At 32.7% G+C, this 71,856-nt stretch overlaps 6 protein-coding genes across 11 annotated transcripts; 4 read left to right on the top strand and 2 right to left on the bottom strand.

Moving 5' to 3' along the window:
• The first annotated feature begins 4,859 nt into the window (after positions 1 to 4,859).
• On the top strand, positions 4,860 to 8,972 carry LOC115699744 (indole-3-glycerol phosphate synthase, chloroplastic). The gene is made up of 10 exons (XM_030627281.2): positions 4,860 to 5,165; positions 5,437 to 5,703; positions 5,817 to 5,993; positions 6,990 to 7,064; positions 7,163 to 7,207; positions 7,308 to 7,472; positions 7,801 to 7,879; positions 8,158 to 8,240; positions 8,379 to 8,447; positions 8,624 to 8,972. The coding sequence occupies exons 1-10, from the start codon at positions 4,989 to 4,991 to the stop codon at positions 8,705 to 8,707; spliced, it is 1,221 nt and encodes a 406-aa protein (XP_030483141.1). The 5' UTR covers positions 4,860 to 4,988; the 3' UTR covers positions 8,708 to 8,972.
• Positions 8,973 to 20,849: 11,877 nt separating this feature from the next.
• Positions 20,850 to 40,414, top strand: LOC115700887 (uncharacterized). 4 transcript variants are annotated; one of them, XM_030628552.2, is made up of 6 exons: positions 20,850 to 21,617; positions 23,624 to 23,935; positions 24,033 to 24,081; positions 24,174 to 24,459; positions 24,815 to 24,893; positions 39,934 to 40,414. In XM_030628552.2, exons 1-6 carry the CDS (start codon positions 21,294 to 21,296, stop codon positions 40,129 to 40,131), a joined length of 1,248 nt encoding a protein of 415 aa, XP_030484412.2. In that variant the 5' UTR covers positions 20,850 to 21,293; the 3' UTR covers positions 40,132 to 40,414. The 4 variants fall into 4 exon arrangements, with proteins under 4 accessions (XP_030484412.2, XP_060958796.1, XP_030484413.2 ...); XM_061102813.1 differs by having other exon boundaries at positions 39,832 to 40,414; XM_030628553.2 differs by having other exon boundaries at positions 20,856 to 21,617; positions 39,882 to 40,414.
• Positions 29,968 to 34,517, bottom strand: LOC133030264 (uncharacterized). Its single transcript, XM_061102816.1, has 2 exons — positions 32,718 to 34,517; positions 29,968 to 31,958 (listed from the first exon to the last, which is right to left on the bottom strand). Exons 1-2 carry the CDS (start codon positions 33,646 to 33,648, stop codon positions 31,942 to 31,944), a joined length of 948 nt encoding a protein of 315 aa, XP_060958799.1. The 5' UTR covers positions 33,649 to 34,517; the 3' UTR covers positions 29,968 to 31,941.
• Positions 40,415 to 43,465: 3,051 nt separating the features above from the next.
• LOC133030559 (uncharacterized) lies at positions 43,466 to 43,798 on the bottom strand. Its single transcript, XM_061103345.1, has one exon. It carries the CDS (start codon positions 43,796 to 43,798, stop codon positions 43,466 to 43,468), a length of 333 nt encoding a protein of 110 aa, XP_060959328.1.
• A 2,442-nt stretch (positions 43,799 to 46,240) lies between these two features.
• On the top strand, positions 46,241 to 49,608 carry LOC115700978 (transmembrane emp24 domain-containing protein p24beta2). 2 transcript variants are annotated; one of them, XM_030628657.2, is made up of 5 exons: positions 46,241 to 46,518; positions 46,648 to 46,878; positions 48,326 to 48,512; positions 48,605 to 48,712; positions 49,234 to 49,608. In XM_030628657.2, the coding sequence occupies exons 2-5, from the start codon at positions 46,648 to 46,650 to the stop codon at positions 49,365 to 49,367; spliced, it is 660 nt and encodes a 219-aa protein (XP_030484517.1). In that variant the 5' UTR covers positions 46,241 to 46,518; the 3' UTR covers positions 49,368 to 49,608. The 2 variants fall into 2 exon arrangements, with proteins under 2 accessions (XP_030484517.1, XP_030484518.1); XM_030628658.2 differs by having other exon boundaries at positions 46,387 to 46,567.
• A 15,958-nt stretch (positions 49,609 to 65,566) lies between these two features.
• LOC115699135 (acetyl-CoA acetyltransferase 2) lies at positions 65,567 to 69,800 on the top strand. Of its 2 annotated transcripts, XM_030626381.2 has the most exons (13): positions 65,567 to 65,710; positions 66,190 to 66,252; positions 66,602 to 66,700; positions 66,832 to 67,005; positions 67,116 to 67,221; positions 67,303 to 67,519; positions 67,601 to 67,666; positions 67,794 to 67,879; positions 68,427 to 68,526; positions 68,694 to 68,804; positions 68,889 to 68,930; positions 69,227 to 69,313; positions 69,460 to 69,800. In XM_030626381.2, the coding sequence occupies exons 2-13, from the start codon at positions 66,210 to 66,212 to the stop codon at positions 69,547 to 69,549; spliced, it is 1,221 nt and encodes a 406-aa protein (XP_030482241.1). In that variant the 5' UTR covers positions 65,567 to 65,710; positions 66,190 to 66,209; the 3' UTR covers positions 69,550 to 69,800. The 2 variants fall into 2 exon arrangements, with proteins under 2 accessions (XP_030482241.1, XP_060958798.1); XM_061102815.1 differs by having other exon boundaries at positions 69,227 to 69,800.
• The last annotated feature ends 2,056 nt before the right edge of the window (positions 69,801 to 71,856 follow it).

Genomic DNA, 71,856 nt, shown 5'->3' with positions numbered 1-71,856 from the left:
GGTGAGTTTGTTAAGAATTCTCTGGAAAATCTGAAAATTCTTTTACAGCATAAGAGCTCTTCTAGAAAATATGATTTCGGATCCCTCTGTAATGGAATGGCTCCACTATTTATAGGAAAAATTACTTCAATTTGGTTTTCCAAAATAATTAGCAATAAAAAGAGAAACTTAGTTAGTTTCCTATTTTACATTTACAACGTGTAGAAATCTCACTGAAATAGGGATTTAATTTGAAGATATAAATAAATAATATCCCTAAAACTGCCTCAATCGCATTCACTTTGTCCGGATTGAAAGTTGCTCGAACAATTTCATTCACCATGTACGGATGTTTTATACTAATCTTCAGATGAGTTGTTTCTGGATAATAAATCACTCTGGACGACATATTGAGGAATGTATGGCCCGTCCAGGTCACAAAATGTTCTCCACATGTCACCCTATGCATAAATTGAGATAACAAACTCCCAACAGGAATACAATTTCTTTTTATTTTTTTAATTTCTTTTTTTATTTATGTTGACCAATTAAATTGTGTCATGTGTACATTGTATTCATGTAGAATATATTGTCTACACATAAATAGTCCAACGTGACAATTAACAACAAAAAATGAATGGAAATAAAAAACTGCTAATAGAACACAGGTTTTGAAGTTTTACCGTCAAAAAATAGATTTGGAGAGTTGATTGCTAACAGGGTAAAACTTTTAGGAGTTTTTCTACAATTTACTCTTTATGTAACGCCCTAATTTATAGGGACGTCATGTGTGTGATTTTATAAACTAGTTTAATAGTAATAGAATAATTAATTATTAAAAAGTGTGATAATATTAAAAACTTGACTAAAATAAAATACTAAAAACGGACATTATAACGGCATAAAAAGTGTGTTCCAAAGATCTCTGTTATAAAAAATTTTGCTAAAAAAATATATATTACAACCACTTAAACACAAAATTAAAATACACAGCAGATACAACCAGTCCAAAACAACTCATGGCAACTCGGCACGCAGGCGGGTGAGGTCAATATGTACATTGCTGGAGAAGACTATCACCTCATGGTTGATCTAGCTTTTCTTTGCCTTTACATGCACCACATAGCACCCGTGAGTCACAAGGACTCAGCAAGAAAAGTAATAATAATAATCATATAGTTTATTATTCGAATATTGTCATTTATACACATTAAGAATCAAACCATCACACATTGTTCATAAGATGAAATTCAAATCACTACTGGCATCTGTCACGAATAAACATCAGTATACAGATATTTGGTAATACAAAACCATTATACCAATAATAGAATTCATATTCACTTAATTATATAAATTATATATGTGTGTTACCTCATACAGTAACCATCTTCATGACATCATGTTGCCTAATTAGGCAAGCGTGTACCATAGCCTGGCACCCATATATCGCATAACTGCATCACCTAATCAGGTGAGCTTGTGCCAAAAACCTACACCAATATATCATATAATTGCATTAGCTAATCAGGTGAGCCTGTGCTACAATCTGGCACCAATATATCGCATTGTCTAATCAGACGAGCCCGTACCTACGCCCGGTACTTATCATATGTCACTGACACCCGTACTTACGCCCAGTACGCCGCCAGGAAAAATCGCATCACCTAATCAGGTGAGCTCGTACCTACACTCGATACTCATCATATATAGTAGAACCTCTATCTAAGAATACACTTCGGACCAAGAAAATAATATTCTAATTGAGAGGTTATAACTAAATAGAATTACACTTGAAGAAAAAAAATCAAAATATCAAAAAATATCAATGTAACAAAAATACCAATAAATAATTCTTAATACTATATTATATTAAAATTATGTTCGAGTACATATAATATTTATACATGTACTATAATTTGAAATAAAATTATTAATTCTACATAAATAAATTTATAAAATATATGTATATATTTTTTTAAGATGTAATTATTCTTATATAGAGGTATATTTTATTAATACGGGACGTAAAAATATATAACTAATTACAATATAGAGGTTATTCTTATTTATAACTGGCCTAAATTGGGACTTCATTTTTTTTTATAACAAATTAGAGGTTAATCCTGAATAGAATATTCTTAAATAGAGGTTCTACTGTATCACTAACGCTCGTATTTACACCCAGTACGTCACCAGGAAAATCGCATCACCTAATCAGGTGAGCCAGTACCTACGCTCGATACTCATCATATATCACTGACGCTCGTACTTACGCCCAGTACGTCGCCAGGAAAATTGCATCACCTAATCAGGTGAGCCCGTACCTACGCTCGATACTCATCATATATCACTCACGCCTGTACTTACGCCTAGTACGTTGCCAAAAAAATCGCATCACCTAATCAGGTGATCCCATATATCACATGAATAATATCATCACGTTATCGATACTCAACCAATTAATCTTTTCATTATATAATAATATTAACTATATCTCAATATTAATCAATTCATTGCAATACTAATTGTATTACATACAACGTACTATGCAGTACAATATACTTTTCTTACATTTAATTCAGGTTCATACATTTCGGCCAACCCCAAGTGGATAACTATCCCCAATGATCTCAGCCCTATGTCACAATAATGGTAAAAAAAAACACTGCTTAATATTCACATAAGACAATTTAGAGTTTTCTACCAAATCCTGCGGTATAAATACACAAAAATAAAACTTATATTTTGGCTCTAAAACATACACCATATTATAGAGCTCGTTGCAAGCCTTGAAACAATATATAGAACGTCAAAAACGGACACTCGAGTCAAAAGTTATGACAAAAATACGATTTCTGATCTCCTATGAGTTTCCAAAAACTATAAAACATGAAAATCTCAAATTTAGTACTCACCGAAATACTACCAAAAACTTATCCAAATCACTCCAAACTTCACAAGCCACATATATACCATAAATATTACCATCCTTATGTAATAGAAAATAAAATCGAGCCCTTAAATGAAAAATACCATTAACGTTCGGACTAAGATTTAAAAAGTTCCAAACTCGATTTCTAACCCAAAATCACCTCAGTTTCAGTAAGAAAACATCGGAACTAGTCCCATGACTAACCGAGAATAATCTTATAAGGTCAGAACCTTCATAACTATTCTAATTCACAAAACTCATATACGAAACCAATTGTTTTTTTAAAAAAAAACTTAAAACGAAATTAAACTATACCTTATGCTTTCCCTCTTCAAGGATTTGCTATCCTGCTACTACCGAAACTTAGATTGCTAGGTTTCGAGTTGAAAATCAAAGAAAATAGATATAGGAGGAGAAGATTTTGTTGAAAAGAAAGAACGAAAGTTCGTTCGTTTTCGTTTTTGTTTACTGTAACTTATAATATATATTAACGATAACTTTTTATATATATATAAAATAATATTATAATAATATATTAATAATAATAATATAATATAATATAATATTAATATTAATAATAATATTAATAAAAAGTTTATTATTAATAGTTATCTTATTATTTTTTAACTACTAAGAAATCTCTATTTCTAAGGTATTTGACCAACTTTGAGTACCCCAAAATACCCTAGTATTTCTAAAATTAACTTATCAAATAGTCTCATCAATATTTCTAACTAAAATTACTGTGACATTTTTAGCCTCCAATCGGGTCTCTAGGGTCGCCAAACCTGAAAATATTTTTATTTCACAAATAACTCATATTATATCCACGCATTTCATATAAATCACTGTAATTAACAAATTACGCTTATATATCCACTTATCGAGTCTTCAGGGTCGCCGAACCTGAAAATATTTGTATTCCACGTATAGCTCATATTACATTCACACATGCTAAATCTTCGCAATTAATAAATTACGCTTATTTACTCACTTATAGTAAAATTTAAATTTTATTCTGAAATAAATTAGTAGGATCATAATCCCACTTATTACCTAATTAAACCATAATATAAATATAAACCTTAATTATTTACCATTAGGCTTATCGAGATATTACACTTTATATTTTTATGTAATTTTTTTTAAAAAAAATAATCATCATTTTTAAAAATATTTGTTTAAAAATTTGTTAAAATTTCTTTCTTTTAATACAATAAAAAAATTTCTTGATGACACCAAATCTGCTTTAAGTCATCCCAATTATAGGAACGCAAAGCTGCTTGCCCTATTATGCTATCTTTAATATCTCTAATTTCTTAACATAACCAAACTAAATCATTTCAATGTTTTTTTTTTTGTTTTTTAGAGTGTAACATAATAATATTACAATTTACTAATATTTTAATAATATTTTAATAAGCATTATTATTGGGCACTAGTGTTGCTTAGTACCTCTAGACATGTCATTTAACGATTGACTAGCGATACTCTTAAAAAGTTATTACATTAAACTATATGAAACTCGATATTTAACTAGATCAATAGTGATATTAACACATAAAAAGATGTTAGGCACCATTGTTGAGCTAGTCTCGATGGCTTTCAAGTTTCAATGTTCTTTCTCTAAATAAACCAAACATCTTTCTTATTACCATTTTTGTTTCATCTAATTACCATTCTAATTTTCTATTACATCTAACTTTTCTTTTTGGTAGCAACAACAGCTAGTTTCTTTCCTCTACTTGTATGTCAAATTGTACAAATTCATTTAACACCAATGAACCTAATCATAAAATTTAATTACATACCAACAAAGTTCAATGTAATTTTCTTCTATAAAAATTACAATTTATTTATATTGCCGTTACAAATGTAATATAACAATACCATTTATTACATACATATCAATATATAATAATATAATAAAATACTATACTAATATACATATATATATTTATATATATATAAGATATTTAGACACCATAGAACTTCAAAGCAATTCAGTTCGCCACACCACAGAGCTAGCCAGAACCAGAGCTTTGGTCTGTTTTTTTTTTTTTAAGTGTTAACAATGGAGGGATTGGTTTCATTTAAGGCGGTGCCACCCGTCTCTCGCATGCCCAAATTTTCATGCTTGAGGTCGACTTCATCTTCATCCTTGGACCTTCGAAGAGGAGGCAACTCGTTCTCGTTTGGCTCCTCCTCAATCTCCTCTTCATCTTCGTCCTTTTCCATTCGAGCCCAAGAGGTTTGATTTTAAACCCTTTTTTTTTCACTCTCTAATGCTTTGAGTTGAGCAATCTTTCTCCAGTTTTGAAGATTACCCATTTGGAGTTTTATGATTCATTGAATGACCCAATGCTTTGTTGTGTAATATGAAGATTACCCATTTGATGTTTCATCATTCTGTGCATGACCTCATCAAATATGTTTCTTTACATTATCCCGAAATTGAATTTTTAGTGCAATCTATATTATGATGCTCATTTTTATCAATTGGGTGCTTGTTGTTCTTACAGATGGACTCTAAAGATGGTTCAGCCACTGTTACTCCTGTGAGTGAATCTGAACCTGAACCAGATCCTGTGAAGATAACGGAATGGGAAGTGGGTATGTTCCGTGATGAAGTAGCTAAAAGCCAGGGCATAAGAATCAGAAGAAGACCCCCAACTGGACCCCCTTTGCACTACGTGGGGCCCTTTGAGTTTCGTTTGCAGAATGAGGGAAACACACCTCGGAATATTTTGGAGGAAATCATTTGGAACAAAGATGTTGAAGTTGCTCAAGTGATTTTGCTGACTTGATTCACAAATGATATGCTTTTCTTTTAAGTTCTTTTCATTTTAAAGATAATATGTTTTTGAAGTATATATAAAAATAATATGTGTTGGGTTTCCAGTTAAAAGAGAGGAAACCTCTTGGGTCACTGAAGAAAGCCTTGGACAATGTTGCTCCTCCTAGAGACTTTGTAGGAGCTCTCAAGGAGGCCTATTCACGAACTGGTCTGCCAGGTTTGATAGCTGAAGTGAAAAAGGCTTCCCCAAGCAGAGGAGTCATAAAAGAGAATTTTGATCCAGTAAGTCTGCCTCCTTTTTAGCCTGTTATTAGTTGCCTTTCTATCATTGTATCATGTTACATTATTCAGTTCTTCAACATATTTTATCTTTTACAAGCTCTTGAATGGTTGTGTATTGTATCTTGTTAGAATTTGGAATAAGATGAATGAGGTTTTATCTCAAAGCCAATTGGCAATGAGAGGAGTAGTCCATTCATGTTATATATGATAATTTATTTTCACACATTAGTAATGGGAGATTAATTCTAATACACCCTCCTCATGTATAACGAACGACTTTTAAGAGACCACAGGACCGAATGTAACATTTGAAAGAATCTCACAAGCGCAAATATCGAGAAATTTGTAAGTGTACACGTCGGAAAATTTGTGAATTTTGAAACAGGTCGAAGACCCCAACACTGAAAATGGGCACACATTGGCCGAAGGTCCCAAATGGAGGGAGGTTAAAGGGGAAGTTTATAGTTTGGCTCGTCTTTTAGACCGGCGACACTTTGAGTTTGAGCTCACAACGGATCACAAGGCTCTAATACCATGTAGAGAATGGTGAAGAGAATTGTGTGTTGTATTCCATAGAATAGTATATACTTATATACAAAGCTAGGAGATTGAATGGGAAATTACTGAATATAAAAGAGAAACTACTAAATCAATTTAGCCTAATATTTTACAACTAATATTCTAACATATCCTAATGGATGAAATAGATATTACTGAAGATCATAAGTTTTTATTGTTTGCGAGCTGTTTTGCCTGAAAAATGCTTGGATAATTGAAAATCTTGTATGCAGAAAGAAAAATAGCATGTGTAAGAAGTTGGAGACTGATGTGATTTATAAATTATTCTTGATTCTTGCTATGAAGGATTTGTTTCTGTTTTGATCCCGTATTCAATGTTGCAAGAACTTGTAACTGTCCTAACATTATGAGGCCTTTTTTCTCTATTCTCTTTCTTTGATATTGGATTTGTCACTATTACTAAAAACAATTTTGCAGGTTGAAATTGCTCAAGCTTATGAGAAAGGTGGTGCAGCTTGTCTTAGTGTTTTGGCAGATCGGAAGTATTTTCAGGTAACAATCAGTTTCAATTTTCTTTCTGCAATCACATTGAAGACTTCTTTAGCATTGAAGCCAATGAATTCACTTCACTGGACTTGCTTCCTCTACAGGGAAGTTACGAAAATATAGAGGCAATAAGAAATGCAGGAGTGAAGGTTTGTTCTGCACGCATCTTCTTTCGTAATCTTCATTGTTGAAAGCATGATAGTGGTTAATTGGCATAACTGATATGTCTAAAATTCACAAATTATGCAGTGCCCTCTATTGTGCAAAGAATTCATCATTGAAGCATGGCAGATCTACTATGCTAGAAGTAAAGGTGCAGATGCCATTCTTTTGATTGCTGCTGTTTTGCCCGATCTTGACATCAAATACATGGTTAAGATCTGCAAGATGCTTGGTTTAGCAACTCTAGTTGAGGTAATTATCAAAATAGCTCTTGCCATAATCGATTTGAAACTCTTCATTGATAAGTGTGGATTTTTATTTTGCTGCTGTTTAATGTCAGTGTAGATAAAAGGTCATCCAATTAAGTTTTGATTTAAACAATGATTCGAAGATGTTTAGAGCATTGTTAGTGTTCATTTTTATTTTAAGTCCTGATTTGTGGCCATGTCATATGTTTCAAACATCAGGTTTTTCAATTTTGAAACAAGACTTCTTTGGGTGTTCTCAGTATTCTTCTCTGTTTGTTGTCACCCTATTTTATATTGAGCTTGTCATTTGAATTAACTTGATAATCTTTCAGGTGCATGATGAAAGGGAGATGGATCGTGTTCTTGGGATAGAGGGTATTGAGCTTATTGGCATCAACAACCGCAATCTTGGTAATGTGGCAATTAGAGGGTTACTATTTCTCGTATTCTTGTATTTGTTTCACAGGATAAGAACAAATTTCAATGTTTGCTTTGGTCACATACTTTATTTAAGTTTTCATAGATAGTAGACACTTTGAATGAAGGTTTGGGTTGACTATATTATCAATTATTTCCTCTTAGTGGAAAGGTCAACAGAGTTCAACATTATATAAATTTGAAGGGTTTGTATTATTGTATAGTCTTTCTATGCAATGAGATTTCTTTTCTTTTGTATATTTATATCACAGAAACTTTTGAGGTTGATACAAGTGTCACAAAGCGGCTTCTTGAAGGAAAGCGTGGCGAATTGATCCGTGAAAGAGACATTATTGTAAGGGGCTTGTCGACCATCTTCATTACATACTCAGAGCAGACACAATTTCTTATGCAACTTATATTATGTGGTTGGATGGAGATTTGGTCTTTAGTGATTAGTGATGTTAAAGTCTTTTCCTTTCAATATTTTCAGGTAGTTGGAGAGTCTGGACTGTTTACTCCTGAAGATATTGCTTATGTGCAAGCAGCCGGTGTTAAAGCGGTAAGATTGAAAAATCACACTTCAAGATGCCGACTGCATTCAGCTTCACTGAAAACTGTACTCTCTTTTTTTTGCAGCAAAAAAAGTAGTTATAGTTGTATAGAGATAGATAGACAAATATTTGAACAAATGCTTAATTTAGATCAATGCAAGCTTTTTTATAACTGATTTTGCAGGTTTTGGTTGGAGAATCAATTGTGAAACAAGATGACCCTGGAAAGGGAATAGCTCAACTCTTTGGACAGGATATTTCAATATGAGATCAAAATAGCAAAGTCCACAGCTTACTTTGTGTAGAGTAATCTGCCAGAAGATCAGTAATGTTCAACAGAGTTTCATGCTAAATTATGTGATCTTTTTGTATGATTCGTGTGTCCGGCTATGTTTGCTCTTATAGTACTTTGATATTTACATACAAATAAGTTTTTAGCTGTCAAATTCAATCTCTACATAATAATGGTGTAGTGCAAAAGTTGTACTAGGCACTTTTCTCAGTTATTGCAAATTCGTTTGGTTTTGACAGAATAGCAACTCCCTGCTCCCCTGGTGGTTAGAGCAACTCTAATGGGTGTTACCATATATATTTTTCTGTTTAAATTAGGGTCTAGGCTATTTATTTTTAAGTTAATTAGGATTTTTGCCCCCTGAACTTTGATATGTACCAAATCATGCTCTCTTAACTTTTAAGATTGTTGAAAATGTCTCCTGAACTATTTAGATTGTTGGATTTGAGGACTTTTTTCCAATTTTAGTAAAAAAGTCTAACATGGATGAAAGTCCAAGGGCCATGATTTAGTACATGTCAAAGTTCGAGGGGCATGATTTGGTAGATATCAAAGTCTGAGGGCATGATTTAGTACATAAACAATCACTGAAGTAGTAAAATTGAATGAAATTAGACAAAAGTCCTTAAATCCAACAATCTCAATAGTTCATGAGGTATTTTTAACGACCTTAAAAGTTCATGGGGCATGATTTAGTACATGTCAAAGTTCAGGGGGCAAAAATCCTAATTAACCTTATTTTTATTTTGCAAATTGCGGAATTTAAATTTTAAATTATAATTTAATAAAATAGAAGGTTAGAATAATTTTGTACAAAAATAAGGTGTCAAAATGGGATTTGCCCATTTTGTTTAAAACACTGATAGGGGAAAATAAATTTAAGCCATAAGAATAAGGGCAGTGAGAAAAACCATAGGAACCCCAAACCAAAAAGAAACAAAATATAAATACCATCAAGGTTAGTTCTATTGTGGTGAACCATTGAGGTATATATGGTTATGTACATGTAAACAAAAAAAATATAAAATATTCTGATATTTTCGAGGTCTAAAGAGTTGTATTGAGGTATACATGTGAAAAAAAATACAAAATACCATCTAATCTATCGAAGCATAGTAAGATTTGAGGCAAACTATCAAGGTGTAGTGAAGTGGTGTGGTATAATGAGGTCTATCTGGAGGTGTATGTATGTATTTGTGTGTAATTTATGTGTGGACATCTCATTACACATAATAATAAGTTTAGTGAGGTGCACCAAGGTCTATCAAAGTGCACTAGGTCTAGTGAGGTGCGTGCATGTAGACAAAAAATTAAAAAAAAAAAAAATACAAAGGTCCATCAATGCATGGTGATTTATATCGAAATCCAATACCATTGAGGTTTTATCGAGGTGTGGTGACTGGTGAGATTCATCAAGGTAAATCGACAAATTTTAGCAGAAAAATGAGAAAAAACGCAGAAAAATGAGAAAAAACACAAATTATCAGATAAAAAACGATCAAAACACACAAATGTGAACACAGGTCAATACAAAATAGATTTTAAATGTTAATCATTACTTATGGATTGTTTACTCCATGCACTCAAAAAATGGATAATTTCTTAAGTGATAACTTTAAATTTAGATTCACTTCAATGATGAAAAACAATACACATGTTCTTAACAAAAATAAGGTATTAATAGTGGTCTTGGTGACTATTATGAAAGCTAGGATCTTCAATCTTGTACGAGGGAGAGAGTAACTAAAATAAAAGGAAAATTTAATTTTTCATCTTTACTGTTAAAAATAATAACATAAACTAAAGTATTTCAAAATTGGTAGGTGTTTACCAAAATTTTTGAAAATCAATAATTTAAATGTCAGAGTCAAAGAATAATAATTTTGAATTAAAAGAAATAAGAACACTTAAGATTTTTACGTGGTTGGAACGTTAATTAGTATTAGTCTACGAGTCAATATTATTAAGAGATGCCAGAAAAGCCTTAGAGATTACAGAAGGTATAAACACCTATTTTTGCCTGAGCAAGCGAGCCAAGAATTTCTAACCCTTTGCATGTAGGGTTTTTATGGAATTTAGTATAGAGCTCATACTAGTTACCATTTTTCCCTCTAATGGGGAGTTTACAAATATAATATTAACTTTAGACTTATTTGATGAAGCCTAATGTGATGACGACATCATGATGTTAGTTGTCAAATCTGTGTCATATCTTTATAGAAATTAATGACACATTAATTACTTAATTTCTAATTACCTAGTTTTCTTATTTAGTAAGATATGATCTTATTTAGTTATAGAAGATTCTTTCGGCTATGCGATTGTATGCTTTCTGAATGTTGACCATGCTGGATGGAATCACGCTTGAGCGAGTTAATCATTATTTACCTGGAAGGACTGTTGATTTATGGATCCAGCCCAACGATATTATTGTTGGAAGTTATTTTAGTAGGATCCAGATTTACTAACATGTATGTTGATTATAATACTATAAACTAACATCCCAAATATGAATTTCCTAAAATAATGAAATAAACACGTAAAAGTTGTAGAAAACTTTACATTGATGGCAGCAGAATAATATGACTCCTTCCGTTCAGATCTCTAATCCTTGGTCCTTTCTGTTGCAGAGTATGATCAAGATCTGAACCTGAATTCTCCTTCAATTAACAGTACGAACTACACAATCTTCCTCACTAAATTGAGTATTGCTTTGATGTGTGTGGCATATTTTCAAACTAATGACCACCAAAATTTAGTGAAGAAATACTAAGAAAAATTCAAAATCAATGATAGAAAATAATAGGTATTCTTTTGATTCAGTTTGTTAGACAAAAGAGAGTCTTAGATCATTATGAATCAAAACTCTTAATGTTCTATTTATAGAGATTCATTAAGTTTAGGGTTAGAGCTATATGGGCTGAATTGAAAGATCCAATGACTTAAAATAAACTACTCATGTTCGAACTCCTATAAGGCCCATGAGTTAGATTTTGGCCATTATTTTGCTTCCTTAATGAAGCAAACTTATCTTTCTTCAGTAATATTATTTTTCTGCTCTAGTTATTTAATTATAATTAATTAATTAATTATCAAATAAAATTACCATTTAAATATATTTATTAATTAGACCTTCTAAGATCTATTAATCAATAAATAAACTTTGAATTCTCTTTTCTTCTCAATTGTGTCCATCCTTAGTAAAATTCACAAATAAGACATAATTTTTATTTAGAATCCTAATTGATTAAATAAATCAATTAATTGAGACTACAAAACAATATTATCTCAGTTAATGTGGGGACCATGGGCCTATGTAACCAAGCTCTCAATAAGTAGCTCTAGAATTTACCAAGTAAATTCTCTATCTTATTAATTCCTCCCGACTCAACTATAGATTTGGAATTGCACTTTTGGTTACATAGAATGCTCTATACACCAAGAAGAGATACACTATAAATTATTTATTATTTCACTCTAAATAATCAAAGATCCTCTATAGATAATTTACATCGAGTAGGGACAGATTTACCGTTCTACCCTTCAATGTATTTTATCCTTAAAATACTTAGCTTCTTATAAATGATATTTCAGTAAACTAATATAATTATTGAAATAAGAGCTCTTCCATTTATGTCTGCTAAGGCAAGCTCTAAAGAAATCACCGTTTCACTTCCAAATAGTTATAGAGGTTATAGATTCCATATCTATGATTAGCGCTCCCTCACAATTGCACTACTATGTTTCCAGGATGTAAGTATTGGGTCGATCTATTTGGTTAGCTTTAACGAACAAGTCAAAGAACATATATAATATATTAAAGTCAGAACCTAATCATCTCAAGATTAAGATCTTTTGATCTAAGATCAACTAAGTGACATTAACTTAAAAAAGACATAATGTTAAGTTTATGATATCTTTTTCACTGTCAATATCGGTCTAGTCCGATGTATAGCCAATACATCCAATACTAGTATACTTTGCTAATGCCTTGGAAAGGACATTCCACATATCATTGTGTAAGTAAACTTTATTGTTGATTATCACGTTAGTATAAATCCAGTGCACTGATAAATCATGGGACTAAATACTTTGAAGCATATAATCATTATTATTTTTCATTGTGTAGGCAATACTATAATCATAAATAACTATATGTTCAAAATTTAATAGAATTTATATATTAAACATATAATCATGAAAGTAATCATGTGAACTATACAACATAAAATGATTTCTAATCTTTTATTAATTAGTAAATCTGATTATATTAAAATAAGTTTTATTTAGGGCATAAAATCCCAACAATTATTTGGGCTTGATGTTGAGCCTTAATATGTGAGTTATATTTATTATTTAGATTCCACGTGTCCCTTGCCAAAAATACAAATAACATTTACCCTCAAGCTTTTAAAACGATGTGGGTTGTGAAGGCTTGCTTCAGACTACATGGATGGACATGTGGAGGCTAAAGGTGAAACTTTTACAGTTTTCAAATATTTTTCATGGATGGAAGACAACTTTCATTTTGATTTTTTTAATGCAATATGTGGCACTGTGTCACTAGTTCATGGTGTAGCTGTTTGCCGAAGAGATGCTTGGAATGAAGTAAATAAACTGTCAGATATTTACTATAATGCAAGTCTTGAGGAGAATATCATTATGCGGTTTCCCTCAATCACAGATATAGCATTTAATGCTTGACTAATGACATTATGGACCGTTAGATCTGTAGTGCTTTTCTTGGAAATAAATCTTGGCCCTTGATTTTAATATCACGCGGATCGTTTCTTCAAAGTATAAATATTTTGAAAAACCACTTGTACTCTAATTTCAAACCACATTCAAACTTACAGAAAAGGATCTACAACAAACCAAACAACATTAGAGTATGACATTGATTATTGCATTCATTTTCTTCTCCAAATCAGGGCTCATGAGTATCCAGATGGACCACCCCCAGTGATTACTTGCACGTCTCTGAGGCAACTGTTAACACTGGATCTCAACTCTAAAATCGATTCCTTGATCAATCAGACTTGTGCTCTACTAGAAAGACTTGACCGTCTTGACCGTCCATCTCCGTTAGAATTTAGTTTGGCGTCGTTCGATGTTAGTGTTTACTCTTCAAGGCAGTACTCTCCTTCGAGTTCAAGACTATCATCCAATTCTTCAACATGTGACTTTCTTCTCTCTAATTTCTTAAATGTTGATAAATATTTGAAATTAATATCACATTTAGGAATTGAATGTGCTTTATTTTTTGTTTGAAGAGTGGAACTTAGGCTTATGACTGGACTCTGATTGTTTGGTAGAGACAGGATACTCTGGGTATTACGTTGAAAAAATTCTGTATCTAGCGAAAACTAGATTTTTCATTTGATTCATTTAGGATAAAATCCACATTGCAACAAAAATATTGGCAAAAATTTTAGTCCTCTATTAGAAACCCTTATGGTTTCGGGTGATGTTTTTATCTTCCTTTCAATTGGCCTTCATCATTCCCAATCTAACCACTTAGAATGGATACTCTGTGAGAGTTATAATTCTTGATGTAAGATCCAGTAGGGACCTCTCCAAGCAATTATAAGGGAAGACTCTCTTATATCCCTGTTATCTTCTTTTAGTATTGTGATAGTGGGTTATGACCATTTTATTTTAGAGTTATTATTTATTTTGTAGCCAAGTAAGGGAAAATTAGCCATTTGCATTTAAGCTTCATGTAATAAATTTTTAGTGGATTTATATAGATTTTTGGAGATTATAAATTGAATGTATAGAAAATCTTAGAAGTAAGCTCAACTTATTAATCAAATAACTTTATCTCTCTTCAACCTCTCTCTCTCTAAATTCTCTCTTCTCTTTCGACCCTAATCCAAACCAAAGAGAACTAAGTATCCTAAGAGAGTTTTCAAATTAATTCTTCTTTATATTTTAAAAGAATTACAGGTTGGTTTTTTATGTATGAATTTGGGAATTACTACTGTTTGAGTTTGGTTTATGGTTTGTTGTGGTTGGTTTTAAGGATTTGTAGCAGCTATGGAAGGTTGCGAGCGAGTTTGGATTTTAAAACTCAAGCTTTGCTCATTGTAAAATTTAATGCATGTTGTTTTAAATGCTTTTGAGTTGTGGTTTATGTTTGGAATACCCATTGTTTTGTTATGGAAAGTTTGGTAGCTTTTGGTTAAGGTGGGAGTTTGATTTAAGGGCCTTAAAATAGAAATTTTTGAGCCCTAATAGCCCAGGAAAAGGTTCCAGAAGGAAGCTTCCAGATAAGGTCCTTCCCAATAAGGTCCTTCTGGACAAGGGACTTCCGGACATGGGGCTTCCAGAGAAGGGACTTATGGTTAAGGGGCTTCTGGATTGGGGGTCTTCCGAATAAGGGGTTTTCGAATTGGGGTGTTTTTCAGATTAGGGGCTTCCAGATTGGGGGGCTTTTAGGTAAGGTTTTACCGAGAAGGTCAATTTTAGTATTTTGGCCATAACTTTTCACTCGGGTGTTTATTTTGGATATTTTTTTATACCATTTTAAAGCTTGTAACGAGCTTTATAGTCTGGAATTTATATTTGAGCTGAATTTATTTGAAGATGTTTTCACCTTAGAGTTTGGTAGAAAACTATAAGTTTATATGAGTATTAAAAAGTGCTCTAGAGTAGACTCTTATCGGTTTTACATGAATGTGACATAGGGCCTCCATTCAACAAGCGACATTTTCATTCAAGTTGACCGACAATTGGATCTAGAAACGAGGTAAAATTAGTATAAAGATATATATATATATTTATATGTGCATGTGTTATACATGTTAGATTATATGAATTATATACTACTGACACTGGTACGGTTGAGGTACCGAGTATATGTGGTAAAATATATAATTATGGGATATGACATAGTGTTACCCACACTAGTACGTGACGAGTACGAAGTGTATGGGGTATAACAAACAGTTGTACTCGAAGTGTGAGCAGATCCCACCAATACTAGTATTAGAAAGATACTTAGTGCATGTGGTGTAGATGACATACTTCTATTACAAACATTCAAAACTCATAAGACGCATAGGACGCATGTTAAACTTATAACTAGGTGTATGGACGTCTGAGCAACGAGACAAATTATATGTTATATGTTTTAGATTTTTCTTACTGAGTCTGTTGACTTATAATTATGTTTTCATATGTAGGTAAAAGAAAAGCAAATGCTAAGCAGTAGTGAGTCTAAAGTTTGTGGGTGATTGTACATATCGGGATGGTTAAACCTAGAGTGCTCGGTTCTTCGGGACAACATGGGGCTCATATTTTGTAGTTGTTGGGCAACACCTTTTGTGGAAAATATATTTTGAGTATTATTGTAAACTTTTAACGGATCCTGAAGTTATGTGAATATATGTATTTATAAAAGTTAAAATTTAATCAAAGTTTTAATTTGTCATATTTTTTGAGAAACCCTTTGATTAGCAAATGTATGCACAATAATTGGAAAATTATTGTAGCGTGCCTAAGCAAGCAGGGCGTTATAGGTACATTTGCATTAAGGAGAGAAGAGAAAATTATTTGCCCAATATCAAAAAGCTGTACGCAAAGATGTTGAGCGAGCATTTGGAGTACTTATGCTATTATACGAGGACTGACACAGTTCTGGCAAAGAGATGTTCTTAAATACATTATGTATGCATGTATCATATTGCACAACACGACTCTCAAGGATGAAAGAGAAGCATAAAAGTTGTTTGATTTTAATTATGATGAAGGCTCCACCGATATTCCAACAGCTAAAGTATGCCATGAACTTGTTTCTAACTTCCCAATTATGCTTCAAAGATATGTTGAAATTCGTGACAGAAACATTTACTACAATCTTCGCAGACTTGGTGGAACACATATAATCTACATTTAGAAATATTTTTATATAGTATTTTTTTTAATTATGTCGGATTAATTATTATTATTATTATTATTTTATGAGTTAATTTTAAATTTGTCGTAATTTAAATTTCATGTAATATTTATTTTTATTAATATATAAATTTTAAAATATTATTGTGATCGTTTTTATAATTAAAATAAATAATATATTGAATAATAATGTGTGAGATCATGACAACAATATTTAGAGTTGCTTAGTATTGGAATTGAGTACTTTTTAGTAGTAAAGTGACCAACATTGATGTAGATGAGAGAAAAAAATAAAATATTATATTTTGGATTGACCTGGAGATTTATAGGAACTTTGCATATTACTTGTATTGAAAATGCTCTAAAAGTAAAATTACCAAAAATAATATAGATGAAAGATAAAATAAATTTTAGGCTTATTAGAATTTTTGCCCCCCGAACTTTGACATGTATCAAATCATGCCTTCTGAACTTTTCTGGTCGTTAAAAATTTCCCCTGAACTATTGAGATTGTTGAATTTAAGGACTTTTGTTCAATTTTAGTAAGGAAAGTCTAATGTGGATGAAAATTCAGGAGGCATGATTTGACATATGTCAAAGTATGAGGGGCATGATTTGATAGATATTAAAGTCTGAGAAGTATGATTTAGTACATTAATAATCACTAGATTAGTAAAATTGAATGAATATGGACAAAAGTCCTTAAATTCGATAATCTCAATAGTTCAAGGGGGAATTTTTAACGGTCAGAAAAGTTCAGAGGATATAATTTGGTACATGTTAAAGTTTAGGGGATAAAAATCCTAATTAGCCTAAATTTTATTTTTGGACGGTATGAAATTTTTTGAGCAACATTTAAGGAAGCTTGTATTGGTGTGAAATTTTTTAAGCAATTTTTGGGGTAGCTTGTATTAGCTCTTTTTAAGATCATCTCTAATGAAGTCCTAAAATATTATTACAATGCTATATTTTACTATTTTAGTATTTTTTTTTAAAAAAAGGTTTTTTTAATAGTATGTTAAATTTGATTCATGCTAAAAATTATATTAAATTAAAAATATAATATAATATAAGATTATATTTAATACACAATAAATATAATTTTTTCAATTATAATATTTTATTTTTTCTCATAATTTACAAATTATTGTGTATTAGAATACTATAATAAATAAGATAAATACCATTTTGGACCTTGTGCTCTGCAAAAATTACCAATTGGACTTTCTATTTTGTTAAATGACAAAATAGACCCTGTATTTTCCAAAATGGTACAAATAAGACATTGAACTAATTTTTTGTCAAAATAAAATTTAATAATAATCCGATCTAAATGTGTTATGACAAAACTGTTCCATTTTTTGTATCTGTTCGTGTTAGGAATTGTCTTCAAGTTGGTTATATTAAAAAAAAGTTATCAAAAATTAAGTTCAGGGTCTTATTTTTACCATTTTAGAAAATACAGGTCTATTTTGTAATTTAACAAAACAGAGAGTCCAATCTATAACTTTTGCAAAACACAAGATCTAAAATAGTATTTACTCTAATAAATATTAAAAAATTTAGTAAATTTAATATTTAGTGTACCAAATTTAACACTATGCGGTGATTATCTTATAATTGTGCAATGGTTTAGAGTTTCTCATGATATATTGAGAGTCTTTTGAAATTTCATTAGCCCTACCCATTATTTTATTATTGTTTTTTTTTTTTTAATTATTTTCCAGATAGAGAAAAAAGAAGTAGGCTGTGTGTATTTGTTTTATTAGCCTAAGCATTATTTTATTAGAGCTCTCATTAATTTTAGAGCATTGCTATTGAGCATGAGTGGTGCCTAACACCCTTAAGACGTATTGCCTTGCGATTGATTAGCGATACTCCCTAAAAACTATTATATTAAACTATATAGGACAATATTGACACGTAGGAAAGTGCTTGGCACCGCTGGTGCCTTTTAGTATTTCTCTTAATTTTTTTATTATTATTATTTTTAGATAGAAGGCTGTGTATTAAGCACACAAAAAGAAAGAGCGCAGTGAATCAAATCAGGCGAAACCTACATAAATAAGTGCAAGTCTACCCTAATGATACTGGACCGATCCACTCCATGCACGATGGAATTACCTCATCTGATCAAAACGCCAGAAAGAGGCTTAGCCCGTTAATGAAAGAAAAGACCAACCTAAGATCCAACCAAAGATGCCACTGCCACCGAACCGGTGAAGACCCATTACTATTCACCGAAGGTTAAGGCTTTCTTAGAGAAGGCGGGATACTACTTCTGGTTTTGATGAGCATTGATATTAGGCACCAGTGATGCCTAGCACCTTCTCGACATTTCGGGTTGCGATTGGCTAGCGATACTTGTTAGAATTAATTTTACCAGGATCTTAGATCTACTCACAAGTATGTTGATTTAACAACCTAAATATGAACTTTTAAAACGATAAATAAAAACACATAAAAAGTTAAGAAACCTTATAGTGATTGCAGCGGAATAATGTGTGTCCTTCCACTCAGATCTCTAACCCTTGATTCCTGTCTGTCGCAGAGTATAATCAAGATCTGAGCCCGAATGTCCTTCAGATGGATGTGATCCTTCACAGTCTTCCAATCTATGATTGAGGTACTGTTTGTTGTGTGTGGGCACTTCTCTCTCACAAGGATTTCGAAATTTCTCTCTCTTTTTCTCTCTTGATTTCGTGTGATATTGATGCATTCCAAGAGAAGAGAGGGGCCGACAATATATAGGAAAAGGGAGAGCTCAACTTTCCAAATAAACAGTTTCCTCTTTTACTGTGTAATTGAGTAACTGCCTTATTTAGTGTGATCCACCACTTTCCTATTATTGCTAGGTTTAGGTTAGCAATTACTTGGCAATTAAAATTGAAAATAATAATTGGGAAACACACAAGGAAGTGGCCGGCCATGGTGTGACTTGGGTCTCACTTGGATTTTGCAGTTTCCTCAATTTTATTTCTATTTCTCCAAAAATGCCATTTTTCCAATTCTAACCATTTAAATGCTAAACCTAATTATTTAATAACTAAAATAGATTATTAAATAATATTATCATTTAATATAATTATTAATTAGACATATAAAGTCTCTTAATTAATAAATAAACCTAGAAACCCTTTTATTTACAATTTCACCCTTACTTAGTGAGAATTCTTAAATTAGACATAGTCTAACTTTTAGAATTATAATTGATTAATCATAAATCAATTATAGAGTCTTACAAACAGTATGGTCTCAACTAGAAAGGGGACCATGGATCTATATTGCTGAGCTTCCAATAAGTTGAACCGAATTTACCAAGTAAATCCCTAACTTATTAATTCCTTGTTGAATCCACTCTTAGTTATTGGAATTGCACTCTCAGACTTATATAAAGCATATTATATGTTTCACGATATACATATACTATCTCATTTAACCATTGTTATAATCTTAATAAGATTAAAGATCCTCTATATAGATGATTTACATCGAGATGGGATAAATTTACCGTTTCCACCCCTCAATGTATTTTTCCCCTTAAAACACTTAGTTACCTGTAAATGATGTTTTAGTGATCTAATATATAGTCACTGAAACAAGAGCTCATCCATTTACTTCTATTTAACTAAGCTCGAAGGGAATCATCACTTGACTTCCATACACCAGTAGAAGCTATAGATTCCATATTTATGTTCAGCACTCCCACTCAGTTATGCTATCATGTTCCCAAAATATACGTATCACCCTGACCCAAAAGTAGGCTTAACTAATAAATCAAAGAACATGAATAACACTCCTGAGATTGAGCATAAGCATATCAGGATTTAGATTCTTTTAATCTAAGATCAACTTATGATATTGACTTGGAAAGATACAACGGTAATTTTATAATATTTTTGACCAAGTTCAATATCGGTCCAGTCTAATGTATACTCCATACATTCGAAACTAGTATACTTTACCAATGTCCTGGAATGAACATAACACTTACTCCAAGTGTAAGTATACTTCATCGCTGATTATCACATCAGTGTAAATCCAAAACACTGATGAACAGAGACTAAGTCTTTTGAATCATATAATCACAATCACATTCTACTGTATTGACAATACTGTAATTGTGAATGAATATATGTTCTGGATTTAACTGATTTTGTACATATATTAAATATGTATATTAAACCATAAACATGTAAAATACATGTAAACATAAATCACTTCAAAATTCTAAATTGATAACTAATCAGATTGTAATGGGTTTTATTTAGGGCACAAAACCCAACAATACTCTCTAAAAATTATTATATTAAATTATATGAGATCCGATATTTAATTAGACCAATAATAATATTGACACATAAAAAGGTGCTAGACACTACTATTACCCAATAACATTTCTCTTATTAATTATAGCTAAATTGGAAAGAGAGAATAGCAGAGTATACAGTAAAATAGAGAAGTAGAGAGGTGGGAGCTTGCCACGCTATGGCTGCCTCGAAGTACCTACAATCAACACACCGCACGCGTCCCTTAGTCCCACATCTCACAAACCCACAATCCCAACTATTACTTATTACTATTTATTTATTATATTAGATTAAAACAAACATTTATTTCAAAAATCAAAATCACCATTTCTTATTGTTTGTTTCTTTTAAGGATGGCCGACGATGAAGAAGCCCGGTTGGAGTTCCGGTCGTACCCGGATAATGCATGGTACTCGGTTCGGATTATGATTGAAGGGGATTACGCCGACATTCTAAGAATCAAGTACAGCAATTTTCCGGATGACAACGACAGCATTTTCCGAGCGGCTGAGTTCAAGGACGAAGATCATTTTAAAGACTTTGCTTCCAGGTTTAGACCCATCTCTTCTCAGCTTCAAGACTCCGAGTGCTCCCAGGTTGTCCAGGGTTTGCTTGTGTGCGCTTCACATCACTTCAACGCCGATGACATTCGCTTCTACGACGCAGTTGTTGAAGAGGTAAGTCACTTGATTTTTGTGTTTCTTTGAGAAAAAGAGAGGAAAATATTCAACTCTATTTTTCAAAGATTCTCTCTGTTTTCTTGTGAAAAAATGGGTGAGGTTTGCTTAGGAGTAGAGAGATGGTAGGATTTGATTTGGGTTTACTAGCAAAGAAGTTAGGTGGAGGAATGAAAATATAAAATTAAAATTGGAATAAGAATGTAATAAAATTTTAAATACATACAAAAAAAAAAAAAAATAGATAAAAAAATTATTAAATTTTTTCAAATCTTGCATTAGAATAATCTTTCCTTCCATTTCAAAATAAAATAATAAAATAATTATTCCACTAAAATGATGAAAAGAAATTATTCTACTAAAATGATGAAAAGAATTCTATGAGAATGGTATTCCAATAATTTTAAATACAACCAAACTAAAAATAAAAATTATTTTCATTCTATTTTATTACCTCCAAGAGCAGAAATGTTTCTGCTAGACCTTTATATGTTTCACTTGTAAATTTTTTTAAAAAATTGGAAGATTCAAATTCGAAAAGTTGTTTTATAATGAACGCCGAAATATAACAGAGTTAACCTAATCACCCTTTAGGGTATGCTAAAAAGATATATTTCCTAATGTTTTAATTAAGGATTTGGTTTCTTTTAAAATGTGTTTGGTAATGAAAAGGAATGGAAAATAATCAAATTTTATTCCATTGTTTGGATACATTTTTAAGTATTGAAATGTAATTGGAATGTGTTTTTCATTCTTTGATGGAATGATTGAATGACTATTACATTTAAAAGTGGGTAGATTGATATTTTAATGCAAAATTGAAAAAAAATTTAATAATTCTTTACCAATTTTATATATGTTTTGATTAGAGGTAATGGTATAGAATGGAAATATTAGAATATTATTTTATTATTTTATTATTTTATTTGGTTGTATTTTTAAATATTAGAATATTATTATGACTTTTCTATTATTTTAGTGGAATGATTATTGTATTTTAAAATGAAAGGAATAATGATTACAATGCAATGCAAGATTGAAAAAAATTATTATTTTTATAAATTTGATTTTATTCCTATTCCCAATTCTATTCTTATATTGCCATCTTAATTTCATTTTTTTTTTTTGTTTTTTTTGTTTTTATTGTTATGTTTTTATTCTTTCCAATTAAGAATAGAAATGGAAATAAGAATCAAATGAAATTTAAAATACATAAAAAAAAAGTTACTAAGCTTTTAATTCCATCATATAATTTTAATAATTGGATAAATGCTATATTTATGATTGAAATATATTTAAAAAAATCAATTTTTTTTTCATTTCATTACCTCCAACTAAATTCAACTTTAGTTTTTAGTTTATGTTGGGTGTACCACTAGAGTTTTACATTGGCTAGAAATAGAAAAGATCCGGGGTAAGATGTACATTATTTTCATTGGAATGAGGCTTTTTGGGAAAGTATCCAAAAATAAATCCATGAGAGCTTAGGCTCAAAGTACCAATTAGGAATTAGATGGTGTCAGTCCTTACAAATTATATCAGAGTTGGATTTTAAAAATTAATGTGAATGAATCTTTGGAATGCCAAACATAAGAGGTGAAGCTTGCTACTAGAGCTGTCGAAAGTTCAAATCTAATTTGAAGGGAGTTCGAATCTAGCTGGTAAAGGGATTCATCTAGCTTACTCATTAGAATCGAGGGATTCGACTCACAATTTTTCAAGGGAGTTGGAAATATGTTCTTAAGTAGTTAAGTGGTTGCTCAAGGTTTAGATCTCGTCTGAGGGGAGGCAAGGTGGTCTTTTGTTTGAAGGGAGGATTGTTTGGTGCACAAGCAAAGTTCTACATTGTCTAGATATGAAAATGATTTTGGGTATACAAGAATGGACACTATCTTCATAAGAATGAGATCTTTTGGGAAGGTGTTCAAAAACAAATTCGTGAGAACTTAGTTATATTTAAATTCAACTAATTTTTTTTGACACTCCAATCTGGCCTATTTGTACAGGTGGATCATTGTGAACATTCTTTTGCAAACGGAGAAGAAGAGTGTTTGTGCACTTTTATTCTATCCTGGCTACATGGTCCAGTGGCTGGATACATTACTGCTGAAAGACTTGAACAAATTTGCAGAGTTCAGCATAGGGACGAAATAGATACAGTTGTAGCTTCTTTTTTAAGTAAGGTGAAGGCGAAACTTAAAACTGGTTCTTGTAGATCTAATCGTCAAGTCACCACAGGTGTCGCTCACAATTATCACGGACAACCTCCAATCATGAAAATTTCGCACAATCTAAGTTTTTCTCACCATTTGAAGCAGGCAAGTAATTGTTTGTTTCTGTAACTAGTTATAACAACTAATTTTTTTTATGAATCGGACCGGAAAATATGTCTTGTATATTATGTGATTTGTGTAGGAAACAAAGTTCACCAAGTGGTTTTTGAGTGATACCTTGTCATCCAAATGTATGTACACTTCGCCTTTAGCTCATGTTAAATATTATCCAATCATATATCGTGTTTAGATGGTTTGTCACACATTCGTCTTTTGAAAGCAGGGGCTATTGGTCGTCCTTGTGAAAAGAAAGGGCAAGACATTGACTTTGGAGGAGTCAAAAACTATTTGATTTTTGTTGATAATATTGAGAAAGACTTAACTCATACAGAAATCATGGAGTTTATAAAGAAAAAGGTGTCGATCACATCTCAAGCATTTCTTTTTCCTAGTTTGTCATCAGATATTTGTACTCGAGGATGTATTCTGTTGGATACCCAAAGTCACTTTGAGAAGTTATGTAACTTTTTGAATAATCCAGATCATATTATCGTGTCTTTAAGTGGGAGGTAATTTCCACAAAATCTTTGTTATGAAGTTTTTATGATTCTTTTATTTGGTGTTTAGTGAATCAAATTTCTACCAAATCTTTTGAGTGTGAATTATGAACTGATAGAAGAGCATCTTAATGTGATTATGAAGTTTTCCTCAAATCATGCTATTGCTACATGCTAAATTATAATGGAATATACTAAAACATTCAATGTCAAACTGTATATGTTAGTTGTGCTGTATACCATGGCCCTAATTGAGATCTGAGTATAGCTAAGAAAGTCTTAGTCTTACTCATTGAACTGGAATTTGCGGTGATTTTTTTTTTTGACTGCTTGCTGATATGCTTGTTGCTTACATATTTGACTGCAGGCCATGGGTAATGACCGAAACAATGAAAGTGAATGATTCTCTTCGAGCTTCAATCCTAAGCCTCTCACTTTTATCTCAGGTTAGTTTTCTGTTGTAATATAGTTTGAGCTGTATTGCTTTTTGGTTGGAGTAGTGCACTGCATCTAATAGTGATTTGTACTGCAAGGTTACATTAGGAAAATGAGATTAGATTGCATAGGATTGCATTAAAAAATATAATATAGGTGAAAGTTTTGATTTATTTTAATTGTTTAGATAATTATTATATAATTTTTTTTATTGGAAGTTCTTTTCAAAGAAAATTGTGAGTAAATTAGGAAGGAGGTAAGTTATTCCAATTTTAAAGTAATTTTTTAAAAGTCATATTAGGAGAAGCTACAAATTCTAACTTTTTCTTAACGGATTTCTGAATTAGAAAATGAGTTTTTATTTCTTATTCAAACACTCTCAGAAGGATTTTTTAATCCTATTGTAGAAAATAGTAATCGAATTATGTGTGTGTTTGATAAAATAGTACATATTTATATACAAAGCTAGGAGATTAAATGGGAAACTACTAAATTCAAATAGAAAACTATTAAAAGATAATTTTCCCTAATTTCTTTACAATTAATATTCTAACACTCCCCCTCAAGTTGGAGCATAGATGTTAATTATGCCTAGTTTGTTACAAAAATAATCAATCCGCACCCCATTCAAAGCTTTTGTAAAAATATCTCTTAGTTGTTCTCCGGTCTTCACATATCTTGTGGAGATCAGACCTTGTTAAATTTTTTCACGAACAAAATGACAATCAATCTCAATGTGCTTAGTTCCCTCGTGGAACACGGGATTTGAGGCAATATGAAGAGCAGCTTGATTATCACACCACAATTTTGTTGGAATAGAAGTCTTAAACCCGAATTTAGTCAAAAGCTGATAAATTCATATTACTTCACACACACTGTGCCATAGCTCTATATTCTGATTCAGCACTGGATCTAGATACAATATTTTGTTTCTTACTATTCCAAGAGACTAGATTGCCCTCAACAAATACACAATATCTTGAAGTGGATCGTCAAACTACCTTGGAGCCTGCCCAATCTGTATTAGAGAAACACTCAATCTGGGTATGTCCATGATCCTTGTTAATTATACCTCGTCCTGGTGCTTCTTTCAAGTAACATAAAATTTTCTATAGTGCTGCCCAATGCTGAATTGTTGGAGAAGACAGGAACTGACTAATGACACTAACTGGGAATGCAATATCTGGACGAGTCACAGTTAGATAATTCAACTTTCCAACCAATCTGCGATATTTTTCAGGATCTTCAAATGGTTCCCCATCACGTGTAAGATGCACAACTGGATTCATTGATTGGAGCATTACAATGTTTTGCTCCCAATTTTTCAGTCTCAGTTAATAAATCAAGACCATACTTTCTTTGAGACAAAAAAATACCTTGTCTACTCCGAGTAATACCCAAGAAATACTTGAGCTCCCTTAAATTTTTCGTGTGAAACTGGGTATGAATGAAAGACTTAAGGAATGAGATGCCATCAGTATCATTTCCAGTAATAACGATGTCATCAACATACACCACTAACAAAATGATACCAGCAGTTGATCTTTTATAAAACACAGAATGAGTGGTGGAGGTGTAGACATTGGTTGGGTTATGACTCAGACAGGTGAAGAAACAGGAGACTCGTCAGAACATGTATCAGGCGCAGAGGATATGACAAAATAGACCAACAAATCATCATCCTCCCTCTGACGAGTAGGAGTAGTGGAAGATGAAAAATAAGGTGTATTTTCTACAAAGGTAACATCAATAGAAACAAGATATTTGTTGAGATCAGGACAATAACACCTATACCTTTTCTGAAGACGAGAATAACCAAGAAGACACACTTTAGTGCCTTAGGGTCAAATTTAGTGATAGATGGGCGGACATCGCGAGCAAAACAAACACTATCAAATACTCGAGGAGTAACTAGAAACCATGACTTATTAAGAAAAAAAAATTTAAATGAGATTTTACCATTAAGTATGCCGTGGAGATGCAGTCCAAAAAGATTTAGGAACCTTCATTGAAAAAATGTCTGTTTTTACGTTCTGCGACACCATTTTGAGGTGCAATATTTATTAACACAAGAAGTTTCATGCAGCATGCTATTAGAGGTCATGTAAGATTGAAATTGAGCAGATGTGTACTTTTTGGTATTATTACTTCTCAAAGTACGAACATATACATTAAATTGATTTTGAATCTCAGCACAAAAAGCACAGAATATAAAAATTAACTCAGAACGATTTTTCATTAAATATAACCAAGTTACACGAGAATAATCATCCACAAAAGTAACAAAATACCGGAATCCAAGTTGAGACAAAATAGGAGGACCCCAAACATCAGAATAAACTAACTCAAAAGGAACACTAGCACGTTTATTGACTCGAGGACTCACACTAACACGATGATGATTGGCAAACTGACATGACTCACAATCTAATGAAGATAGCTTACTATATTGGGGACAAAGTTTCTTGAGTAAAGGAAGAGATGGATGACCTAAAACGGCAATGAGTCTCAAAAGCGGAAGCAACACTCGAACAAACAATAGAGGTTGGTGGAAGTGGGTCAAGAACATACAAGCCACCAGATTCATGTCCTTTACCAATAATCTTTGTCGTCATAAGATCCTGAAACAAACAATGATTAGGAAAGAATGAGATGCAACAATTTAGATTACGAGTGAGTTGACTAACAGAATGCAAATTAAAGAACAAATTAGATAAATATAAGACTGATGACAAAGTGAGCATAGGTGTAGGAACAATAGTGCTAGATCCAAGAACAGAAGATGTTGATCCATCAGCTAAGGTGACAGCTAAGGTAACAATAGAAGTGGGACTATGAGACTGAAAAGTGGAAAAGAGACTGGAATTACCTGTCATATGATCTGTGGCACCAGAATCAATGACCCATTTTAATGATTTGGAAAGAAGGCATGCATTAGAGTTACCTGAATCAGTAATCGCAGTGACAGAAGAAGATGAAGACTTAAGTGTATCCTGATACCTTCAAAACTTAGCAAATTCATCAGCAGAAATAAGGACCAATTTGTCAGTTGTATCACTAGTGCTTGTAATATTAGCAGAGTTTTGTTATCGATTCTTGAACTGTAACTTCCTACACTCAAACTTGGTGTGGCCTGATTTCTTACAATAGTTGCACATGATGCTCCCAGAATTTGGTGTTCGATTATTAGGTTCTTGTGAATTACCTCCTTTGTATTCACTTGGAGTAGAGTTTTTTTCCGGTGCAGAATTATTACGACTCACCAAGGCGCTATTAAGAGGAGTGGAAGAGGTAGTTTCTGTGCGAAGAACACGAGTAAACACATACGTCACGGGAGGTCTATCAATACCGCCGGCCTGAAGGCGCACCTTGTCCTCAAGGTGAAAATGAGGAAATTGGGTTTGAATGACAGAGAAATCCTCCCAAGTAGCTTCAAAGTCAGGTAGGTTCCTCCATTTGATGAGGGCTTGAGGGCTGGTCTTGTGAGTGCCAGGCCAAATGGCGAGCAAGGCTTCGGGTTTGAGCAGCCACTCCAGGTCTGCAAAGAGGTCTGGGGGAAGAGGAGAAGCCTGTTGTTGAGGCCCCAAAGCCGCACGCAACTAGGACACATGAAACACGGGATGTATCAAGGAGTCGGGAGGGAGGTGAAGGCGGTAAGCAGCTGGTCCAATGCGTGCAAAGACGGGAAAGGGGCCAAAGAACCGTGGAGACAACTTTTCATTGGGCTATTTGGCGAGGGACCACTGGCGGTACGGCCGGAGCTTTACATACACCAGATCACCCACTGCAAAATGGACATCCCTACGCTTACGCTCGGCTTGGGACTTCATCCGTTGTTGGGCGCGGAGAAGATTTTGCTTCAGCAGGGCTAAAATGGCATCTCGATCAGTGAGGACCTCTTCGACTGCAGAAACACGAGAGCTAGTAGGCTCGAACCGGATGATGGGTGGTGGATCACGATGATACAAAGCATGGAAGGGGGTCATCCCGGTGGAGGTGTGATGGGAAGTGCTGTACCAATATTCGGCCCAAAGCAACCATTTGACCCACTGAGTGGGTTTGAAATTGACAAAGCAACAGAGATAAGTTTCGAGACAGCGATTGACCACCTCCGTTTGGCCATCCGATTGAGTGTGATAGGTGGTACTATGCTTCAAAGTTGTGCCTTGTAAACGAAATAGTTCTTTCCAAAACAAGCTCAAAATTTTTTTATCCCGGTCAAACACAATAGAGCGAGGAAAGCGATGTAGTTTGATTACTTCTTTGACAAACACTGCTGCCACAGTGACGGCTGAAAAGGGATGACGGAGAGGAATGAAGTGTCCATACTTAGTGAGACGATCCACAACCACCAAAATAAAATCAAAGTCGTTAGACGTCGGAAGGCCCTCGATAAAATCCATGGATGTCTTCCCACACTTGCTTGGGAATGGGAAGGGGTTGAAGCAAACCCGCCGGCGATTGAGCTAAGTATTTATTTTGCTAACAAACCGAGCACTCAACAACGAAGTTTTGAACATCTTTGCGCATTCCTCGCCAATAAAAATCAGCAGCAAGACGCTGGAATGTTTTGAAAACCCCAGAATGGCCCCCCATTTTCCTGCTGTGGTACTCTTGCAATAAGAGTGGGATAGATGGGGAGGCGGCCGACAATACTAATCGTCCACGGAAAGTGAGGCAGCCATGAGTGACAGAAAAACCCCCACAAGCTTGACCCGAGCGATGTCTGACATGATCTTAGCAAGATCGGGATCAGCTGCAATAGTAGCTTGTAAATCAGTTGTAGAAAACACACCCGGAACTGAAATAGCAGCCAAGGAGACCTCAGATGAAACACGAGACAGCGCATCTGCGACGCGGTTCTCCAAACCATGTTTGTACCGAATATCAAAGTCATACCCCAAGATTTTAGTGAGCCATTTTTGATGTTCTAGGGAGACAACACGTTGTTCCAGCAAGTATTTTAAGCTTCTTTGATCAGTGCGATCAAGAAACTTGCGGCCCAATAAATACGGTCGCCATTTTTGGATGGCTAGGACAATGGCCATCAATTCTCTTTCGTAGATAGACTTGGATTGGGCCCGAGGGGACAGAGTGCGGCTAAAATAGGCAATGGGACGCCCATTTTGCATTAGAACCGCGCCAAGCCCTATACCGGAGGCATCAGCCTCAAGTACAAACGGAATGGAGAAATCAGGAAGAGCTAAAATCGGAACTGTGCACATGGCTTCCTTCAATCGTTCAAAGGCCGTTTGAGCTGAGGGGGACCGGGAAAAAGCATCCTTTTTAAGCTGATCCGTGAGAGGACGGGCAATGCTACCATATCCTTGTACAAACTTACGGTAATAGTCGGTAAGACCTAGAAAACCCCGTAGGTCCTTAATGGTGGATGGAGTGGGCCATCGGAGCATCGCCTCAATCTTAGTTGGATCGGCAGCAACCGCTTGGCGGATATCACATGGCCCAAATAGTCAACTTGAGCTTGAGCAAAAAGACACTGCTTCTTGTTGGCATACAAGCGATGGTGACGGAGTCGGTCGAGAACCAAGCGAAGATGAGTTGCATGAGCTGCTACAGAAGGGTTATACACAAGAATATCATCAAAGAAAATCAAGACACAATGACCTCAGAAATCTCGAAATACCTCATTCATGAGAGCTTGAAAGGTGGCAGGGGCATTGGTGAGGCCGAAAGGCATGACTAGAAACTCGTAATGCCCCTCATGAGTCCGAAAAGCCGTCTTTTCCACATCTCCTGGTGCCATACGAATTCGATGATACCCAGGCTTCAAATCCAGTTTGGAAAAAACGGTGGCACCATGAAGCTCGTCAAGAACAGGAATGGGAAATTTGTCTGCCACGGTTGCTCAATTTAAAGCTCGGTAATCCACACAAAATTGCCAACTGCCATCTTTCTTTTTCACCAATAAAACCGGGCTGGAGAACGGACTAGTGCTAGGCTGAGCAATGCCAATACGAAGCATCTCTTGAACCATCTTCTCAATCTCACCTTTTTGAATCTGGGCGTAGCGGTAAGGACGCACCGATATGGGCCCTGTGTTTGGCTTTAAGGTGATGGTATGGTCCCGTAAGTGTTGTGGAGGTAGCCCTGGTGGTAGCTCAAAAACATATTTGTATTGCTCGAGAAGCTGACTAATAGGAGCAGGGATCGGTGAGTGGTGTTGATCCTCGGCCACGGACAACGCCACGACATGAATCATATATGCCTCAGCCCTTTTTTTCGACTGTTAACATCATAGCCTTCAAAGAGATGGGTGACTTACATAAGCTCGGGTCCCCTTGTAATGTCACCCATGTTCCCGCCATTTCGAATTTCATCACCATCGTTTTCCAATTGACTTGCATATTTCCCAATGTTTCCAGCCATTTAATTCCAAAAATAACATCTGCGCCCCCCAACTCCAATGGAAAGAAATCTGTGATGACCCGAATTGCTCCCAAATCGAGCTCCACTTAAGAACAAATTCCCTCAGTTCTCACCTTGCGACCGGTGCCCAGAAGTATCCCATAACAAGTGGTGGCCGATATGGGCAGGCCTACTGCCGCAACAACTTCCATTAAAACAAAGTTGTGGGTTGCTCCGCTATCGATTAGTACAGTGACGGTTTGATTGCCGATTTGGCCAGCTAATTTCATGGTGTTGGCGGTGGAGATGCCAACTAGAGAATTCAGAGAAAGGGTGGCGAGAGTCTCTTCGGTGACCACTGTCTCGCCTGAATCTAGTGAGAGAGGAGGGTTTTCATTAGGCGAATCCAATTCTTCTTCGTCCGCAGTGAGAAGAATTTGAAGGAGCTTCTGTTCACATTCACGGCCAGGGTGAAATTTCTTGTCACATCTGAAGCAATGCCCCCGAGAACGTTTCTCTTGGTACTCCGCCTAGGTCAACCGTTTGTAAGAGGTGCCGGTGGCCGATCGAGTGCTTCCGGTCTTGGATGTCGTTGAAGCCGTGCTGACTGAAGAAGGAGAATATGGTCGCTGCTGTGAAACTGTTGGTAGGATTCGTGAAGGAAAACTTGAGTAATTAGAACGGGTTGCTGAACTAGACCCAAAAGAATGCTTTAAAGGCGTTTGAGGCGTACGCCTCGAGCCACGCCTCGGAACGAAGCATTCAAAAAACGCCTTTGAGGCTTAGCCTCCGTCACTGTCCATGAGGCTTATGTCTCGGCCTTGTGAGGCGTACACCTTGAGGCTTAAGCCTCTGAGGCGTGTTAGGCTTACGCCTCAGCTAATTGAGTTATTTTGGACCTTTTTTAAAGAGTTTCATTAGGCTTTTTTAAAGAGTTTCACTGTGTCTTTTTAAAAGAGTTTAAGTGAGTTTTTTTTAAACTTTTCTTGGACTATTTTGAGTTTTATTTTGTAAATTTTGAAAACCCAAACCCAAATAAAAAACCCTAAACATTCATCACTTTCCATCATCCCTTGCACAATACTCTCCTCCTCTCTCCCTTCTCTTCACGCTTGCAATAGCAACACCAACACAAGGCTCTTCTCTCTCTCTCTTGGAACTTGGAATATGTCTTTTAATCTTTATGTTTGAAACTTTAGATTTCAAATTTATCATTTGTCTATTAGTTAAGATTTTAATTTTGAACCTTTTATGTCTTTAGTTATATTTTAAGACTTATAGCTAGTAATTGCATGAATTGTATGACTTTATTATGAAATTATGTGTTTTTTGTTTTGCATTTTATGATATATAACATGTTTATGAATTTTTATTCTTATTGTCGAGGCTTATGCCTCGGAGCGCCTCGAGGTTTACGCCTCGCGGTACTATGGAAAAACGCCTCGGAACCCGTTTCCGCCTTTCAAAACATTTGGACGAAGTGGGCTTAAGTAATGAGCCCGAGTTCATTAGTTGATGGCCCTCTTCAATTCTTTGGGCCGTTTCCATGATATGAGCCAACCCCTGGGGCTGCAGGATATGCAATGTGGCCTTGATTTCTTCTTTGAGTCCTTTTACGAATCCCCCTTCCAGAATATGGTCGGGTACTCGAGAGGCCAACATCTCCCACTGGACACGGTACTCCTTCGTCGTACCTGTTTGGACCACCGATAACAACTCCTCTGAAAGAGACCCAATAGGTACCGCTCGGAATCGAAGGAGGACCATTTGCTTGAGTATCGCCCAAGAAGTAATAAGCCGGCGTTGGTTCTCCCGCTGAGACCAGGATAGTGCATCACCGTCAAGGCCAACAATGGCCGTATCAAGTTTCATCGACTCTGCCATTTTTGTAAGTAAAAAATACCGTTTGACACGGGCAATCCAACCGTTGGGGTTGTCACCGCTGAACAACGGAATTTCCATTTGTGGGAGGCGGTAGTCCAGACTGTTCGAGAATGAGTTTCCAAACGAACCAAGCTGTATCGGAGGTCCTGTCAGGCTGTTCAGGGGAGGTACCGCCATGTTCGCCGGAAATTTCAGTGTGTTTTGGTCAAGACGAATTCTGATGGAGCTGGATTCCCCAATCGAAGGTCCATTACCGTCGAGAGCTCGTCGTTGTCGATCTGCGTTGGTGGCTGCCGCTTCGGGAGTGACTTTGATTAACGGTGCGAGTATTTGGGAAATTTGGCTCACTACAGACTCCATCTGTTTGGCGACGATACTCTCAATGGTGGTCTGAATTTCTCTTTGTAACTTCTCCATACCCTGTGTAACCCTTTGCACATCTTGACGAAGGTCGGAGACCTCAGCCCCAACTTTTTCTTCGATAATCTCGGACATAGCATCCTTCTTTGGTCCCATGGAAGTAGGAGCTCTGATACCAATTGGTAGGTTTATCCTATCAATTGAGACCAGAGAAGAAAGTAGATGAAAAGAATTAATGAAAAAGAAACTCTGCTGTAATTGATCCCCTGGAAAATGGAGAGCCTGGTCTCTCCTTACAAGCCTCACTCAGAAAAACTCTGTGCCCCCTCACTACAATATTCTATTATTTGTATATAATCCCCACAAGACTCCCATGAGCCTTAGCTACACCCAAACAAAACCCCCCAAACAGAATTACACAACCATATTATTCCCTGTGGCAGACCCCATGTTAGACTAACTACTCCTTCGAGCGTACACATACGTCACAGGAGGTCTATCATTAAGCTCTTTATATGTTTTCTTAAATGCCATAAAGTAACTTATAAGAGACTTATCTTGTTTCTTCGCACGATAAAAGGCTTTGCAAACATCATATATGCGAGATATGTTGTCTTTGCCTGAATACGAAAACACTAAGTAATCCATTAGTTCTTTAACTAATTTACAATGATTAGTCAAATTAGTTATCTTATTATCAATAGAATTTTGAATTTGAAGAAACAAGCATCCTTAACCACATTTTTCTTGAATCATCTTTTTCTTTGGGAGGATTATCAATTAAGTGATCATCTTTGTCAATACTCCTTACACAAAGTCGAATCGTCTTACTCCATTCCAAATAATTCAAACTAATCCATTTATGGTTTGTGATTTTAGACATCATGGGAACCACATTAGAAACATCCACTAACTTTGGGTCCGATTTTGTCTTTGCCATAAGCTCAAATGTCAAAACAATTGAAAAAGAAAAAAAAGAAAGCGAGCAACAAAGAAAGAGCACCCAAACACGAAGAAGTCAAAATCTCAAACCACAAAATGAGAAGAACCACCGAAGATAGATGCAAGGAGGACAGAGATGAGCTGAAAAAGGAGCAAAGAGTATTCAGTGTTGGATTCAATTCAAGGTCCCACGCGCCCCCACACGCGGGGAAGATCTCTGCAGATAAGGGCGACATGTGAGCCTCACGCACGTTGTTTTTAGTGGCTGGACTTCTGGTTTTGACGATCGGCGACTGGGCAGTTCTCCAATGTAGGCGGTGAGAACATATACACTCCAAATAGGGTTTTCGGAAAAGAAATTCTAAAATCACAAACCCTATATTTTTTTTTTTTAAATAAAATTTTGAGTTTCAAATTCTTAATCTAGAGGAGCTTTGATACCATGTAAACAATGGTGAACCGAATAATGAGAAATTAGAGAAGCTATATTAGGAAATTAAAGAATAGAAGAAATTGATTAGCCCAATTCTTCACTAATTTTACAGTTAATTTATACAATTAATATACATCTCTAACACTTAGGCACCATGTTCGCTGCACACCGCACCTATTTGATAGAATAATCTTAGAGTATAAATATTCCATCAGCTATTTTTCAAAATAAACTCTTGTAATGAATTCCTCAAGTGATCTTTATTTTAAAAAAGACAATGACAAAGTTACAATATCGAGCTTTGAAGATGCTTGTCTCTCTGAATTCTCAATCTTTCGAGATGATTGGTCTCTCCCCAAAGAGTCTACTCTTCTTTAATTCTAAGCTAATCTAAATGAGGTTGTTCCTTCTCTATTTATAAGCATTGGTTTTAAAAAGACTTGGGCCACCTAGGATTACAAATAAACCAATAAAATTAAGATACTAAGACAACTTAACCTATGTACATATTTACATAATAGATTAAGTGTTTCATTTAATCATTTTGTGATAAATAAGAGAAGTCTTAAGCTTATCATTCTAAAAGCTAAAAAAGAGTTTAAAGAAGTTAAGCCAAGCAGGACCTATATATACCAACAGTAAGGATACATTCTAAAATGATTTAACTCTTTTTTTTTTGCTTATCATCTAAAAGCTAAAAAAGAGTTTAAGGAATCTAAGCCAAATAGGACCTATATATATACCAACTGTAGGGATACATAATGTTACTAAATTAGTGTTTATGTTAGTCTCTTGCAGTTAATATTGACTAAATTGCTACAATATTATGTTTTCTTTTTTTTTTTTCTCTTGAGAGTGAATGGATTCTAACACAACATTTTGCTTTTTACTTTTTCAAAAGAACAAATTCCCTCTAATAAAAATACAATAAGTTGAAGTGGATCTTCTATCGATCTTAGAACCTGTCGAATTTGCATTTGAGAAACACTTTTTATGAGTGTGCCCATGACTTGGTTGATGAATCATGACCATGTGATTAACGACTAGATCTTCTTTGTGAAAAGTAGAGGATCGTTCTCAACCAGTTCTCTAGTTGGGGTGGTTGAACAGTTGTCAGCGAGGTTCCCTTCTAAAAAGAACAATGTGTACCCATGAAATGTGTACACGATATCTCGTCCTGGTGCTCTTTTAAAGTAACACAAAATTTGCTTTAATGCTGCTTAATGATGAATTGTTGGAGATGACAAACTGACTGATAAAAGTAAGTGAGAACGCAATGTCTGGACGAGTCACAGTTAGATAATTCATTTTTCCTATCTTAGTTAACAAATCAAGTATGTACTTTCTTTCAAATACAAAAATACATTGTTTACTCCAAGTGATTCTTACTCTTAAGAAATACTTCGGTACTCCCAAATCTTTCGTGTGAAATTAGGTATGAAGGAAGGATTTAAGAGATGAGATTCCTCTAGAATCATTTCCAAAAATGTCAGTGTCATCCACATACACAACTAATAAAATGATACGAGCAATTGATCTCTTATAGAATATAGAATGATTTGACTTACTTTTCAACATACTGAATTTCTCAATAGCCCGACTAAATTTTCCAAATTAAGCATGAGAACTTTGTTTATGATGGGAAATATGAAAATTTCAAGCACAGCAAAATAATAAAAAACAATGCAAAACAATTTAATCAGTCTAGTAAAACTACCAAATCTACAAAGATAGATATATTTCACTTATCACTTCAAAATTACATATACTCTCTATCTTAATTTCTCCACCCAAATCTCAATACACCCTTTGCTTCTACTCACTTTTTCACACTCACTTCTCTTTTTCTCACACACACCTCACATACACACTAACCACATATTTATAGGAAAAATAAACTTGAGCACCAAGACAGCTTGGGGACCAAGACATTCTAAAGCTTCATCTAGAAGACTCTTCAAAAATTGGTCACCAAGACTTTTATTTTCACACAATTAATAATCACCTAAAAAAAAATTATACCTTTACAAATATAGATAAATAAATAAAAAAAAATCGAGTCAAACTTCAACAATCTCCACCTTGACTCAAATTCTCTAAACTCACAACTCAGAACCATCCATAAGTTTGGGGTAAGGAAATTCTCTTTGGGTATGGGGACCCATATGGTACCCATTACAATTAAAACAATAATAATAATAATAAGAAGAAAATAATGTAATATAATTCAAAATGAAAAATAAAAAATAAGATATTGACTTTAAAATAAACAAACACTCTACCTATTAAAAAGCTTTTAGTACATAGTAAATTAGAGAAGATTAATAGACAATTTTGTAAGTGTATAGTTAATAATTTTAATACGTAATAATTAGAAAATTATATGGAAAATTTGAAAATTATATATCTGGGTCGAATACGGGGTGGGGTAGTATCACCCCTAACCCTGCCTCGAACTCGCTTCGGGTATATAAAATTTCATCACACCCCGCCCCATTATCCATTAAGGCGAGTAATCCCTATCCCATTCGGGGTGGGTACCCATCCCCGCAGGTCAAATTTCCATCACTACATAAAAGTATATATGCATCGAGTTCATACTCTCATTAAACTTCACTTGAGCACTTGTTTTCACATTCTTCAATCTCTCATTGATGTATTCTTTCTTCAAACAACCTTTAGCTGAAATTGGAGTCTTCTACCCGTCTTCGCGGGTCAAATTTCCATCACTACATAAGAGTATATATGCATCGAGTTCATACTCTCATTAAACTTCACTTGAACACTTGTTTTCACATTCTTCAATCTCTCATTGATGAATTTTTTCTTCAAACAACCTTTAATTGAAATTGGAGTCTTCTCCACCTTGTCGCATTCCTTCACACCAACATAATGCCTTTTGTGACTTGACTCCACCTTCACAGTTCTACCTAAAACTGTCTTTCCGACAAATTCATTCAAATTTCGCTCATTCATACCTTTCACAAGTACCAAGCCACATTTCTTGATAGTTATTTCACCATCTTTTGCAAAATAGTCATAACCACGAGTATTTAAAACTCAAAGAGATTAAGCCCCTCCTTAATGTTGGAACATGTCTCACATCAATCAGTGTTCTCACAATACCATCAAACATCTTCTCCTTAACAGTTCTTATTCCAACAATCTTAGAGCCAGATTCATTGTCTATCAAAACAGTACGACCATCATATGCCTTATAAGTATCAAAACACTCCTTATACGGGTACATGTGTAATGAACAACTAGAATTCAAAATCCAAGTTAGAAAATTTTTCATCAATCATGACAGAGAGAACATTAGAGTTACATTCATAACCTTCACCAGCAATATTGGTGGAATCTGATGTGTATTTACATTCTTGATTCCTCATTGCTTTAAGATGCTTGATCAACTCTACCCAATTTTGCCTAACATGTCCTCTTTTGTGACAATAGTAGTACTCCACGTCCCACCAAGAGCGTGAATGGGCGCGATTGTTTCTTCTGTCATCATATCTTCCTCGTGATGTACTCATATCACGACTTGATTTTGACCTCGTCACAAGTGCTTGATCAGTATGAGACATACTACATGGTTGCTTGATACTACCTATCTCCAAAAGAGTAGTTGACATCTCATCTACTGTTAACGTAGCTTTCCAACCAAAAATATATTCACTAGTGTCTCATATGATTTTGGTAAAGAAGCCAACAAAATAATAACTTTATCTTCTTCATCAATTTTAACATCTACACTTAATAATTGAGTTATGCACTTATTAAATTTATGTATATGATCCCTAGCATCATCCCTTGTAATCATTTTCAACTTATATAATTATTTCTTCAAATATAATCTATCTGTTAGAGATTTTGACTTATAAAATTTTTCTAACTTTTTCAATAACTTAGACAGACATGTTTCATTCAATACACTATAGTTTAATTTAGGTGCCGAATTTTAGCGAATAGTGCTTACCGTTTTTGCCTGCAGCTCCTCATAAACTTCACCAATCATACTTTCAAGCTTCTTTCCTTGCAGTGCCTTTAGGAGCCCTTGTTGTAACAACACACTTTTCACTGTGCTCTGCCATAAATTGAAATTGTTCTTCCCATCAAAAAGCTCGATTTCAAATTTTGTAGAAGACATCATCTTTGACATTTTCAATGTAGATTTGAATTTTGGCTCTGATAGTACTTGTTAGAAAAAATAAAAACGTTATACGCAGTGATATATAATAAACAAACGAAACCAAGCAATTTACTCGATTTGGTAAAACTTCTAAACCCACAAAGTGTATATATTTCACTTATCACTTTAAAATTATATATACTCTCTGTTTCAATCTCTCCACTCAAATTCCAATACACCCTTTGCTTCTTACTCACTTTTTCACTCACTTGTTTTTTCACAACTTACTTTACTTCTCGCACACACCTCACCCACACACAACGCATATTTATAGGAAAAATAATTTTAGGTACCAAGACAATTTGGGAACCAAAAGACTTTTTTTTTTTTCACACAATTAATATTTATCTTAAAAAAATTGTGTCTTTATAAATGTAGATAAATAAATAATTTAAGTCAAATTCTAACCGTTTTAATTTATATAAAATTTTTTGATGACGGATTTGCCTTGACTCTCTCTGAGATACAGGAGGTTCCTCTATATACATCTCTTTAAGAAAAACATTTTTAATATCTAACTGATGCAAAGGTCAATGGTTGCTTCACATACACCTCTACCATTCCCTCCTACACACTCACATAGCCCACTACTTGAGCTAGCTCCAAGTGTTATTTTTTCCTTTTTTTTTTTTGTTTTAAAGAAATTTTGTTGTCTTAGCGTGGAATATTTGTTGTTATATTTATTTTCTCTTGCTATATCATATTTTTGCTTTTGTGATACTTGTGGATTTTCCAGGTACTTGTATTAGTTTTCTTTCTATATGAATAATAGGTAATTTTGTTTTGCTGATCATTCTCGTCTTCCCCGTCCCCGTCGTGTAGAAGAATTTTCATCAGTATTTATTGAAGCAGAGCTTTTGCATGAATTTTACAGAAAAGGAAAGGGAACAATGGAAGTAGAGATGAGTTGAAGGTTGTCTATTCAGGAAGTGTTGAATACAGGTTAGCCAAGCATCTAAGCAATTTGTACAAGGACCTTTCTGATCAACAGAAGAGACTGCAGAAGAGGTTGATTGTTGAAGAAGGAAAAATATGGCAACATTACAATCGAAAACTCAGGATTAAAAGTTAAGTGTTCCCTGCTGTCCACTTTTTTTTGTTTATGTTTTTGTTTGCATATATGCCCATTGCTATACTTTAGCTAATCATACTTGATTTTTGCTTGCGCAAAACCCACTACAACACTAGTAGTTTCCAATGCAGAGGTTTCAAGCCTGCCTTTTTGTAATGTTTCATCTCTGGTTTACTTTTGTTGTTTGCTGATCTTGTATATAGATGTATAGCACTTGCAACAACCATGTAATGAAAATACTTAATTGCTAAAGTTATTAAAACTCAAGTACTTGTCAAAAAAAGATTTTTCAAATTTAATTGCCAAACAGAGTAAAATTTAGGGGGATATTTATGCTATATATATATATATATATATATATATATAAACCCTTCATTGTTATATGCTTCATTTGAGTTCCCATTTTGGACCATTTCGTTTTAGATTGGCATTTTTCCCTTTTCATTCCAAACTTTGTTGGATGTCATTCGAAGGTGCAAAGTGAAGTGGTACTAGGGGATAGGCAGGGATTCAAGTCCCCTCGTTTATCAAAGAAAAAGAAAAGAAAAGGAGCAATGATCTCTACCAGAGGTGCTTAAAATATAATCTAAACCAATCTGTGAAATACAATTAGTAAAAATTGCATATCTAATTATAATTAGAGGGTTTTGACATCTAGTTGAATTGGATCACTTTTGAGGTAACACTACCAAAAAGTCAGTTACAATTGAATGATTGATGTAATCTAGTCTACATAAAGCTATCTAAGGGTCCAAATTAAATTAAGGAAAAGTTAAAAAAAAAAAATTAGAAGATATTAATCCCAACTCGCGACTTCTCTTCACTGTTCTCTGCCGTTACCACCAGTCTCAGCTGTTGCTTCTGCCATCGTCAAACACCCATTGCTACTGCCTGTCGGACCCTAATCGCTACTGCTGTCAACAATCAACTAAGAAATGAAACCCAAAATTGGCCTCAAAAGTGAACAAAATCTTGGTTTACCCTTAATTAATACAACGTTCACAGAGATTCTACCTTCTCTTTTTCTCAAATGCAGAAACTGTAGTTTCCAGAGACAAGTTGGTGCCTAAGATGCTGTCAACTGTTGATCAACAAATTTCACCTAATAGACCTAACAGAAGCTGAGTGAAGATGTGGGCTGTTGTAGATATGTTTGTTTATATATCTCTTGGGTTTCTTTCATTGAGTCGTCAAAAAGGCCTGGCAGTTGTGCTAAATTGACTTGATCAGATTGTCAAATTTTTGGTGGTTGTAACATCGTTTGTCATGTTAGTAGAATGTAAAAATATTTGATTGGAAATATAGCTTTGTTGATGATGCTTGATTGTATTAAGCAATTCCATTTCAAAATTCCTTTATTTATTTATTTCTTTTTGTTGGATCTGATTTTTTTAAGCAAAAGTCATGTTGTACATGTGAACTTTTTAGTACTAGAGTCACACACATCGATCCTAGTAGATATATTCAAACTTAAGACTAAGCATGTTTATTAATTTCATTTGGTACTAGAAGATCCTACTGGATACATTCAAACTTAAGACTATTCATTAATTTTCAGCTTATGCATTCTACAAGATATGTCTCCTTACCAGTAATTAAAATGTATATTGGTCAAGAACTACAACATATCCTGCTCAAACGTTAATAAAAAATTACAAGCCAATCTATAAGATTATCACCACATCCTGCTCGAACATTAATTAAGAACTATAACACAACACTAAAGAAAACCAAAATTAATAAAGAACAACCTAATGCTCAATTATACAATACGAATCAAACTCGAGAACTAAATTTTGATACATCAGAAAAAAGAAAAAAAAAAGTAAGAACCAAAGTGAGAACATTTTTTGGTCACTCTATTCTTACACAACCTGAAGTCAATCTGGAAATCATCTTCAATATTCCAGTTATTTGCACATGAAGAAGATTGGTTTTGTTTCATTATTTGCAAAGATCAAACTTGAAGGGAGGTTGTATGACAGTGACGACCACTAGGGTTTTGACAGAGACGGTGACAGTGACTAAAAGGGTTCCACGACGGTAGTAGTGACGAGAGTTTTAACGATGGCAGAAGCAATGATAGTTCGATGGAAATGAGATAAAAGTTCCATAGTTGTAACGACAATTCGACGCAAGGGATCAATGGAGGGAAGTCACAATTAGGATTTTTCTCTTTTTGTGGTTTTTATTTTATTTTATTTTCCACTAATTTAATTTGGACCCGTAGATACAATTAGATCTAATGACTTAAATGTAATGTTAAAAATAATGTAAAAATGTGCATCTAATGAATGGGACCCAATTGAGTTCTGTTTACCCGACAACTAACTCTGGTGACATGGACATCAATATTTGACACGTGGCAAGAAATAAAATTCCCGAAATTGAGTAGTCGTGAGTCATAGTAGTCGACCTGGGAGGGTTCCCTAGCCCTGCGCTCAGGTTGATTCTGGGAACTCTAGAATGGGTAGTGGATCTCGCTAAGTTGAAAAGAGATGAAACAACACCCGAAAGTAACCTAGTCGCATAGGGTTTTCACCAGTGCCCAAGTTAACTTCCTAACTAGGGTTTCAGTTTTTAGGTTCTTCACAGTGCAAATGCCTCAAACTTTCTACTTTGACATGAATAAGACTTTTCACGAACATATTTGAGGTATTAGAATCAGAATCAGACACTTTCAATTTTGAGCACCTAGTGCACCCAGCACTCAGGTTTACATATTATCAACCTGGGGTGCTTCCAATCACAATATTGAAGAAGTATCCTAAGCATTTTATTCGTCTCCATCCAAAATAAAGAATCAAGTGCTTTCGGGAAATAAACAAATTGACTTGGAGCCAGCTTATGTTAATTTTATGTTAATTTCAATACTTATTTTGATTTCATTTTCATAATAACAATAGAACATTAATTTCAATATACAACTCAACATTATTTTTTTAAATTTTCATCCAAAATAAAGAATCAAGTGCTTTCGGGAAAGAAACAAAAATCCCTGGCTAAAACATGAGCCAGCTTGTTTGTAGATCGTTTGACGAAACACAACTCAACATTATTAAAGGATAAGAGAAGAGTACGAACATCATGAACTAAAAAGACCAAAAGAGGATGACAAAGTAATTTGGCTTTGCACGACTTGAACACAAACTAAGCTATCAGTTTCCATAATCACTTGTCCCCACAAATGACGGTCAATCCAGCTTAAAGCTTCTTTGATGCTAAAAATTTCAGCTATTTCAGGTTGCACCCGCTCCATATTTTCCATCGTGTAAGCTTCTACCAAATTACTGCTGGAATCTCGAGCCACACAACCAAAACTAAACCGGCCTTCTCACTCAAACAAAGCGCCATCAACATTAACTTTGATCTTATTTATAGCAGGTGCAGTCCAACGCTCAAGCACACGGTCCCCATCAATCAACGGAGACAAAGAAAGACCCTTTCTTTTTTGAGCGGATTTGTATTGATCAAGCAAAGTTCTTGCTGAAGCAACCACATTTGCAGCAGTACGGCTCCTTTGTTGCCAAACAAAGTTGTTACGGGCACGCCAAATTGACCAGCTAACAACTGCGGCTTCCTCCATCTCTTCCTGCCTACCACAGCTGAACAAAACCAGCAGCCAATTGCAGAAAGTGTCGTTCAAAGTGCTGCCCACGTCCACCATAGTTCTATGCCAGCACGCACGAGCAAAATCACACCCCACCAAAGCATGGTAGATCGTTTCATCTGAAGCGTTACACAAAGGACATATATAATTAACAGGAACATGCCTCTTCTTCAGCTGAAAACAAGTAGGAAGCGAACCCGAAGCTGCCCTCCATAGAAAATTACTGACTTTTGGTGGAACCTTCAGATGCCACAACTCCTTCCAAAAATTCAAGCCACCATCATTAGGCCAGGCCCCTTTTATTTCATGTAAATATTTACAAGCACTCTTGACCGAGTGTTCGAGGCTTTCATATTTCCAACTCCAGCAGTCATTTGTAGCAGTTGCACTTAGTTGAAGAGATAGAATCAGCTCCTAATCTCGAACGTGAAAGAGATCTCTAATAATCTTCTCGTCCCAAGCACGCTCGTCCATCTTAAAAGGGCTGCTAACATACTGGTTTTGAAGAGCAGGATGATTTGAAGAGACAAAATTATTGGTGCGGTGAGGAAGCCAAGGATCCCTTAATATTGAGATTTGATCACCCATACCAATGGTTCGAGTGACACCTGCTTGTAACAGCCCATTAGCGTCAAAAATACTCCTCCATATGAAGCTTGGGTTATCTCCCAACTCAGCCGAAAAGAAAGAACCATGAGCATAATATCTTGCTTTGAAAACTTTACTCACCAAGGAGCGATCATTGACTAGCAAACGCCAACATTGCTTTCCAAGAAGAGCCAAGTTAAAATCCCGCAAACTTTGGAAGCCAAGGCCTCCAACATGTTTATGACGGCTCAACCGGTCCCAACTCATCCAACTAACACCTGTTTTCCGAATAGAATCAGTTTTCCACCAAAATTTTGCCATAAGACGCTCCAATTCCTTGCAAGTATCCAAAACAAAAAAACACTCATAGCATAGCTGGGAATTGATTGCGCAACCGCTTTCAGCAACACTTCTTTTCTTGCTTGAGATAAAATTTGTCCTTCCCAGCCCTGAATTCTCTTTCTTATTTTGTCTTTCAGAAAAACCAAGAATATCGTTCTTGTTCCTACCAACCGAATAAGGGAGCCCCAAATAAGTGTCATTCTCATTCGCCTCATATATATCAAGCATTTGGCAGATTGTATCTCGATGATAAGTGCTAGTGTTGTTGCTGTAGAAAACAGACGACTTGTTGAAATTAATCTTTTTCCCCAAAGCCATCTCATAAGTGTACAATAATTCTTTCACATTATGTGCTTCTTCCTTTGTAGCTTTACAGTAGATGTAACTATCATCTTCAAAAAGCATGTGTGAAATAACTGGTGCTCCTCTAGCAATTTTGCAGCCCGTTATTAAACCACTTTGTTCATAGCTACGCAACAGACTTGAGAATCCCTCAGCACGGAGGATAAATAGATACGGTGATAGAGGATCACCTTGACGAAGGCCTCTTTGTGCAGTAATAGGACCTAAATCCTTACCCCCATGGGAAATCATGTAAGGAACGGTACCCACACAAGACATAACTAAATTGATCCTTCTTCCATCAAAGCCCATCCTCTCGAGCATGACCCGAAGATATCCCCAATCAAGACGATCGTAAGCCTTACTTATGTCTAGCTTGAGCGCCATAATATTATCGGATATTAGACGACCTTGAAGAAACGCACTTTGAGTATCCAATATAATAGAAGGCATAACCACTTTAAGCCTATTAGCAATGACCTTTGAAACAATCTTATAAAGAATATTACAAAGCACAATAGGTCTTAAGTCACCCATATCTATAGGTTGTTTCTTCTTGGGTATTAAAACCAGATTAGTATTGTTTAAACCCACAGGAAGATTTTCAGAGCTAAAAAAATTACGTACCAGTTGTATGACATCTCGATTAACCACCGGCCAGCATTTTTGGAAAAATGCTGGTGTCATTTCGTCAGGCCCCGAAGCTTTGTCGGGATGCATTTGGAACAATGCTTTTCGAACTTCATAATCGGAGACCGGTTGAAGCAACTCCATATTCTGCTCTGCTGTAACACAAGCTTGCACACTACTTGTAACCTCTCTCCAGTTCGCATTAGATGAAGCAAAAAGAGCAGAAAAATTATCTACCATTATTTGTGGCAAACCCGAAGACCAATCTACCCAATTGCCATTCGAATCTTTAAATTTTGAAATAAAGTTATTACGTCTTCTATTTAAGTTTACATTTTTTTTTTAATAATAGAGTGTATTTATCATTTTATAGGATGCAAATAAAATTCCCCTAAAAAAATCAAACAAAAGTTTTTTTATTTCAAAAATCAAATAAGTATTTTGAACAAACTAGAATTTCTTTTTAAAAAATCAAAATATTCAAAATTAATTATATGTAAAAATTAGAAATCTAATAAAATATAAAATTATCTAAGAAAAAAAATTAGAAAATTAAACTATTTACAACTGAGGAAAGAACACACAATAATTCAAGGTGGATTGTTAGAAACTGAGGAAAGTCAAGGTGATATGCATTTGGTTTGCAACAAAAACGACGTCGAATTAAGGTTATGTTTTTAAGGTTAGTTTAATCTTAAAAGTTAAAACTATAAACACCGTGGACCGAAACTCACCCGAGTTAAAAACACTTGAACTCGACGTGGACCGAAACTCAGTTCCCACCTTCCCAAACAGATCTCTCACAAAACAAAAGAAAGACAAACCCCATAAGTTTCCTTATTCAGTTTTCTTCGAATTTTGAGACTTTTTACCAGGTAAATATTATTGGATCAAAAGCACTAGTCTGTGGGACAGGGGGATCAGGTCATGATTGATTTAGTCATTGTTGATTTGTATAAATATGTATGTATGCTTATTATGATTTGATTTTGAAATGGTTGCAGATGGAGTTATGGGGTGTGCGCCGTGTGAGCTGTTGTTGGGGTTTAATGATTTTGGGTTTGTTGGTTTTTGTTTGTCAAATGAAAGGGTCGGAGGGTATAAGATTTGTAATTGGCAAGGAAGAATGTTTCTCTCATAAGGTTGAGTATGAGGGTGATACTCTCCATTTTTCTTTTGTTGTCATTAAATCCGATACACCCTGGAGCTATGGTGACGAAGGTGTTGATCTTGTGGTTCGTTCCCTCTAACTTTCACTTCTAATTACCCTTTCTTGAATTATATATAATAGGCATTTAAATTCTTTGGAATTCTATGCTTAAATTTAGTGCCTCTTGTATTTCTATCTCGATTTGTAGCATTAGGTTCCTCATATTTGTGTTATTATGTTGAATTTCTGTTTGAAGCTTGGATAATGTCTGTACTTTTTTTTCCTTTCTGTATCTGATTAAGTAATATGGTGTTTGGTTATAACAAAGAACAATAGTAATCTTCAAGAAAATTAAGACCTCAGGAAAATAAAGGAACAGTGTTATATTGTAGATTGTGTGTGAGAATGTAACATCTTTTCTAGAAGATTTGACTAGTTATTTGTTGCGTATTGGAAGTTTGAGTAGATTGAAATCTATAGTGTAAAAAAAAAATAGTAGGAGCTTCTGGGAGGATGGTATGCTTTCTTAATGAAAATACATTTTAGATTGTGTTTGGTAGAATGGAGAAGTGGACTCAGGAGAAGGGGTAAGAGAATTAGTGGATGGATTTTGGGTATGTGGTTGTTTGGTGCAAATATGAATTTTATGATTCTTTCTATGGCTTTGTACATGAAGCATTAATGACAGCTAATTCCCTTCAATGTGAAGCGCTTGGGTGATAATTATTCCCATTTAGTTGTTTACTTAAATTTTAGAATGGGAAACTGGAAACATGGTGAGCCTCACATGTCAGAGGAAATAATCTCAGTAGCACTGTTTCTTAAGCATTCTTTTATAATTTTAATACTTACTAGGATAATTTAGTAAATTCAACACATTCCAATTCTTTCTTCTAGTTTAACCAAACACACTATTGAAGTTTTAATAACTTTTATTTGCAATCGATAAAAATTATGTAGTGAAGCCAATGAAGTAATAATTTAATTTGTCATTAATTCTTATTCAGTTTATTCCGATTACAATTGCGGTTAGTAAACTTACCTTAATGGAGTCCTAAGGCAGGTTTTGGGAATTGGGTGAGATTATGTGGCTTTTCTAGCAATGTTGATGGCGTCATGGCCAGCATTGCTAGTTTATGGAATCCTAGTAAGTGGAGACTACTTGCTTGTGAATCTTGTCGTTGGTATATTTGTATTTACACTAAAAGAATCAATAAAGAGTTTTGTTTGGAACCTGCAACCCATCAATTATATTAATGAAAAGTGTATTGTGTTCTCTATCTTCAGCTATAACCTTAAAAATGTTCTTTATATTTTAGTCCAGCATGTATTGAAATTGAATAGCTGCCTATTTTCGTAGCCTTTGACTTGTAGAATGTTCTTTTGTGAGAGTGCTAACTGACTTTGGGTGGCATTTACAGTGAGGATAGCTCTCTTCTGTCGTTTTGTTTTTGTTTTGTTTTGTTTGTGCTTGTCGTGAATATTTCTATCCAGAACATCCTTGACCACAGAATTATTTCTTACATTCTCAGGTTAAGGGGCCTGATGACGAGCAAATTCATGACATACGTGACAAAGCAAGTGAAAAGTTTGAGTTTGTGGTTCAAAAGAAAGGCCTTTATCGCTTTTGCTTCACTAACAAGTCCCCTTATCAAGAAACAATTGACTTTGATGTACATGTTGGTCACTTTGCATATTATGACCAGCATGCTAAAGATGGTAAGATGTCATTTTTGTTCTGTCAATTCCTGTTTTATATCCACATTCATTATAGTCGGCGCACCAACATATGTTTTAATGAATGTGTGCAGAGCATTTTTCCCCCTTGCTGGAACAAATAGCAAAATTGGAGGAATCCCTTTACAATATCCAGTTTGAACAACACTGGTTAGAGGCACAAACTGACCGTCAGGCAATAGGTACTATTTGTTACTTTATCTCTTTCTTGAACCAGGCTTTAGCTCTAAATGGACAGCTCTGCATTAGATATAGTGACTTTCCATATCAATCCTGTGCAGTTTCTGAGTATTGATCACTGTTTCCATCTATTTGTTGAAAGCGATTACATAAAAAGATTGCTGATCTCAGAAATGTCTCATAGTTCCCTACAACCCATTTGTTTAAGATATTATAACTCGACAGATTTGGAGCTGCATAATTCCTCTTAGATAAAAGTGACAAAGTGTAGCCTTGATTTGGACCGTAGACTAGACATGATTCCAAAGAAACATTTCTTGTGACAGTAGCGAGTGTCCATAGCACTCCACAAAATTCAAATGGCTAGTGTGTTAAGGTTTAGTCAATTCAAACTAGCATGAATGAGTTTAGTTTATGTATTTTTATGAGTTCTATATGACCATGCTTAGAGTTAGAGATTTGTAGCATTAGTTGTTTAGTGCATTATCATTTTTGGATCATAACTAACATTAAAAATACACAGTGAATGATGCAATGAGTCGGAGAACAGTGCACAAGGCAATGTTTGAATCAGCAGCACTTGTCGGAGCTTGCGCCCTCCAAGTCTACCTTTTGCAGCGCTTGTTTGAGAAGAAACTTGGAACATCCAGAGTTTAGGATTTGTTAGAGATGCCCTTTGATAACTTTTGCTTACTGTAACATCATCACACAACAGCATATCTATTTATGGTAACATCACAAAATGGAAATCTTACATTATTAGCATTTGATTCTCTTATTAATTATTCCTTCTCACAATATTGTGTCAGGCTGTGTAAGCTCTTTGCAATCTACTATAACATAGATATTGTTTTTGAATCAGTCCATACATATACAAAGAAAAAATTGTTACACGCCATCATATCATGTTTGTTAGTACTTGAGCAAAGTAGCGTTTTCTTCCCGAATAAACAGTCGTATTTTTCTCTCTTCAGTTTTCTTATTAATTATTTTTAAAAAATGGTTACCATTATTAGGGGAGAGATATAGGGGGCGAGTGCGACCCTCTTCTGCCTCGTGTCTCGTGGATGTTTAAGAAATCATAGATAATATCTTCCATTTCTAACTTAAAGCAAAATAGCTTTTTTTTTTCCTTCCTCTTCTATACCATCTCCAATATGTAAATATTATACTAAATTTAGCACAAAAATGAATAAATATTATATTTAGCACAACATTTGTAACCCTACTCTAATATACAATAATATATGACATTTTAAGAGACAAAGAAAAAAGTAAAATATTATTAATTATTATCAATAAATTAAATATTTAAAAATTATTAATAATAATATTACAAATTAAATATATGCTTTAAATACGTCGTTAATGATTAGTAACAAAAGTATAATTAAAAAAATAAATGTGTATCAAATTTAGCATAAAGTTATATTGTGTCAAATTTAGCATAAAGTTGTTGTTGTTGTGTTGTTGTCAGGTTGCTGCACAGTTTAGTGTCCTAAGTGATTTTCGCTTACACTGTCATATTGTTGCACACCATTGCTTGAGTAACTACCTAAAAGGATTGTTATTTTATTTTTCTGTGTAGTTGAATGTATTCACACGCAATAAATATCATGTGAAATCAGTTTTCTTTGTTAATAACTTGATGTAAAATAACAAACTTTTATCATCCTTGATTTAGAGTGGTTGGCAACTTTCCTTCAGTTGGTATTTCAATTGTATTTGAGTTGTTTAGGGTTGTAGTCTAATTCCTGCAATATTATCTGCACTAATTCAACATAAGTGTAATCTCTTGATATTAATTCTCCACTTATTCGTAATTAACATAGTGCTTGATGTCATTCTAATGATCATTGCTCTGTACTAATACTTGCAGATGTTCCATATATACCTTGAAATTTTTTATATACCTTGAAATTTTTTATATTTGTTACAAGTATCAGTATTTTTAAACAACTATTTTAATCCATAAAAATAACGTATAAACAACTTTTCTAGACAACAAACAACAAATGACCTTAAATACACCAGTAGTTGTTCAATTGTAAATTAATTGCATCAATTTCTTCAGATCAACCAATTTACCTTATGAATTATGCTTGATATGATTGACAAACACTAAATAACAACCTAATTATGAAAAAAAAAATACTAAAAATATTGGTACCTTGTATTTTTTTTTTTTTTCAAATTCTTTTAAATTATATCTGGGTATGCTTCGATGTTCCTTGTTTTGTGTTGTTATCAAATTATCTGCACAATATAATTCGAGTTATTGATTTTGGGTTGTTTTTATGTATTTTCGACTTAATGGATGTAGAAATATCTGTTTTCCTCCTTTTTTCTAGTTTACCTTTTTATTTTTGGATTTGTCGGGGTTAATCATTTTGTTGTTGAGATCTATTTTGTGACCTTGTTATTATACAACTTTGATATTTTTTTTGGAGTTGAAATCGTGCTACAGTTGAGAAGAAAAATGGAGGAGAGAATGCTTTGGGTGTAACTGGGAACGAATGAGGAAGAAGATACGGACTGTTTAGTCCGTATTATTTAAAAAAAAACTTTGAATTTACTTTGTTGTTTAATTTTCCTTACAAAGCTAAAAATATAAAATTTGGACCTAAAATATTCATTATAGAAAAAAACCCAAAAAGTTTTTTCTCAAGATAATTTTTTCATAATGTTAATAATATCTACAATTAAAAAATTATTAAAATAATAAATGTTAATAAAAATATAAAGCTTAATTAGAGAAAGGTGAAAAATAAATGGTTATTTTATAATTTATCATATATCAAAATTTTTAATCTCTAATTTTACAAACTAGTGGGATCTACAATGAGGCCGGCCACTTAAGGTAATTTAAACCATTATTTATCTTTTTTTTTAATTCCATTTAAAATCTAAACCTAACCCTAGATGGAATCCTATACATAGAATAAGATGGCTCTAGTTTTCTCAATTGACTCCAATCTCTTTTGTCAGACAACTAGAAAATAAAGAGAGAGTTTCTTCTTCTTCTTCTTCTTCTTCTTCTTCTTCTTCTTCTTCTTCTTCTTCTTCTTCTTCTTCTTCTTCTTCTTCTTCTTCTATTTTTGAAATTATTCTTCTTATTTACTGAATAATTCGAAGCTCATAGTGAATTGAGAGTATGCCCACTCATGTCAAAGTAATACCTAGCATAGTGAGGAAGACTATGTCTAACCAAACTGAAGGAGAGAAGATCCAGATTCAGATTTTGATAATGCTCTACTATAGAAAGGAATTAAGGGTTAGAGATCTGAATAGAATGAGTCATTATTATTCTGCTACCATCAATATAAGGATTTCTTAATCGCTTATGTGTTTATTTCATCGAATTAAGAAATTCATATTTACGGTATTAAATTTTAGATTATAATCAACATAATATTAGTAAATCTAGATCCTGATAAAACAAGTTCCAACAACATCATCGTATCACATTCCAGCGGATCTCCAGATATGTGTACATTAAATCAAAACAATGAATTACAAGTTTATAATATACCTCTTAAAGCCTATCATGGTATCCTCAAAACTTCTCGTATGTTGTATCAGATGATGAAGAATTTTCAATTTGAACTCACAATAGTGTCTTCCTTTTCAATCCACCACACAAAAAGAATAGTGTGGGATATTAGGATAAAGTATATAAAGTTATTCTTGTCGAGTTTTCAACACATGCATGAGCAAGAACAATTGAAAGAAAATTCTTTCTTTCTTTTTCTCTCCCTATTTCGAAAATAGCAACATAAAAGAGTGAATCTAATTTCTCAAATCAGGCTAAATAGTAGTTAAATCCCTTTAATTAAATCATATTTAATTGTTTGAATAAATAAATATCTATAACTGAATTCACTTACTGATATGTATGAGGGAGGGAATCTCTCAACTACTTGAGAGAATATTGACAACCTTAAAATATCTATAACCACTTTTCAAATTAGATATTTATCTAATTGAATTAATTAAATAATTAATTAATCCAAAAAGATAAACTTCATAGGGACACGACATTAGCTTACGCGCCTACCATTGTTTCTAAGACAAGGTTAGTGTCTTTTATTCTGATAACTTTTGTCCGAATAAATCTTGTCTCGACAAATTTTGTCTTAACAATTTTTGTCTTTTCTCTATTTAATTAATTTAAAAAATTTATTTATTACAAAAATAAATAATTACTATTTTACCAATTCAAAATAGATTTTTGTGAACATATTTATACAACTCTTTATCCCTACCCTTGACAGTATTTTAAGGTAGTAATTTAGGGACCATAGACTTATAATTCCAAGCTCCATTAAACTAGATTATTTACTGAGTCTCATCAACTAAATAATCTCTTATTTATTAATTCCATGATTACTCCACTATAAATATGGAATTGCACTCTTAGTAATTATAGAATTGTATTTACTGAGTTTAACTATAGTGTCTATTGATATAATCAATTCCAGTGATTAGCCCTCTATGTGTTGGTTCGTAATCAGCTTTTGTCAAATTACTATGTTACCTTTTTAATTACTTCTTTATCCTGTAGTTCTATTAATTCACTAGTGGAAGTACAATTCAAGATCCCATCTGAATTTGCACGCAACTTTCCAGTACCAAAATTAACACATAAATGGAACCAACATTCGATTCATTAGGAAAGTCAAGATTTCATAATGTAGATCATGTTCCCAGCCATCTATATTATTAGATTCTCAAAATAGAAGTTGTAAGAATCATCTTCTTTGAGACACTTTAATGAGTGAATCAAAGAAACTAATAACATGAATAGGAGTTTATGATCACTCAGGATTTAGGTTGATCTACTATTGATCATTGTTATGATATGAATTAGGTCTTTAAATAGTAAATGATATGTTAATAAAGACAACTTCTTCATACCGGTCATTGTCATAAATAATCTCTATTATATACAACACCTTCACTTTGATGTTATACTACATCCTTTATTCAAACTAAGACTACTTGCACCGAAGAACGGGCATCAGTGAACCGTACTAGCAACCATTGATTAAAGATTTCTAAACTTTAATATGTTGCTGACTATTTTATTCATAGCTAAATGGTCTTAGTTCTCTATACAGCTACAAACCACAACTTCATATATGAATAAGAAAATTTTTTGATATTTTATATAAATTATTTAATAATAAATATTAGTAATTTAACATTCAAGTATATATCAAAATATTCAACTCTTTATTAATAATCAAAAATGTCTATATAAGCTTCTCAGGACATAAACCCTAACAATATATACATTTAATAACTAGCCTTGAAAAATACAAATGGTAGACATATTTAAGTCTCTCCTTAAACATTTAAGGGCGAGTCGTGAATAACTACTATTTTGTAAGACCAACGAGATGAACTAATATAAAAAGTCCATCTCAGGATACACAAAGTAAATAATAAAACAACAGTTAGCTGGAAATGATAGATAATATGTTCTTTAAGAGCTTGTAACTTATTGACCCACATACTCGTGAGTATGTTGAAAGACTAAGGGATGTACACAAAAAGTGATTCACTAACAGACGACACAGGTTGATAGTGTCTCACGTAAATATATTCAGTCAGCTCTAACATTACAAAAGAATACGAGGAGCACTTTAGAAATAATACCTCAGCACAGAAATTGTCTTCAAAATAAACATCAAAAGGTGATTTATCAATATTGCGAGGCGTATAAGCTAAGTCAGCACAACTGTTTTTAGATAAAGACAAGGGCGATTATGGCATTTATCTATTTATCTAATGTGTTGTAAATATGAAACCTAAGAATTGTCCACGTTTCATGAGCAGTTTTGAGGATAGGATCATAGGGAAATAATCATCTATCCCATACATCTATAAATAGGGGAAGACTTCCTAGAATTAGTTACGACCAAATTGAGAATCATAGAGAAAAAAACCAAACATCGTATTTTGTAAAAACTCATCAAATCCTGATAATAAGATTGACTCGTGGACTATGAACAATTAACTTCAAAACTACGTAAAAATCTTTTTGTTTGTATTTATTATACTATTATTATTTATTATTCTAAAATTAATTTATAAAATCAAGGCTCATTTATTGGTTAACGAAAATCACCGTTAACACTTACTTTCATCAATTATATTTAAATAAGGACATAGTGTGGTATAGGTTCACTTATTAAAACTAAGGTCATTAGTCGTCATGGCTAATATAAGCTCATGTAATTTTTTCTACTATTATCTACTAATAAGCAAATTTTAGAAGAAAAATAAAATAATAACAAAAAATTATGAAAAAATAGAAGAATAATAACACAAAAAATATTAATATTATATGTGTGCTCGTATAATTTTCTACACTATTATATATTTACTAATAAACATATGAGAAGAATATTAAAAAAAAAACAGCAAAAAAATTGAAAAAAAAAAAGCACAAAAGAAAAAAGATGGTAAAAACATGTACAAACGACTTAAAAAAATTTAAAAACAAAATAAAGTAAAAAAATGAGAGACATTTTTTGAGAAAAATATGAGGTTTAAAAGAAAATAAAAAAGACAAAACATTAATAATTGGTAAAAACAAAACAAAATACTTAACTCCAAACATAGTAAAAAAAAATACAAATTACTAAAATAATCTTATTCAATTTGAGAAAATATAAAAGAGTAAAGACAATAGGAAAATCTCTACCTAAGCAATGCACAAGTAAAAAAAAAGAGTAATTTGCGGCAAAACCCCCCAACTATCAATTTACATGCAAAAAACCATCCAACCTCATATTTTGGTGGGAAAACCCTCCAAAGTACTGTTCTGTTTACATTTTTAAGGTGTCATCTGTCCAGCCTCATTAAGTCCTAATTTTGCCCATGTGGCAATGACAGGTCACTAAAAAATTATCCTACGTGGCCATATTTTACAAAATAAAAATAAAAAATTTAAGAGTAATTTGCGGAAAAACTCCCCGAACTATCAATTTACTTGCAAAAAATCATCCAACCTTAAAGTTTTTTGGATGGTTTTTTGCAAGTAAATTGATAGTTGGGGGAGTTTCGCCGCAAATTACTCTTAAAGTTTTTATTTTTATTTTGTAAAATATGGCCACATAGGATAATTTTTTAGTGACCTGTCATTGCCACGTGGGCAAAATTAGAACTTAACGAGGCTGGACAGACGACACCTTAAAAATACAAACGGAATAGTACTTTGGAGGGTTTTCCCACCAAAATATGAGGTTGGATGGTTTTTTGCAAGTAAATTGATAGTTGGGGAGGTTTTGCCGCGAATTACTCTAAAAAAAATAAGCTTACAAAGTTATGTGTGATTAAACAATAAGTTATGGGTGCATTTAGTAACATATTTTTAATCAATTTTCTATTTTTTTTAGATTAGAAAAGTAAAAATATTTTTCAAAAACATATTCTACAAAATCGTGCTCACTTTTCAATTTTTTAATTAAGAATCAAAATTTTAAAAATTTTAAAACAATAAAAAATCACTTTCACAATTTTTTTAAACAATTTTTTTTTTTTTTCTGAATCAATATTTTAGACTCCGACCCCAACTTGAATCTTGGGACCCGGACTCCAGTCCCAAAGTCGGACCACGGCCCCGACCCCAGACTTGGACTCGACTTAAATAAAATCAAAAAATAAAAATAAAAGTAAAAGTTATAGAACACAGTTTTATTTTTTAAAAAAAAAATTTAAAAAATAAAAATGGTTATAAAATGCATTTACAAACAAAATATTAAAAAAAAAATTACTTTTATTTTTGTGATTAAAAAATTAAAAAATAAAAATTAAAAAACGTCCCCTAAAATTATAATTAAAGTGAATATTAATAAGAAAAATATTAAAAGAGGTGCTAGTACTATAAATGGTGACATACCGTTATTGGTATATTTTAATATTAAGTCTCACAAATTTTAATTTACTAAATAATATGATGAATAATATTATATATTATCTGAACACTTAAAAATGTAAAATAATAATATTCTATGAATAATAAAAAAAAATTACCAAAAAAGACATTATATAAATTATTTATAAAAAAAAAAATCAGAGAAAAAAATAAAAAGAGAAAAATAAGATCATTCAAAAAAAAAAATAAATAAATAACAAAATGACTTGTCAAAATCCATTTTTATATATAGGAGATATAATATATTGACTCTTTACTAAAAAAAATTATTGACTATTATTTTTAAAAAGTAAAAGATGGATGTCCAGTGATGGAGTCAGTTAGTTGAATGATAATGAGAATTAGGCAAAGTCATGGTTAAAATTCCACTTCAAGTTGGATATAATTTAAAAATGTAATCACCAACAAAACTACATTTTTGAATGATAGTGAGTTACTTCAACTGCCTTATGATCCTTCTAGCTGGACAATGTTGAAATCACCAACAAAACTACATTACATTATTTTTAATATAATTTAAAAATGTTTCAAAAACATATATATAATTTAAAAACGTGACTTAAATAAGTCTCTCTACCAAACATATGTTAAATAATTTAAACAATCGATTGGATTGAAACGGAGTGGCCTTGACCCATTAAAACAATTGACTACAGCTCTTAATCAGTAAATTATGGGACACTTTTATTAATAAACTACTCAATTCAAAGAAAAAATATATATAAATTTGAATATCAAAATTATTAATTATTTTCTAAAAGAAAATTGTAAAAACAAAATGTTTAAAATAATACCAAAAAAAAAAAAATGAATAATGTAAAAAAAAAAATTAAAAAAAATTACTAAGAATAAATTTTAAATAATAAATCAGTTTAATAATTTAAGGTACGTTTGGAAGTAAATGTGTAATTACTAGGTAGGATAATTACTAGGGTGGTAATTATACAGTATAGTAATTACACTATATTTTAAAATGCAAGGTATGTTTAGATATTTGGGTCCTTTAGATGAAGTTGTTTCTAATCTCATAACTCACGAGAGACAATGGGATGTGGCGTTGCTCAACCAATAATTTTCTCGGTTAGATATCGATCGTATTTTGACAATACTTCTAAGTTTTTTAGGAACGATGATACCCTCGTCTGGAATCACCACACATAAGGTATTTATTCTGTTCAAATAGGTTATCATTTTCCAGTGTCTCATGAAGACATTGATAATAGCTCGATCTCTTCTTCGGCAAATCAATGGTGGAAGTTCTTTTGGTCACTACAGTTACCACAAAAAATCAAGATTTTTGTCTGGCGTACCTACAATGACGCACTTCATATTGCTACAACTTTGGTCAGGAAAAAAATCATTATAGATTCTACTTGTTCTATTTACAACCAAGCATGGGAATCCATTGGCCACACTCTTTTTGGCTGCAAGTACGCACGAGCGGTTTGGCAACATTCAAATCAAGTTCTTGACTGGTCCAATTCGTCGACAATGTGCAAGGGAGACTATCTAGTTCATTTGTCTATAATTTACACACGTGCTGAAACGGAACAAATCTTTTACACTCTTTGGTCAATTTGGACGGAGAGAAACCAAGTGATACTTGGAAACAAAGCTAAACTAGCCAAAGAACTAGCCATTTTCGCAGTAAATTATCTGTAGAATTTTTGATCTGCACAAGCCAAATAATACTGCCCGGAAATCAGAGCACCTGCACAGTCATCTTCTTTAGTTGTTGAACCAGTAAATGTCGATACAACAGTTGATGCAACCAACAAAGTTACTGCTGTGGGGGTTGTAGTTCGTGACTCCTTCGACAATGTTAAAGTTGCTCTTTCAAAACCAATCATTGGTAATTTTGAGTCTCATAAAATGGAGGCACTAGCGATGTTTCATAGCTTAAATTGGACACTTCAACTTCATTTGTCTATTACTCAAGTGGAAACGAATGCTCTACGGGTCTCAAATGCTTTATGCAAACCTTCATTTGTAATATCTTCTTTCCAAAATTCACTCATGTCAAACGTACAGCTAATATGGCTGCTCACGGGTTGACAAAGTTTGCTTTAAGGGTGGATGAAGCTTGCTTTTGGTCGGATTGTATTCTCCTGCCTATAAACTTTATTGTTGTACCATTTTAATTTATAACAATAGTTTTTTTATTTTAAAAAAAATAAATGAGATCTAATCTGAGCCATACACGTGTCTTTTTTGTTTAAGGTAACTGAGCAGTAGTAACAGAATGAGCTAAAATACAACATTAAGTAAGTGTATAAAATTAAAAACATATAATATATGTGCCATAAATTTCCCATGTTTGAAAATATGTGATCAAAATTGACCTCACGGTATCAAGTTGATCTATTTTATGCATATCCACCCTACTATAATGCTTTTGTATCTTTCTTCATTATAATTATTACTAGTTGTTTTGATGTTATTTTCCTATTATTTTTATGTAGTTTTTTTGTTGTTTTTGTGTTGTTTCTATAGAAAATCGTAAAATTGTAAAAAAAAAATTTTAAACGTAAAAATGTAATTTTTTTACAAAAAATTGCGCCTTATATAATATGATATATTGTGTAATGCAACACCATAATTATTGTATTAAACTACACCTAACTATATTTTTTAAAGATTTCTCTTCTTGAAAAAGAAAAAGAAAATTTAGCGAATGTGACAATAAATAAATAATAAAAAAAAAGTGACAAAAATATATTAAAAGTAAATTTAATAGAAGGACAACAATAAACCCAAAAAAAATAGGCATATAATTAAAAAATAAATAAAAAGTACCAACATTAAAAATGTAAAAATTTAATAATATTGAGTTACATAATATAAATACTCATCTTATAAATAAATAATGTGATTTAAATATTTATATATATTATAATTTTATATAAGAAGAAAAAAGAGTAGTATCTATTCTATATAAAGTGTGACTACATAACAAAATTTTTGATTTAACGATACTTTTTAGTTTCTATGTTAACTTTAACATAATATCATATTACTTAACAGAATATTCTTTATTAATATCATAATATTATTATATATATATTTAAAAATAAAAATTATATAGATATTTTATATAAATAAATTTTTATTTTAATTTAAAATACTTAAAATATTATTGATATTTTTAATCTTATTTTTAAATTTATTGGTTTAACTTTAAATTAAAATAAAATAAAAAATTATGTAAATATTTTATATAAAGAAATTTAAATTTAAAATATTATAAATATTTTTAGCCATATTTTCAACTTTATCATTATTTATTTTATATTTTAAATTGAATTCACACACCATATTTTTCGTAAAGTTTGGAAATAAAAATTACAATATATGCATTATCAGATACGTTACTTAATTAAAAAAATTGGTTATTTAAAAAAATACATATATACAGGGGCGAACGTATAGTATACTATATAGCTTAATTTGTTTTGCTAATTATTGTATAGCACTCCTTTGAAAAAGTCAAATTAATTTGTAAATGTTAACATCTTTTTGTCTTTTTTTTTTATTTTTTTGACAATGAACTTTCTTGTTGTCTTTTTGTTAATATGTATTTACCATCTTTTATTTATTTTATATGAAAAATCTATTTGTTTTTTTTCTTTAAAACATTTATTTTTTCTTAGTAATTGATTTTTATATACCACTTCAATTTTTTTTTGAAGTACTACTTCAAATTTTTTAATTGTGTGTAGTGATAATTTTTATTCCTACACTTCTAGACTACTACAAAATAATTTTTTTCAGTTATAAATATAGTAAAAAAATACACTTTGTAACAAGATGAAAAATAAATATTTAAGTAGTTATTTATTAGTATTGTATATTAAAAAAGAAAATTCGTCAAAAAAATAGTATATAATTTTTATGATATGCAAGAAAAAGATTCTGCATTTTAATTTTAATTATGAAGTTTTTTTTTTGAAAGAAATTTTAATTATGAAGTTAATAAAATGTTTCTCAAACATTTGTCACTTAAATTTATAAAATAATTTGGCCCCCCCTAATTTCTCATTCTGGCTCCGCCCCTGCATATATATAATCACATTTAAATGACACACCAATGTAGCAATAGCTAAAATTTTTTTCTTAAAGATGAAAATCTTAAACTCCATTTTAAAAATTAAAAAAAAAATACATTACCTAATTAAAAAAATTAAATATACATGTATTGCACTTAACATCACCTTATTAAACCTAATTAAAAAAAATAATTATACGGGCATGTATATTTGTTAATAACTTGACTAAACTAAAACCAACTTAACCCATCTTTATATCTATATATATATATATATATTTATATGGCTGCGTAATAGGTATTACCCATGAATGGGTAAAAATTGGAAAATTTTGAGTTTTTATGCTTAATTTTTCTATCTAATTAAAAAAATCTCTCATTTTATATCATATGGGTTGAGATTCTTCCACCGGTAAAAAAATTTAAAAAAAAAAAGTTTTTTAGCAAGAAAAATAAGAAAAGAAAAAGTTGAGTTTGAGTTAAATATTTTTGTATATATGAACATATTTTTAATATAGTGTAAAAAGAGATATTTTTTATATTTTTTTTTTAATTAAGTAGTTAAATTAAACATAAAAATTCAGATTTGTGATTTCATTATTTGTTATTAGATCGAAATTCAATAATTTAATATTTTTAAAATTAAGGTATTTTTACACTTGGTGTCCCTTTTTGACATTTTTTTTACTTTTTTGTCAATACTCAGTTATTTAAACATTTATAAAAGTTTTATTTTTCAATTTTACATTTTCAAAAGTTTTATAATTACAAATATACCTCTCCATACTTATGTCATGATTTTCTCTCTTCTTACATGCCACCACTGCCATAACTTCTCCTTTCTTATTTTTTTAATTAATAGTTAATCTTTTCTTGGTTTTTTCTTGCCACAACCCACGATCACCCCGTTTGAAGCCCTAACCCACGATTTTTGAACCTCCCATCTATGCCATTATCTCCATTATCTTCCATAACTTCTGTAAGTTTTTCATCCCACATTGTCTTCTCTTCTTCTATAAATGACCACCACTAGGTCGGGTTCGAAGTCACCTTCCCCAGCTAAAAAAATTTCTAAAAATACTAAGAAACCTCCTACAAATTCATCTAAAGTTGATACTAAGATAGGTTTGAAGCGCATTGCGAAGAAAGGAATGGGTGATGTTGTAGAGCCATCTGGTTCTAAAAGAAGACCTATTCCAAATAAGATTGAGTCTCATAAGGGAAAGAGAGCAAAATCTTCAAAATCTGCCAAGGATGTAAGTTAGGTTATGTTGTTTTTCATTTTTTTTTTAATTTTTTTTCCTTGTTGTTGTATTTTTTTCGTATGATGTTTTGTGTTTTAAAATTTTTCCCCTTCTTGTTTTAGGTTATATCCGATTTTGATTTTGAAAATGAAGTCCGTGATTTAAAAGTGAAGCCTAAAGTTAAATCCAAGGTATTATTACCTTGAATTTTTTTCATTTTCTTAAGTTTAAATTTTTTAATCACCCTTTGTTTTCTTTTTGTCAATGTTTTACCTATTTATAATGACATTTTTATGTTTTGTCTCATTTTTTGTTGATGTTGTTTTTGTGTTGTTTTTTAGTTGGTTTTTGGTTTTTTTTATGCTATTAAACAATTTATAGCATTATTGGTTTTTCAGTGATTTATTGCCTTGTTATCAACAGTTGTTTAACTGTTTGTTTTCAGTTGTTTTCAGGTTGTTTAATTTGATTTCTCGATTGACAATTACTATTTGAATTTCATTTTCTTCATAGTGTTGTTAATATATTGCTTTGAAGTTGTTCATCTTTTAGGCTGAGCATATTGGAGTTGTTTTTTAAATGTTGTTTTTTGGTTTTTTCCTGGTTGCTTAGTTTTTGTTTTGTCTTTTACTTGTTGCTTGCAATTTATTTATTTAGTTGATCAAATTTGTTGCTTATGATTTTTTTTTGTCATCCTTTATTTGCAGTGGCTGTCATCCTTCTTTTAGTTGTATTTATGTTGTTTTAAGGTTGCATTGGAGTTCTTCCATCATTATTCTCACTAGTTCATCAAAAGTGCATTTGCTGGAAATAAATTCTCCACTTGATTCACATTCAACATAATTTTTGTTGTCATCCAAATGCCCATTGCTTTGTACCAAAATTTGTAATGGTTTCATGTCCTGAAATAATGTAAATTAAATATTTGTTTCAGTTTCAGAAATTGCAAATAACTATTTCAATCTAACAAAAAAACTAACAAACAACTCTTTTCAGTGACAACATTTGCAAATAACATTTCAATCTGAACGACTATTGTTATCTGTCAAATCAACTATTAAACAACTATTTTGAAGCATACAGTAGTTAATAAGAATAAATTCAACATTTCTTGTTTGCAGATCCCAAACAACAATTATTTTACTGGAAAATAACTAATAAACAACTGTTTACAGATTAAAACCCTGTAGCATCTAATTATATGCATTACTATTTTTTTTTATGCAACTTGTTGTTGATTTTTTTGTTCATATTTACCGAATTTCCTTATCATTTCAATTTTTTCCTGTTTTCTTCAATTTATAATACATTCTCAATTACGTAGAATAAAAGATAGGAAGATGTTCATCAAGAAATTGTATTACTTTTAATTCTTTCTCTGATTCGATTATGGGTGAGTTTTAATGATTTTCCGATGTCATTCTCTTCGATTCCTCTCATCTGAACGCGGTGAGTTTTTGATTGTAGGTTGTTTTTGCATTTTTTTTTACAGCAATGGAGGCTGATTACCTTTTTTTTTTCTTTTTGTAATTGGATTTTTCGGATTTTGATTGGTTTTTCGTTGAGATCTACATCTTGTTCAAATCTGATTTCACTGGTTTTTGAAAGAAAATGGTGGAGATTTGGTTGTTTGGGATTTCTCAGCTGGGTCACGAAGAAGGAGGTCTCTCCTCCGTTTTTTATGGGTTGGCCGGTATTTTTGTAAATAGAAACTTTTATTTTCTATTTATGTTTATTTTCCCTTTTTAAGTTATAAATGTAAATTGTTTACCTTTTTAGTTTATTATAGAAAAAATTCTTAAAATTAATATTTATAGTTAAATTTGTTTAGTAACTGTTCATGGGTAATACTCATTAAGAATTGTTCCATATATAAATATTATAGATTAGATATATTTTTATAGAATAAAATACGCTTATGTGTTTTTTAATTTAGTCAATGGAACTCTTTTTATGAAAATTATTTTGTTAATATATTTTAATTGACTAAAAAAGTTTAAATAAATAATATGCATAAAATATTACTCATTATTTATTAAAATGAATTTTAATTAAATTAATTCTCCATTTTTTTTCATTATAATTATACATTACAATTTTTTTTTTCTCAACAATTACAAGATTAATATAATTTTAACACACGTCTTAATCAACTAGTAATAAAAAAAAGGACTAAATTTTCAAACATAAATAATTCAATTGCATTATCATTTTTTAATTTGAGTATATCACTAGACTATGATGTAATCGTTTTCTTCCTTGTTTCGAAAATCTAAACATTTTCCACTTCTTACAGGTCTTTGGGCTGCCATTAGTTGACTGGACATTTCCAATTACAAGGTACCCCATTTGTCATTAATAATTTGTGTGAATGTTATTATATGAATATTTTTAAATTTATTCAATTCAATTATATATTAGAAGATTGATTTTTAATTGATCTGACCCAATTAATTTTATTCTTCAAAACCGATATGATCTGATCTAATTTAATGAAATATTAAATTGGAATGTTTCTATTTATTATTGAATACATATATATATATATTTTTTTTTATATTTATTAGATTGATTCGAATTTATCTTATGTTTAAGATTTATCAAATTAGATTGAATTAGATCCATAAAAAAGTTTTAATTTTTATATACATATTAAATATAACAACATAAAATTTAATAAAAAAATTAGTTAAATATTGAATTATATTAAATTTTTAGACAGTTCATCCCATAATTAATCCAATCAATTTGGATATTAAAAAACTAATATCGTATCTCCAATCATAATTAAATATGATCGGTTTTAATTAAGTTAAATAATTATAATTGAATTAAGTTGATTCATACATCAATATATCTTTCAACACTTACTCATGGCTCAATTCTCTACCATTTATTCCATGTGGGGGACATTGTCCACAATATTCCCCCGGATATGGCTCTGATACCATGTTGAGAATCATGGGGTTCCAACTCAAAACCAATTGGCAATGAGTGGAGTAGCCCATGTTCTTATATATGGCTCAATTCTCTACCATTTATTCCATGTGGGACATTGTCCACAATAAATTCGATTATAAATTGGATGTTAAATTTTATAATCCGATCTGATCCAATTAATTTCAGTAATCTAATATTTATTAGATGTTGGATTAGACCAGTTCTATGCATTTCATGTAAATCTATTAGTTTAATTAAGATGAGATCCATCTAATATTTTAAACTTAGTATGTATTAGAATGGATTAGATCTATCCAATACAAAAAGAGTAAGATTTTAATTTTAATTTTGATATATACACATAAAATTTAATTACTCATCCAAGCTAAATTAAAATACTAATTAGTTCGATTAGATGTTGAATGTATTGAATTTTTGAAAACTCTATTCAATATCCAATTCAATAAAATTAAATATTAAAAAACAACATCCAATTCAATTTAAATTACAATTAAATATCATTTAGGGGTGGATTGTTGTTAGCTAGATTTATTTCACACCCCTAATTATTATTATTATATAACAACCCAAATTGCCAAACTACAATAAAAGTCAAAGATGATAGTAATTAAATTAAGTTGAAAAGGGTATTTGAGTAAAATAATAAGTATTTATAAGTATTGGTTGGCCTCGTGCACTCAGTCAGTTCTATATATACGAGACACAAGCGAGTTCAATTTCCACTCGACAAGCTTAGCTCAGGCACCATTCAACGCTTGTGATCTTGTTACACTTACCAACTACCTCCATCTCCATCCACGACGAGGTAATTTAATCTCCTTTTCCCATCATCTTGTTTTCATTTCCCTCAACTCTGCATTGAACACCATGTGGATCTGTTACTGATTAACCATTTAACTAGTAACAAGGATCTCTCTTTCATGGAAAGGAATTCCCCAAAAAACTGTCTGCTTTCTCATGCTTTCGTTATTATTATTTAGTTGTTGTTCTCTGATAGATGGTGGTTAGTTTTCTTGATTCATTCATGTTTATTTTTCCCCCTCGTTGGAGAAAACTATCACTAATCTTTCATTTTCTTTTTAAATTTCGTTCTTTTAAAAATGATTTTTTCCCCTTCAAATAATGGGGTGGAGGTTAGTTTCAATAGTTCAGATTTTTAGAAAAATGGCAGAGGTTATATGTTATTCTTTTTAATTTTATTTCTCCTTTCTCGATAATATATAATTGATATGACCCTGTTGGAATGGTTCCGCTGAGTGATGTGATTTTACGTGATCCGTGCAGATTTTTGATAACACATATCCATGGCTCCAGCAGCAGCTTCTTCAGAGTCAGTAAAGTCAAGAGGTTTCTTTTCTTTGTCTATTTTCATCCATCGCTGTAGATTCAAGATTTCTGTGTTTAAATTGTAGCACATGTGTTGATCAGTAGTAATGTTTATTTATACAATTTATATATTTTTATTGTGAAAATTTTCACTTAAGTTCTCAGCTTCTTTGTATAATTTTTTTAGAGATAGTTGAAATTTTTAGCTATTTAAGTCCTGCTTCTAATAGTATACATAATTATACCCTTTTTGTTCACTCAAATGTGATAATTTAAGTGAGTTTTGATCATTTGAATTTCGAAGATAATAGAAATTTACCATCTTTAATCTGGCTACTTGTATTCTTAAATCCTTTCGTTTTCTTTTCAGATGTTTGCATTGTTGGTGTCGCGCGTACACCAATGGGTGGCTTTCTTGGTACTTTATCCTCTTTACCTGCAACAAAACTTGGATCAATAGCTATTGAAGGTAAGTTGTGAATATTATTCCCCAGTTATTGGAATGAATTTTCATTATCTATTTATTTTTAAGGTTATGTTTTTAAGACGAGAAAAAAAAAAGATTATGCTTTTAAATATTTTTTTAATTCTCTTTTGTAGCTGCACTTAAAAGGGCTGGTGTTGATCCTTCACTTGTACAAGAAGTTATCTTCGGCAATGTTCTTAGTGCAAATTTAGGTCAGGCTCCAGCTAGACAAGCTGCATTAGGTGCAGGAATATCTGATACAGTAATCTGTACCACTGTTAACAAAGTCTGTGCATCAGGAATGAAAGGTGCACTCATCATCATCATTAATCATATTGGTCTTTCATCTCTCTTAATTATTGGTTATTTATTTGTGAAGATATAATGTCATAATATGCATTTTTTTTGGTTGATACAGCTACAATGCTTGCAGCACAAAGCATTCAGTTGGGAATTAATGATGTTGTTGTGGCTGGTGGCATGGAAAGCATGTCTAATGTGCCTAAATATATTGCTGAAGCAAGGTTAGCTAGTATTGCCTTCTTTTTCATGGTTCCCTGGTGCAAATAAATTTCAGATTTGATTGATTTGGTCTTAAAATGCAGAAAGGGATCTCGACTTGGACATGATTCTCTTGTTGATGGAATGTTGAAAGATGGTTTGTGGGATGTTTATAATGATGTTGGTATGGGAGTATGTGCTGAAACATGTGCAGAAAACCATAAAGTAACAAGGGAGGAGCAGGACGATTATGCTATTCAGAGCTTTGAGCGTGGTATTGCTGCCCAAGACAGTGGGGCCTTTGTGTGGGAAATTGTACCGGTTGGTAACCTATTTATGAGTTCAATAGTATGCACCCTTGTGTTTTTTCAATCTTTTGTGCCTTATTAAGATATTACACAGGTTGAAGTTTCTGGTGGAAGGGGAAAACCAGCAATAATTGTTGACAAGGATGAAGGTCTAGGGAAGGTAAAAATAACTTTTGCTTGTATCAGATGGATCATTTAACTTTGTAAAATATTTTCAGTGCAGTTTCTTTTATCCTAGACTATCTCTGCTTCTAACAGCAATATTTGCTCCTTTCTTATGCTATCAGTTTGATGCTGGGAAACTAAGAAAGCTCCGTCCAAGTTTCAAGGCGAATGGTGGCTCGGTGACTGCTGGAAATGCTTCCAGCATAAGGTGTGTATATGTGTAAATATATTAATATATATATCATTATACTTCTAATAAAATTCTTTAAATTTACCTTTTCTTTCCATGCTATTAATATATATGAAGAACAGCCTTCTTGACCATTTATTCAACTGTGTTATATGTTAATTTATATTTTCCTTTCCAAAATGGTTGATACGTAAGATGAAGTAAATAAATTGTGCTTTAAGCATTAATTACTGAAGTACGTACATTGTTCTTCAGTACCAATGTAGAGTCCTTGTTGCCAGGCCACTTTTGTAGTAGACCTTTTTGATGGAGTGGAAACATGTACATTATATAATATAATTGAAAAAGCCCAGTTTCAGCAATTTTCCTGTCTTATATTTCCTCAAAATTATTCAAAAGTCTTCTACTTTGAAGTGTTGAATGATGATTATGGACTGGTCGCATATACATTTCTTGCAAATAATTTATTATGAATCCATTTCTAGTATAATATTATTTGCAAGTCTTACAAAAAGATGATCCAGCCATCCAAGTGTTTACTGAAAATGAATCTTTCTGGTTGAAGTGATGGTGCTGCTGCATTAGTCTTGGTGAGTGGAGAAACAGCAATAAAGCTTGGGTTGCAAGTTATTGCAAAGATCTCTGGATATGCTGATGCTGCTCAGGTATTTTCCACAAATATAAATATTTGCAAAGCAACTGTTGATGTCAGTCTGAGAAATACGTTGAAGCTTTCATATCATTCGCTTTTCGAATTTTTCTTTATATAACATGTAATATATTTTATTTATATGTTTGACAATTTGATGCTCAAGTCGACTTGAATGTACAGGCACCAGAACTATTTACTACAGCTCCAGCCCTTGCAATCCCCAAAGCTATTTCAAATGCTGGCTTGAATGCTAATCAAATTGATTTCTATGAAATTAATGAAGCTTTTGCTGTAAGATTCTATGCGAATCACTTAAATGTACAATTTCCTTGTCGATGAGATATGTCAAGTGATATTTTCATGTTCCTTACATAGGTTGTGGCTCTTGCAAATCAGAAACTGCTTGGACTCAACACAGTAAGTTCTTTTCCACAATATCTCTCTCTCACACTCTGCTTGTTTTTTTTTTTTTTGTTTGAGATGGATGTATGTACCAGTACAATTGAGCGCATACAAGATAATCAAATGCAGTTACATGGGAATGCTTGCATTCATTCTGTTTACATATGTTTTGTATTGTTCAAATCACTTCTTCCCTTTAACACCTTCTGGAAGTTTATTATATTTTGATCTACCTTTAGATCAAATTTTACTAATCCGAGAATTTAGACAGTTTCTGCTTCTTAATTACTTTTTCTCAATTCTTCTTTCAGGAAAAAGTTAATGTGAACGGCGGGGCTGTAGCGTTGGGACATCCTCTAGGTTGCAGCGGAGCTCGTATCTTGGTCACACTTTTGGGGGTAAAGAATCCTCTCCGTTTTACTATTTTTCCCAGTTACACAACTCTCTCTAACACACACCATCCCATTTCAAATCTAGTTAAGTTGAATCATTTCTTCTAATATTCATTTTCGGATTCTAAAAGTTCAGTTGTATACATTTACAGGTATTGAAGCAGAAAAATGGTAAATATGGTGTTGGTGGCGTTTGCAACGGCGGAGGTGGTGCTTCTGCACTTGTGGTAGAGCTACTTTAATTGAGCTCATACCATGTTGGCAAGTAAAAGTCAGACCCCTTTAGTAATTCAGGTTCCCAACGAACGCTAGAGACCCTTCCCAGAGTTAAATTTTGTGTAACCACAGCCCATTAGTTCTTGTGCAACATCAGTTCCATTTCTCTGTCTCTGTCTCTCTTTTTATTAAATTATTTTGGGCTGTGAGGCACTTTCAATAAACATTTCACTGTATCTATTTCAGAAGAAATATATTTGCAACATTGCTCGGCACATATCTTTTTTGTCATCGTTTTTTGTACTTGCATAATTGCATTGTGATAGTAGGTATTTTTTATTTATCATGGGTTTTGAGCCAATGTGTGAGAGAGAGCCATGTGACTTCTCCAGTAGCTTTTAGTAGTCTTATTTCTTTTTAAAGAGTTTTGATTGGACATAAAGGGAGTGAGAGTTGTGGGAGTTTGTTTTATTAGATGAAATGAAGCTGTAATGAAAGGTAATTGATTATTTATAGGAAGGCAAGACCACAGTGATCCAGCCTAGCAACTCTTTCTTCTTTTCATGTTTGCTGTCAATACTGTCTCGTTATTATCTGCCCAGTTCCTTAAAGCGTACCACTTTTCCCCAGAAAGTGGGCAGTTGGGCTCAAAGGAATTAAGGCAATAATAAAGATTCCACTGCAGCAGTGCAAACTAGGCAACTAGTCCAGAAGAAGAGTTGGGAGTTGGGAGTTGGGAGTTGGGACCGGCCAGCTAATTGTTTTTTTGTTTTTTTTTCCCTCTTTAATACGAATGCTATTCATTTCGGTGGAATTTTCATTCCGACTTCCGAGCTAATGGATTTCACTATCGGATGATTGTTTTTTTTAGACAAGCAAATAGTTAAAATTCAAGTTTTATTCCGCTGAGAAGGAGATCGAATTTTGTATCTTTTTTCTCTGTTTATGAGAAAGAGATCACAAACATTCGACCTCAAAAGAACTCAAACACAGAGACCATGTGGACTGTTGTTTGGAGAAGTTACTGTGCATTTAGAAATAACTGTATAATTACTGTACTAATTATTAGGATAGTAATTATAGTACAGTAATTATACAGTTTACTAATTACATTATAAATGTGTTTGGATATTATTATACAATTACTCAGTCGTGAAACTATTAGTGTGTTTAGACAGTCACTGTTAGGGCCAGCCCAAGCGGTTTGGGGGCCTTGGGCGAAAAAATAAAATTGAGCCTTTTAGTAAAAAAAATGAGAAAATTACACTTTGTACCCTTTTTATGTTGTCCTCTTTTATTTTTACCTTCTTTTTTAAAGTATATTATTTTTACCTTTTTTTTTAAATATTGTACCAATTTTGCCCCTATCACTTCAAGATACTATCTATGTGACTCTCTTATGTCAGGATATTTTGAGTACAAATCATATAAAAAGAGGTATGTTTCAATTAAATATAAAATTAAAAGTAAATTTGATTAATTGATTAATAAAAGTGGTATTTTTCAACTTATCCCAAACAAAATTGTCAATCAATACTTCATAAATTCATTTTTTTTTACAAAAAGGTACTTCATAAATTCTAAAATAGGTAAAATTTTTAGAATAATGTCTATTGGGAGCACAAGATTTTATTATTTTTTTTATAAGTGCTAAGTTCATATTTACTCTTATGAACATTTATTATGTATACGATATATTATAAAAAAAAATATTTATTATATTATATCTATATAAAAGGGATGATAACAAAGGGGGCCTTTTAATGTAGGGGGTCTTGTACAATGGCCGAAGCTGTCATTTGTTGACCGAGATTTTCGGCAACCAGTTATTAAAGTTGTATGAAGTATTTAATGAAAGTTAGAAGAGAAGATTTTTACGTGGTTGGTGCATTAATGAGCCTTAGTCCACGAGTCACCGTATTTATGAGAGTATTTATTCCAAAGCTTTTTCTTGGCTGATCCCCATTTCTGTTTATCATTGGGATATTTATAGGCTTATAATGGTAGTAAAAGGCCACCATTGTTGTGTTTGTTTACACCATACTTAGCACAATTTTCCAGATCTAATTTAGGGCATAATTACTTATCTTGTGATGGGTTTTTAGGCTGTCCATAGGTGTTTGGTGGGATGTGATTTATCCCTTATTTATGACTTGATGGCTCATTTATGCGGTTGTCACTTGATGTATGGGGGCTCGTGAAATTAGGGAACAACTGGGCTTAAACCCTCGAACATGCCTAGAAGAGTAAGGCATTCTAATGCTCTCTCCCATGCTGCATTATATGTAGACACAATATCTTGGTCCTTGGGTGACACGTCATCTTTCATTACT

This window comes from Cannabis sativa, chromosome 8 (assembly GCF_029168945.1).
Source record: "Cannabis sativa cultivar Pink pepper isolate KNU-18-1 chromosome 8, ASM2916894v1, whole genome shotgun sequence".
NCBI classification, from domain to species: Eukaryota; Viridiplantae; Streptophyta; class Magnoliopsida; order Rosales; family Cannabaceae; genus Cannabis; species Cannabis sativa.
This window is presented reverse-complemented; position numbering and strand designations above follow the sequence as displayed.

What these genes read in the sequence shown, in the direction of transcription:
- LOC133030559 (XM_061103345.1), bottom strand. Translation starts at nt 43,798, where the DNA reads ATGGTGGACGTGGGCAGCACTTTGAACGACACTTTCTGCAATTGGCTG.
- LOC133030264 (XM_061102816.1), bottom strand. Translation starts at nt 33,648, where the DNA reads ATGGGACCAAAGAAGGATGCTATGTCCGAGATTATCGAAGAAAAAGTT.
- LOC115700978 (XM_030628657.2), top strand. Translation starts at nt 46,648, where the DNA reads ATGGAGTTATGGGGTGTGCGCCGTGTGAGCTGTTGTTGGGGTTTAATG. An exon ending in ACGAAGGTGTTGATCTTGTG is followed by an intron (nt 46,879 to 48,325) that starts GTTCGTTCCCTC and finishes TTACATTCTCAG; the next exon opens with GTTAAGGGGCCTGATGACGA. An exon ending in TGACCAGCATGCTAAAGATG is followed by an intron (nt 48,513 to 48,604) that starts GTAAGATGTCAT and finishes GAATGTGTGCAG; the next exon opens with AGCATTTTTCCCCCTTGCTG.
- LOC115699744 (XM_030627281.2), top strand. Translation starts at nt 4,989, where the DNA reads ATGGAGGGATTGGTTTCATTTAAGGCGGTGCCACCCGTCTCTCGCATG. An exon ending in TCCGTGAAAGAGACATTATT is followed by an intron (nt 8,241 to 8,378) that starts GTAAGGGGCTTG and finishes CAATATTTTCAG; the next exon opens with GTAGTTGGAGAGTCTGGACT. An exon ending in AAGCAGCCGGTGTTAAAGCG is followed by an intron (nt 8,448 to 8,623) that starts GTAAGATTGAAA and finishes CTGATTTTGCAG; the next exon opens with GTTTTGGTTGGAGAATCAAT.
- LOC115700887 (XM_030628552.2), top strand. Translation starts at nt 21,294, where the DNA reads ATGGCCGACGATGAAGAAGCCCGGTTGGAGTTCCGGTCGTACCCGGAT. An exon ending in TTTCTCACCATTTGAAGCAG is followed by an intron (nt 23,936 to 24,032) that starts GCAAGTAATTGT and finishes TGATTTGTGTAG; the next exon opens with GAAACAAAGTTCACCAAGTG. An exon ending in TGATACCTTGTCATCCAAAT is followed by an intron (nt 24,082 to 24,173) that starts GTATGTACACTT and finishes TTTTGAAAGCAG; the next exon opens with GGGCTATTGGTCGTCCTTGT.
- LOC115699135 (XM_061102815.1), top strand. Translation starts at nt 66,210, where the DNA reads ATGGCTCCAGCAGCAGCTTCTTCAGAGTCAGTAAAGTCAAGAG. An exon ending in TGGATCAATAGCTATTGAAG is followed by an intron (nt 66,701 to 66,831) that starts GTAAGTTGTGAA and finishes TCTCTTTTGTAG; the next exon opens with CTGCACTTAAAAGGGCTGGT. An exon ending in GGAAATGCTTCCAGCATAAG is followed by an intron (nt 67,880 to 68,426) that starts GTGTGTATATGT and finishes TTCTGGTTGAAG; the next exon opens with TGATGGTGCTGCTGCATTAG.